Source organism: Toxorhynchites rutilus, chromosome 3 (assembly GCF_029784135.1).
Source record: "Toxorhynchites rutilus septentrionalis strain SRP chromosome 3, ASM2978413v1, whole genome shotgun sequence".
Classification (NCBI taxonomy): Eukaryota; Metazoa; Arthropoda; class Insecta; order Diptera; family Culicidae; genus Toxorhynchites; species Toxorhynchites rutilus.
The window spans coordinates 332,909,836-332,971,810 of record NC_073746.1 but is presented as its reverse complement, the minus strand read 5'-3'; the positions used below and the strand labels follow the sequence as shown (position 1 = coordinate 332,971,810).

At 35.8% G+C, this 61,975-nt stretch overlaps 4 protein-coding genes across 13 annotated transcripts; 3 read left to right on the top strand and 1 right to left on the bottom strand.

The window, feature by feature from the left end:
• The first annotated feature begins 20,459 nt into the window (after nucleotides 1-20,459).
• Nucleotides 20,460-25,775, top strand: LOC129774614 (uncharacterized). Its single transcript, XM_055778384.1, has 3 exons — nucleotides 20,460-20,603; nucleotides 21,586-25,624; nucleotides 25,693-25,775. Exons 1-3 carry the CDS (start codon nucleotides 20,460-20,462, stop codon nucleotides 25,773-25,775), a joined length of 4,266 nt encoding a protein of 1,421 aa, XP_055634359.1.
• A 49-nt stretch (nucleotides 25,776-25,824) lies between these two features.
• Nucleotides 25,825-27,796, top strand: LOC129774613 (uncharacterized). Its single transcript, XM_055778383.1, has 2 exons — nucleotides 25,825-27,729; nucleotides 27,784-27,796. The coding sequence occupies exon 1, from the start codon at nucleotides 25,825-25,827 to the stop codon at nucleotides 27,313-27,315; it is 1,491 nt and encodes a 496-aa protein (XP_055634358.1). The 3' UTR covers nucleotides 27,316-27,729; nucleotides 27,784-27,796.
• Nucleotides 27,797-28,479: 683 nt separating this feature from the next.
• LOC129774707 (voltage-dependent T-type calcium channel subunit alpha-1G) lies at nucleotides 28,480-54,304 on the top strand. 10 transcript variants are annotated; one of them, XM_055778585.1, is made up of 28 exons: nucleotides 28,480-28,608; nucleotides 29,050-29,542; nucleotides 31,884-31,995; nucleotides 32,055-32,286; nucleotides 32,362-32,533; nucleotides 35,007-35,048; nucleotides 38,269-38,390; nucleotides 38,455-38,609; nucleotides 38,672-38,764; nucleotides 38,859-39,100; nucleotides 39,972-40,323; nucleotides 40,379-40,418; nucleotides 40,485-40,555; nucleotides 41,190-41,908; nucleotides 42,145-42,348; nucleotides 44,686-44,851; nucleotides 46,275-46,430; nucleotides 46,498-46,683; nucleotides 46,740-46,874; nucleotides 46,931-47,384; nucleotides 47,445-48,006; nucleotides 48,072-48,264; nucleotides 48,332-48,481; nucleotides 48,791-48,952; nucleotides 49,005-49,223; nucleotides 49,376-49,568; nucleotides 50,547-51,010; nucleotides 51,076-54,304. In XM_055778585.1, exons 2-28 carry the CDS (start codon nucleotides 29,115-29,117, stop codon nucleotides 52,462-52,464), a joined length of 7,413 nt encoding a protein of 2,470 aa, XP_055634560.1. In that variant the 5' UTR covers nucleotides 28,480-28,608; nucleotides 29,050-29,114; the 3' UTR covers nucleotides 52,465-54,304. The 10 variants fall into 10 exon arrangements, with proteins under 10 accessions (XP_055634560.1, XP_055634559.1, XP_055634558.1 ...); XM_055778584.1 differs by lacking the exon at nucleotides 35,007-35,048 and adding an exon at nucleotides 33,154-33,213 and having other exon boundaries at nucleotides 38,859-39,085; XM_055778583.1 differs by lacking the exon at nucleotides 35,007-35,048 and adding an exon at nucleotides 33,154-33,213 and having other exon boundaries at nucleotides 40,382-40,418.
• LOC129774709 (transient receptor potential cation channel protein painless-like) lies at nucleotides 53,522-57,467 on the bottom strand. The gene is made up of 6 exons (XM_055778591.1): nucleotides 57,103-57,467; nucleotides 56,787-56,972; nucleotides 54,702-56,577; nucleotides 54,515-54,645; nucleotides 54,358-54,458; nucleotides 53,522-54,304 (listed from the first exon to the last, which is right to left on the bottom strand). Exons 1-6 carry the CDS (start codon nucleotides 57,148-57,150, stop codon nucleotides 53,881-53,883), a joined length of 2,766 nt encoding a protein of 921 aa, XP_055634566.1. The 5' UTR covers nucleotides 57,151-57,467; the 3' UTR covers nucleotides 53,522-53,880.
• Between the last annotated feature and the right edge of the window lie 4,508 nt (nucleotides 57,468-61,975).

The window sequence follows — 61,975 nt, the reverse complement described above, 5'->3', positions numbered from 1 at the left end:
ACCCGAGGACTAGACATAACATTTCATTAGTTTACCATCAAACCGTTCAAACGTCTTTCTACTTTAGTCATGTGTGGTAGGATGAGGTGAGGTGAGCATTTTCGAAGCTAAAACTTTTCTGATTATCTTATTGCACATGATCTCAGCCTTAGACAAGATCAGACAACAGGGGGTCTTTTACGGAACAAATTTCTGTCAGATACGGACCAAATTTCTGTCAGTCAGAAATCAGAACTCTGATTGGCTGATTTCTATAAATTTTGTAAACAAAATCGATTTTTTCAGTGTTGCCAATAAAAATAAATAGCGTTGAATTTGTATTGAATTTAGAAATAGTGAATTTAAAGAATATTACGATATTCAGCTTAACGGAAATGTGAAGGACGAGTTGTTATGTATATCATTATTGTATTATAGATATGGGTATTTAAAAGACTTTTTTATCTTTTTAAAATATATATTTGAGATTGCCTAATTGAAAATATGAAAAATCATTAAATTCGCGCCAAATGTTACGTTTCATAAATTAAAGAAATTAAAAAAAATCAGAAATTTCATAATATTTGGCAACTTTGGCATCTTCATGTCATGGCTTCGTTTTCGGACGACGAAGAATAGTAAGAAGCCAGTTGTCTGATTTTATCTTAGATCTCAGCCATCCATCACTCAGCAAGAAGAGAGCTACTACATCCGCCCCGCCCTTTCCTGCGCCCTTCTTCCCACGATATCTGAATTCTATTTCTACGGATTCTACTTCAAACAGTCAGTCGCCCAGTTACACTGTGAATGCCAGCCAGTGAAAACCAGATTGAATTTGGCACATAGTTGGTGTTAGATTCCAGAACATTCATATTAATATGTAGTCAATGTGAACTTGGATCGTTGTTCAGTTACCATGACGATCCAGCACTTGTTATTTAATTTTCATTTTCATTCCTTGAACACAGTTTGCTGTGAAATGACGTGGATTTGTTAGCGTTTAAATAAATTATGAATTAGTGTCTAATAAATCGAAGAATTTTGTTAACCTTGGAATTGGCGTCGTGTACTGTTCAAATTGAAGCCCAAAATTACGCCCGTGGACCATCCCGTATACAACAGTTGGATTGCTGATTGCTCAATATGGGTATCATTACTCCATGGCATAATAGACATAAAAAGATAAATCAGTCTCTTGAACGCTTCAAGCGTATCGCAAAATTATTTAGGTCTAATTTACAGCCATTACTATACAGCATAGATATACAACGGATACTGGGACTCAACACTTGGATGCTTTGGCAAATCAAATTATTACTTTGATATGGTCGGTGTTAAGTCAGAGGGGACCAAGTCGCAAAATTCAAAATTTCAATACATTAGGTTAAACATTTAGTAAACTACATTCCAAATTTATCAGATTTGGAAAACCACGCGTACATCAGGAATAACTTATCGAAACTGTTTTGAACGCTCAATGAAAACCCCTTATCGCATCAAGCCCGTTTTTCTCGAAATCATGAAAATGTCACATTATCCGGTCTGAGTTAATATCAATCATATACAGTACTTATACAGGCAAACCTTATTTGTGTGGGAGATAGGGACCACACAAAAAAAATGGAAAAATTGCATCCTGTACTTGCTGGTTGGTTGGCACCAGGAAAACATGTAACCAGGGTTGCTAACTATAATTTTCAAAAATCAGGGAGAATGAAAATAAAAATCAGGATAGCTCATATTAAGCTGTCCGGAAAGTTAAAGCCAAGTTATGAATTTAAAGAAATTTCTATGGATAGAAGAAGTAATATACTCCTGCGAGAGAATATGAAAAAAAAAACTTAAGAATAGTTGAACCACGGAAAACGTTTGCAACTTAAATATTCTATCCTCCTAGAACATATTTGCTTCCTCGTCGAAAACTGTTGCGAGCCATACTTGTGGGATAACAGATTGCTTAGCAGTAGCATACAGAACTCACAGAACTCACAGAACCCCCATGAACAGAGTGTGACTTTCTGCGGGCGAAAAAAAATTCCCCTTGAGTAATGCTACCCTCTGGCACGTTTTCCTACAGCAATAACTCTGGGGTTACATCTACATACTACATACACTCAGCAATGTTGTTACTAATCTCATTATAATTTCATAAGATCCGTCAGATAAACTGACTTCATGTAATTTCCCAGCACTGTCTCGAAAGGCCACGAAACAATTGAGTGTAGAGATAAAAAAGTTAAGTACAGCTCTGCATCAATAGAATTTAATATAAGGTTTATACAAATGCGAACCGGAGAGCTATTATGACAGTTCTCATTTCCAAATAAGAAAACTTTGGAATGGTAACCGGTATATTCATCAAGGGTAATTTTTATTCTGTGAAGAAAAGGTACAAAAATCAGGAAAATTCAGAATCATTTAAAAAAATCAGGCAAAATAAAATGTTTGTCAGGGTATCAGGGATCGTGCTAAAAAGTCTGGGAAATCCTGAAAAATCAGGAAGGTTGGCATCTTTGGATGCCACAACATACCACAGCCATTTTATATTTAGCCTTTACTAGAAATGTGCATATATAATCTCTATCCGGCTTATTTAATCCTATTTATATTCTAGGCGAACACACAAAAATAGCGACAACAAATTAAGCTTTTTTAAGTTTTGTTAATTGAAAAAAAAAAAATCTGTAAATTCTATAACAGTTTGAGAATTTGAACAGTTTGAACATTTGCAAAAAAGAACTAAAACAAAAAATGAAGAATTCTATTTCAAGAAGTCGAAGGTGGAAACTTGGGATATAACGAGATTTTTATGGTTTGATTTTCCATTTCCATAATAGATGCTTTAAACTACAGAATTCATTCGCTCCTAGCATTTTTTTTCTGGGTGGTGGCAAATCTGATCACCAATCCCTATCGACTGTTTGTACCCCCATTATGAAGGGCCCCAAGTGTTGGCTTAAATTTGTGAGTACTATTGCATTAGCAGACCGTTATCGAGAATCTGATAGAATGTACTCCAAATACAAAAGTTCTTCCCAATTAGACGAAACCTTACTTTGAACCTTTCCTTATTTTATCAGAGATTCATATTCAAACCAGTCAGTGTCCTCAGTTAATCGTAAATAAATTTAAAACACAAGTAGGGAAGCTGTTTGATTCAGGCACTAGTATTAGTGTGTAGAATTCCACAGAAATAATTGATCATTACGAATCGAAAATTATAATTTGCCCTATTCGAATCTGCACAGCCGAACGTATCCAGTAGAATTCCACAGAAATAATTGATCATTACGAATCGAAAATTATAAATTGCCCTATTCGAATCTGCACAGCCGAACGTATCCAAAATTCTTGGTGTAGATACGATAACCTTCCCATAACGTTTAAGAAAGTAATGAAGCTGATTGCTGTTGTAATCATCCTATAGAATAAACATAAACATCCTCTAACAAACGTGGAAAGGGAGAGACCAGCTTATGTAATAAAAAAAATCCTTGAACTAACAATTGGTTAGGTTGAACCACATTACTTCAACACGTCTTACAAGAAGATCGAAGCGATAGCGATTGGTTAGGTTGAACCACATTATTTCAACACGAAATCGTCCTACAAGAAGATGTGAAATCGAAGCGATAGCCTGTATATCGTTGCTTGCCCCCAGCCCAGATGGAAATGGACCGTGGGATAGAATGTTATGAAAACTGGATGCAATTAAAGAATGTTTGAGTGAATGGGCGAACCTTTAGGTTTTAGTCCACAAAGCAAACGGTAAACTGATAGTGAGTTTAGATTCTTGCTGAATGAACGTTCTAACAAAAAAGGATTCCTATTCTATGAAGGACATGAAAGACATTTTTCTTCGCTTTGAAACAGATAATTTCTTCTCTGTGATCTCGATGATGCTTACTTCCAAATTCCCCCAAAAGAATAAAGTCGAAATTACACGACGTTCAGAACATCGCAGGAATTGTTTAGCTTGAAATCTTGTCCATTTGGTCTCACAAACGCGCAGTTCACTATGTGCCTCTTGATGAACAAGGAGATTGGTTTCAAACTAGAGCCTCTAGTGTTCATCTCCTCGGACGACATCGTGGTGGCCACCAAAACTCTTTCAGATCTTTTCCATGATCTAGGCGATGAGCTGCTTTTGTGCACTTATTTGTTCCAGTAGTATTCATTGCAACAAGTAAATTCGTACTTTTAATCATAAACGCCCTGACATCAACCAGAACATTGAAGAGAATACTGGAGAATCACACTCCGTATAACCCACATGATGAATTGCAGAAAAATGTCCATCATGATAAATTAAATTATATAAATAAAATTCCAAGGCATCATGATATATAATTTTTGATTCATCGAGTTCATCCAATAATGATCTCTAGAAATTTTGTCTCTAGTAGTAGCAGAAGAGAATTTCATGTTTTGTTCCAACAACCCGTTAGCTACGACGTTCTACGTTTAACTTCGTTTTATTCACAAATTAAATTATTCACTATAAATTTTAAGATAATCAAATGAACTGTAACCATATCAATATATATTGCTATGTCAATGGTTCATGTATCATAGCAATATTCAAGCTGTTTCGAGACTAGAACGTTTGATCCTGATTAGAATTAAACACACATTTCTCCTTGCTTCAAAAACTAAGCGAAATTCAGTAAGTCTTGTTCAGGTCTGTAGGGCGCACCATTCAGCTTTAAAACTTCTAAACGACACGCTTACTATAACGGCGCCTTAAATCGGGTTTTTATGTAGCAATTGTACAAATGTGAATTAATTTAGAAAACAACGGAGTTGTTACCACGTTGAATGAAAACTGTACTTTGACTACTGAGAGTATTTAGAGAGTATTTTATTTATTTAAAAATAAAAAAAAAGTGAAATCGCTTACTTATAATATAGCAGCGAACCCGGCCTACCCCCAAGTGAGTAATATCCTAGCTATTAAAAACTACCAGTACAAGAGAAAAACTTATAGAAGCAGATCAAAGGGAAAAAAATAATTATTTCCTTTTTTGTGTTAAATGGCAAATCCAGCTGACCCAATTCTAGTTTTACAATATACATAAAAAGCTGACATCCAAATCTGATACTCATCAAAGATAGAAATTTATGTTATAGTCAATGTCGTATCAAAAACGACTTCCAGGTCATAACGACGAGTTACTCTTTTGAACCATTTTTAACAAATTATGATGATTCAAAGAACTTGTATATAGTATACAACGTTTGTAACATGTAACAATATTTGGTACTTGAAAATAGAACCAATTAATCTCTATAATAAGTAGCTGCAAATCATAAACCTTAAATTTGATACAAATATTAACTGAAACACATAGGAAAACGTTTTTAACCAAAAATCTTGACTCAAGCAAGTGATTTGCTCAAAGCTCAGCATGCGAGTTGTTGAAAAAATGATAACGTAATTAAGACTCATATGATTCGTATGAAATTGGACTACTTGGAAAGAAAGAAATTTTGGCTCTGAATATCTTGCAAAACACTAAAGAACAGTGTTGTCCAAGTATTTAGGATGCTTTAAAATGTACACCACATATGATGCTGAACAAAATACATTGATCACTTGAGTAAATTTGAAGTGTAGTGAGATGCTGAAGAAAGTTTTTTAAGTAAGTGATTTGATTAACGTTCAGCAAGTGAATTGCTGAATGGGCCAACATCAACTGTAAATTGGATGATGAAAAAAACATTTGAAGTATGGTATTGAGATGCTAAGTTTTTATCAAGTAATTTACTTAACGCTCAGCAAGTGGGGTCGAAATCAGAAGAAATATTTTCTTAAGCAATTGAATTGCCTAAAATTCACCAAGTGAATTGCTGAAAGAGACAATCTTCTTCTTCTTCTTCAATGGCACTAACGTTCCTAGAGGAACTTCGCCGTCTCAACGTAGTATTACTTGCGTCATTTTTATTAGTACTTAGTTGAGATTTCTATGCCAAATAACACGCCTTGAATGCATTCTGAGTGGCAAGCTCTAGAATACGCGTGATCACAGTGCAAGTCGGAGGAAATTTCTTTGACGAAAAATTCCCCCGACCAGAACGGGAATCGAACCCGAACACCCGGCATGTTAGTTATGACGCTAACCACTCGGCCAAGGGAGCACAAAAAAAGAAAGAGACAATATCAACCATAAATTAAATTATGAATGAAAACATTGCAATGTCGCAACACAGCATTAACGTAATTAACTACTCGAAAGGTTGTTAAAAGAATAGCTTCCGGCCTTAATTTAAAGAAATGGATGGAGACGATTGACTTTGTAAGAGTGAACCATAGTGAATTATGCCGATGAGAATTTTAGAGAAAAATTGCAGAGATGGCTAGTCGGACCATATATGTATAATTGTTACAAACAAAATCTTACAATGGTTGGAATTGCCATTTTGAAAATTGGATTAGTCAATATAACTATGACTTATAAAATTCGATTTAGTCAGATTCAAATGCAAGATTTGGTATTCATGCTTCCTGAAAGAATAACAATTATGCAATGGGAAAGTTATAGCTTTGCATTGAAAAACGAATTACATTTTCTCTGTTCCTAATGAACTTTTTTCATCAAATATTCAGCGTTCGATTCCAATGCTAAGCTAAGTTGAGTTGATCATCATTTTGCTGGTTAAACTCAAAACAAATATTTTTACTAACAATTAGCTTAAAATTGTAGAATTAATTTTTATAAATTTTCTTACTATTTATTTATCAAAATTAAATCTTAACCATATTATTTTTTTTTACTAATAACAACATAAAATTTTAAAAATAATGAATTACCTGATAAATAGATTACCTTGATAGGGTAAATTATGAAAATTTCAATGTTACTCGTTATATCTAATAGAATTAAACTATTTCTAAAAATTTCAAAAATGTTTGTCTACCATACAATTGAAACACAAATTTCTGCATTACTCGAGAATTAATCAAGCAAATGAAACCAAATTAGGCATATGGAAACTTTAGGGTGCAATAAATGTTTCTATGGTGGCTAGATACCCCTTCCCCCTCTTTTAGGGGTGGCTGCCATACAAATGAAACACAAATTTCTGCATTACTCGAGAATTAATCAAGCAAATAAATCCAAATTTGGCATGTAACGTAACGGAGAAACATGTTATTTGCAAGTGGTTGAAAAATCTTGAACGAGAATTGTGTCTGAAAATAATCTGATATTATAATGTCGAATTTTGGTAGAAGTACTAGGAATTTTATAGTCAAAGGTAATTTTAAAGGGTAGATTAGAAGATCAATCAATGAATAATTCTACGATTGGACCCATGAACAGCGCTTAGTAAGAAAACGTGGATGTGATAACGAAAAATAAATTTTGGGCGAGACGAAGTTTGCCGGGTCAGCTAGTAAGGAATAAAAATAGATTTTTTTTAATTTACCCTATCAAGATAAACTATTTATCAGACGAGTCATTTTTTTTAATGTTATATTATTATTATTGAAAAAATAATATGGTTCATTCATTTTAGAATTTTAAATTAAATTTTAAATAAAACTATCATGTATTGACAGCATAATTAGATTGTTAGTTCGAGAAATTCTCTGAACACTTGGTTTGAAAGCATTAACACTGTTTGGATACGTTGGAATGGTGGATTGTAATTTAGGGATCTTTCGTTCGGTTTCAATAGATATTTTGTTGAATGTAGGTGTCCAAACAGAATTACCACGGGTGTTGTTCGTATGTGGATCTACAAACTTGGTCTGGAAGCATTAACACTGTTTGGATATTTTGAAATGGTGGACTGTAATTTTGGGATCTTTCGTTCGGTTTCAATAGACCTTGTATCAAATATAGGTTTCCACATAGAATTACCACGGGTGGGGTTCGTATGTGGATCTACTAACTTGTTCTGGAAGCATTAACTCTGTTTGAATACGTTGAAATTGTGGACTGTAATTTTTGGATCTTATCATTTGTTATTATGTTATTGCCTACGTCGTAAAACTAAAGGTGGGACCAGAATGCCGCGCTATGCGTCGCGTTGCGACAATTGTGCTTTGACACTTCATTTTAAATATGTGTGTTTCCATTTAGTCGAACACAATAATGCGTTGCGTCATTGGCATCGTTGTACTAGACGCTAACATTTGTTCTAAACTGCTTGCGCCGAATTCGCGATGACAGTGGCATGGTGTCGACGTCTGGTGGCAACTTCAAATTAGGGCCATAATTTGGGTCCCAAACTAGTTAGTATAATCTCTGTCAGATTAGAAGACACGAAGCCGGTTTTTAAATTCTAAAATTTGAATGAAAATTTTCAAAATTTTCACATCGTGTTATTTGATTACTTGAAACACATGTTTCTGACTTTCATTCAACCATATGGCTAAACAATTCCAACATTGTTGCAGCATTTTTTCATCATAATACAGAGTTGTCTTCATAAACAATTTTCGTATGGGACTTTTTCACCATCTGCAAACCAAAATGTTTTTCTTTTAAATAGAATACTAGTTTGATGTAAAAGCTAATTTTCATTCATAATTTAAAATTTTGAAAACGTGTTCATTCCGACTGAAAATCATCTATTCTTTCACGCTCTCCTAAACTAGTAAATAAAGCTCAATGCCGGCAGCGCGAAAATGTCAATGTGTTGTTTTAAAAACATTCAACTGATCCGTGGACACAACAAGAACAAGATTTTCATACGAATTTTATTTTGTTTTTGTTTACATGAAAAGTGGAGACGCGAATGCTAGATTGTGACTGCAAATCAACAGACTGCGTCGGGCGAATGTTTTAGTACAATACGCAAGCAATGACAGCTGATGAGAAGCAACGCACAACGCGGCATTCTGTTTCTACCTTAAGAGATCGTGCGTAGGTCTTTATTTATTTATGCATATACTTTTATTACGATTACAATATATTGTACTTACCAATGTAATCCGAACTCCATCAGCTCACTATTCTTTCTATTATATGGCGCTCATAGGCTCCAAATCCTGGATATATTCGAGTTCCAGGCAGGATTTCCGATGCACATTTGATTTTTTCCTGTATAGACTTAATCTTTTGATTTAGGTCACCACATTTCTATTACTCGCAATTTTTTCTTAACATTCGCGTGAATGGGAAGGGAAAGCACGATTTCGCATGGATTTCTACTCACTGTCACATACTTAATGAGCTAGTAGTCCCTGCTTCACAGTCCGTTTTTTTTCTTTTCAGGCTCATTTTAAATTTCATATAATATACTTCTTTCACTTATCAAACTGAAAAATGGTGGACTGTAACTTTAGGATCTTTCGTACGGTTTCAATAAACCTTTTGTCGAATGTAGGTGTCCACACAGAATTACCACGGGTGGGGTTCGTATGTGGAACTACAAACTTGGTCTGGAAGGATTAACACTGTTTGAATACGTTGGAATGGTGGACTGTAATTTAGGGATCTTTCGTTCGGTTTCAATAGACCTTTTGCCGAATGTAGGTGTCCACACAGAATTACCACGGGTGGGGTTCGTATGTGGATCTACAAACTTGGACTGGAAGGATTAACACTGTTTGGATACGTAAAAATGGTGGACTGTAATTTTGGGATCTTTTGTTCGGTTTCAATAGACCTTTTGTCGAATGTAGGTGTCCACAGAGAATTACCACGGGTGGGGTTCGTATGTGGATCTACAAACTTGGTCTGGAAGCATTAACACTGTTTGGATACGTTTTATATTTTTTTGCTTGATATTATCGGTACAATATTTGGAATAAAACTGACTCTTGCTTAGCTGACGATGTTGCTTTTTATACCCGTCATTGGGCGAGCATACATGCTATATGTTTTCTTCTTTTCTTCGATTGCGCTCCGAACATACTCCCCCGATCGATACGACTTACGAACAGTGTTGCTTCATATACAGATTTTTCTGTAATGATACAAATTTCCAGCATGATTTTTGATCAAGAATCTGAATATAACGATTACAGATTATTCAAAATCCATGCAGATTTTATACAGATTTTGTAGCAATAATAATTTTTAAATATTTAATCATTTCACGCAACAATCTACAAACTCAATTAGACAATTCGAATAGTACTGAACTGAGCTATTTTTGCTGTTGTCAAATGTGTCAAATATAGTAGTGATGGAAATCATATTTTCTCGCAACACTAACTGTGTTCTATCCTGAATCGTACGTATGATAGTTGGAATGGTGGACTGTAATTTTGGGATCTTTCGTGTGGTTTCAATAGACTATTTGTCGAATGTAGGTGTTCACACAGAATTACCACGGGTGGGGTTCGTATGTGGACCTACAAACTTGGTCTGGAAGCATTAACACTGTTTTGATACGTTGGAATGGTGGACTGTAATTTTGGAATCTTTCGTTCGGTTTCAATAGACCTTTTGTCGAATGTAGGTGTCCACACAGAATTACCACGGGTGGGGTTCGTATGTGGATCTACAAACTTGGTCTGGAAGGATTAACAATGTTTGGATACGTTGGAATGGTGGACTGCAATTTTGGGATCTTTCGTTTGCTTTGCGCTCTGGTGGTGACATATCGAACATACTCCCCCGATCGATACGATTTACGAACAGTGTTGCCTCATGTACAGATTTTTCTGTAATGATACAAATTTTCAGCATGTTTTTTGACCAAGAATCTGAATATACCGATTACAGATTATTCAAAATCCATGCAGATTTTATACAGATTTTGTAACAATAATAATTTTTTAATATTTAATCATTTCACGCAACAATCTACAAACTCAATTAGACAACTCGCACAGTACTGAACTGAGCTATTTTTGATGTTGTCAAATGTGTCAAATATAGTAGTTATGGAAATCATATTTTTTCGAAACACTAACTGTGTTCTATCCTGAATTGTATGCAGGATAGTTGGAATGGTGGACTGTAATTTTGGGATCTTTCGTGTGGTTTCAATAGACTATTTGTCGAATGTAGATGTCCACACAGAATTACCACGGGTGGGGTTCGTATGTGGATCTACAAACTTGGTCTGGAAGGATTAACACTGTTTGAATACGTTGGATTGGTGGACTGTAATTTTGGGATCTTTCGTTCGGTTTCAATAGACCTTTTGTCGAATGTAGGTGTCCACACAGAATTACCACGGGTGGGGCTCGTATGTGGATCTACAAACTTGGTCTGGAAGGACTAACACTGTTTGTCGAATGTAGGTGTCCACACAGAATTACCACGGGTGGGGTTCGTATGTGGATCTACAAACTTGTTCTAGAAGGATTAACATTGTTTGGATACGTTGGAATGGTGGACTGCAATTTTGGGATCTTTCGTTTGCTTTGCGCTCTGGTGACATACCGAACATACTCCCCCGATCGATACGACTTACGAACAGTGTTGCCTCATGTACAGATTTTTCTGTAATGATACAAATTTTCAGCATGTTTTTTGACCAAGAATCTGAATATACCGATTACAGATTATTTAAAATCCGTGCAGATTTTATACAGATTTTGTAACAATAATAATTTTTTAATATTTAATCATTTCACGCAACAATCTACAAACTCCATTAGACAATTCGAACAGTACTGAACTGAGCTATTTTTGCTGTTGTCAAATGTGTCAAATATAGTAGTGATGGGAATCATATTTTCTCGCAACACTAACTGTGTTCTATCCTGAATCGTACGCAGGATAGTTGGAATGGTGGACTGTAATTTTAGGATCTTTTGTGGGGTTTCAATAGACTATTTGTCGAATGTAGGTATCCACACAGAATTACCACGGGTGGGGTTCATATGTGGACCTACAAACTTGGTCTGGAAGGATTAAGATTGTTTGAATACGTTGTAATGGGGGACAATAGACGATTTGTCGATTGTAGGTTTCCACACAGAAATACCACGGGTGGGGTTCGTATGTTGATCTACAAACTTGGTCTGGAAGGATTAACACTGTTTGGATACGTTGGAATGGTGGACTGTAATTTTGGAATCTTTCGTTCGGTTTCAATAGACCTTTTGTCGAATGTAGGTGTCCACACAGAATTACCACGGGTCGGGTTCAATCTTCAGACTTGGTCTGGAAGCATTAACACTGTTTGGATACGTTGGAATGATGGATTGTAATTTAGCGATCTTTCGTTCGGTTTCAATAGATCTATTGTCGAATGTAGGTGTCGAAACAGAATTACCACGGGTGGGATTAACACTGTTTGGATACGGATACGTTTGGATACGGATACGTAAAAATGGTGGACTGTAATTTTGGGATCTTTCGTTCGGTTTCAATAGACCTTTTGTCGAATGTAGGTGTCCACTCAGAATTACCACGAGTGGGGCTCGTATGTGGATCTACAAACTTGGTCTGGCATTATTACTGTTTTGATATGTTGGAATGATGGACTGTAATTTTGGAATCTTTCGTTCGGTTTCAATAGACTTTTTGTCGAATGTAGGTGTCCACACAGAATTACCACGGGTGGGGTTCGTATGTGGATCTACAAACTTAGTCTGGAAGGATTAATAATGTTTGGATACGTTGGAATGGTGGACTGCAATTTTGGGATCTTTCGTTTGGTTTCAATAGACCTTTTGTCGAATGTTGGTTGCCACACAGAATTACCACGGTTGGGGTTCAATCTACAGACTTGGCCTGGAAGCATTAACACTGTTTGGATACGTGGAATGGTGGATTGTAATTTAGGGATCTTTTGTTCGGTTTCCATAGATTTTTGTCGAATGTAGGCGTTCAAACAGAATTACCTCGGGTGGGGTTCGTATGTGGATCTACAAACTTGGTCTGGAAGCATTAACACTGTTTGAATACGTTGAAATTGTGGACTCTAATTTTTGGATCTTTCGTTCGGTTGTTGAGGAGATGTTATTGCCTACGTCGTAAAACTAAAAGATCGTGCGTAGGTCTTTATTTATTTATGCATATACTTTTATTACAATTACAATATATTGTACTTACCAATGTAACCCGAACTCCATCAGCTCACTATTCCTCCTATTATATGGTGCTCACAGGCTCCAAATCCTGGATATATTCGAGTTCCAGGCAGGATTTCCGATGCACATTTAATTTTTTTCCTGTATAAAATTAATCTTTTGATTTAAGTCATCACATTTTTATTACTCGCATTTTTTTCTTAACATTCGCGTGAATGGGAAGGGAAAGAAGTCGCACATTTTCGCACGGATTTCTACTCACTGTCACACACTTAATGAGCTAGTGGTCACTGCTTCATAGTCCATTTTTTTCTTTTCATGCTCATTTTAAATTTCATATAATATACTTCATTCACTTATCAATCTGTTAAACATCGCGTGAGCCATTTTAACCAGGTTCCCGCGCAACTTCTGGGACTGGCACACTAACTGTGTTATATCCTGAATCGGACGCAGGATAGTTGAAATGGTGGACTGTAACTTTAGGATCTTTCGTACGATTTCAATAAACCTTTTGTCGAATGTAGGTGTCCACACAGAATTACCACGGGTGGGATTCGTATGTGGATCTACAAACTTGGTCTGGAAGGATTAACACTATTTGAATACGTTGGAAAGGTGGACTGTAATTTTGGGATCTTTCGTTCGGTTTCAATAGACCTTTTGTCGAATGTAGGTGTCCACACAGAATTACCACGGGTGGGGTTCGTATGCGGATCTACAAACTTGGTCTGGCAGCATTAACACTGTTTGGATACGTTTTATATTGATTTGCTTGATATTATCGGTACAATGTTTGGAATAAAACTGACTCTTGCTTAGCTGACGATGCTGCTTTTTATACCCATCATTGGGCGAGCATACATGCTATATGTTTTCTTCTTTTCTTCGGTTGCGCTCCGGTGACATATCGAACATACTCCCCCGATCGATACGACTTACGAACAGTGTTGCCTCATATACAAATTTTTCTGTATTGATACTAATTTTCAGCATGTTTTTTGACCAAGAATCTGAATATAACGATTACAGATTATTCAAAATCCATGCAAATTTTATACAGATTTTGTAACAATAATAATTTTTAAATATTTATTCATTTCACGCAACAATCTACAAACTCAATTAGATAATTCGAACAGTACTGAACTGAGCTATTTTTGATGTTGTCAAATGTGTCAAATATAGTAGTGATGGAAATCATATTTTTTCGCAACATTAACTGTGTTCTATCCTGATTTGTACGCAGGATAGTTGGAATGGTGGACTGTAATTTTGGGACCTTTCGAGTGGTTTCAATAGACTATTTGTCGAATGTAGGTGTCCACACAGAATTACCACGGGTGGGGTTCGAATGTGGATCTACAAACTTGGTCTAGAAGGATTAACATTATTCGGATACGTTGGAATGGTTTTGGGATCTGTCGTTCGGTTTCAATAGACCTTTTGTCGAATGTAGGTGTCCACACAGAATTACCACGGGTGGGGTTCGTATGTGGATCTACAAACTTGGTCTGGAAGGATTAACACTGTTTGAATACGTTGGAATGGTGTATTGTAATTTTGGAATCTTTCGTTTGGTTTCAATAGATTTTTTGTCGAATGTAGGTGTCCAAATAGAATTACCACGGGTGGGGTTCGTATGTGGATCTACAAACTTGGTCTGGAAGTATTGTTTGAATACGTTGAAATTGTGGACTGTAATTGTCGGATCTTTCGTTCGGTTGTTGAGGAGATGTTATTGCCTACGTCGTAAAACTAAGAGATCGTGCTTCTTCTTCTTCTTTGTTTTTAAGAGGCTTTAAACTTTGCAGTTCATTCGCCTCTAGCCCAGTGAAGAGCCGCAATAAAACCAGTCCAGAGGGGACTGGCGAAAGGGAAACCAAAAAGGGATCCTTTGCTTCATAAGATATATAATATATGCTGTAAAGAAAAGTAAATATTTACTGATCCGAGGACCGAAGCAGAGACGAAGCACAAATAACCTAGACTCCAAGCGCAGGGCGTGTTCCAAAAACAAAAAAAACAAAGGCCCTTCTCAGGTGGATAGGAAGGAAAGGAGTGGAAAGGATTTGGGTGGGATTCAAAGGAATGGATTAGGGAGGAGTGACATGGATAGGAAAAGGGGAAGGAGTGGGATAGGTATGGCTTTTGAAATTGTAAATTAGTTAATTGGCATTTGTTAGTAATTTATTCATTTTTTTATATGTATATATATTTAATTTAATTTTATTTTACTTTATACATGTATACACATACACATATTTATATGTATTTAAAAAGTATTGAGTGTCAGGAATCGCCATCCATCCCACTGAGTGAAATGGAGGACAACTCCCGGCCTTTAGAGAAAATATAATATTAGACTAGGAACCGCCACTCACCCTACCATCTCCAAAAATAAGGTGAGAGTCAGTTTCCGGTCCTACGATTATGAAAGTTATTTAAAGAAATAATCCGATTAAATATAATATGAATAAGTGAAAGCCTGGAGACCGCCCTACGTCCCATCCCTCCTTAAATAAGGCGGGAGGTGGCTCCAGGTCTTTCGATTTATGAATTATTTTATGAAAAGTATGGTAAATAGTATCAAGAGATCGAAGGCTGGAGCCGCCGTCCATCCCACCTCCTTCAAAAATAAGGTGGACGGCAACTCCGGGCCGTTCGGTTTAACTGAAATAATATTAATTGATATAAAAATGCTGCAGATCAAAGGTTAAATTTATGTAATAGAAGGAATTATTTATTTGTTTTTATTATTACCCTTTGGAGGGCTGGAAACTTTCCTGGTGTGTGTGTGTTATTTGTGTTAGTGTTATTTTTATTTGGAGTGGAGTGGTATAGAGTGTTAGCATGTGATTGTTGATTGTTGTTATGTGGGTGTTTATTGTTGGTGTGTGTGTGTGTGTGTGTTGTTTCTTTCATTTATTTGATTTGTTTGTTCGTTCCTTGTCCGTTTCCGTTGAACTTCTTTGGTTTGCTTGTTTTCCTCATCAGAAGACTTATGTTCTTCAGAAGATATTCCTTTGTTCGAGATTTTCCTTTTATTTTTATTCCTAATTTCAATGTATTCCATTGGATTATCTGATTCCTCTTCGGTTTGCATGTCCTGTCTTTCCTCTTCAGATTCTATATTCTTTTGTTCCTCCATTTCTTCTTCTTCTGATTCTTCGGAATCTTCTTCAGATTCATCTATCGAGCTTTCCGTTTCATTGCCTGAAATAATGGATTGGCTATTATCCCGATTGGGTCTAGCGGAATTACATTGGCATTTGCATTGAGTGCAGCCATCTACTGTTGTTTGGATGGTATTAAATCTGTCCTGCAGCACACTGGAATAGGTTATTCCATTGTTCTGGAGGTCATACTTTTTCCTAGCTTCGTTGTGAGATATTCCCTCATCTACTCTTATTCTGGTTATGTTGTTTTCTCTTACCCATATTGGGCACGTCCTGTTGGATGAGGTATGATCACCCTTACAGTTGACGCAAAATACAGGGGATTTACAGATTTTGTTTCCGGAAATATTTATTTTGTGGTCTTTTCCACAGTTTTTGCAGAGTGGAGTATTTCGTCTGCACCGTTTTGTTGTGTGCCCAAAGCGGTAACACTTAAAACATTGCATGGGGTTCGGATAATAATTCCTAGTTCCTAAGAAATCAAAAATTTATATATTCAGGAACAACAGTTCCACGAATGGTCAGAATTAATGTTGGTGTGGCTATAATCGAATCATTATCTTTCCTGGTGATACGCTTTACCTCGATCACTTTTTGATCGGCCAGTTCTCTTAATAATTCATCTTCCTTTAAGTCTAGAACTTTACGACAGGTGACAACGCATTTGCGTTGATTTAGAGTCGGATGGTGAATAATTTCTATTGGGGTGTCGTCAATTCAAAAAAAAAAGCTTGTTAATTGAAAGTAAATTATCGATAACATCCTTTTCTCTTACTGAGAGTACATATTGAATTCGGTTTTTGTCGTCTCGTTGTGGTCTTGCACTTTCTAAGGATCCTGCCTTGGCAACTGTCTTGCTTACAAGAAAGGGGTTCGAGGGGAGGGTATCTTCCCCTGTGGCCCGTAATAGAAGAATTTCAAGATCACCACTCAGTGGGTCTGCCCATAATGGAGTGGTACGTTGGGTTGGTCTTCCACGGTAACGGTTTGTAGCCCGGCCTCCTGGAGGTCCGGAACTACTGGAAGCCATTTTTGTTGCCTAGCTACACCCCAGGTGTAGCCGGCGAAAAAGTCGTAAAATATTGATACACTTCCCTTATTTGGAATATATGTCCGTAAAAGCTCTTGTATGAAATCTAAAATTCAAGCACCTATATTTATAAAACAAAACTTGCCGATTGCCAGGAGAAACGTGAAGAAGAAGGGGTACTTCCCGATTTACACCTTCACTTCTAGCCTCTGAGGGCAATTTAGCACTACACTATTTTTTATTTGATCGTGATTTTTCTTTTTATTAACTAATGTGTTTCTATTATAATGAATATTCAGTTCAAAGAATCACCAAAAGCACTTAAAAACACCCGAAAAGCTCTACTCACTGTTGGAGGGATCCCCACAATCCGAAGAAAGATAGCGTTTGTGACGCCACCGATCGCGCCTTTTTCTTGTTGGAGTGCAAGGGAGCACCGCTAACAGCGGTTAAAATGCCCCGGATGAATGAAGATGCTCTGCTGTTTTCTCTGATGAACTGTGAATATAGAAAGAAATCGTTAGAATCGTAAAAATTAATTGTATTGAAATTTAATTTGTGGAATTAGCCTTGATACAGGCTGATTTATCGCATTTGAAAATATAGAGTATAAAAGCAGAAAACTTTATTTAAAAACTCTTTCGTAAGGCGCTAAAAACATGACCGTCTCGATCGAGTGTCAGTAGCACCGTGAGAGATCGTGCATAGGTCGTTATTTATTTATGCATTTCTGAATTTATGCATTATGCACTTTTATTACAATTACAATATATTGTACTCCATCAGCTCACTATTCTTCCTATTATATGGCGCTCACAGGCTCCAAATCCTGGATATATTCGAGTTCCAGGCAGGATATCCGATGCACATTTAATTTTTTTCCTGTATAGAATTAGTCTTGTGATTTAAGTCATCACATCTCTATTACTCGCATTTTTTCTTAACATTCGCGTGAATGGGAAGGGAAAGAAGTCGCACGTTTTCGCACGGATTTCTACTCACTGTTTGAATACTCACTGTCACACACTTAATGAGCTAGTGGTCACTGCTTCACAGTCCATTTTTTTCTTTTCATGCTCATTTTAAATTTCATATAATATACTTCTTTCACTTATCAATCTGTTAAACATCGCGTGAGCCATTTTAACCAGGTTCCCGCGTAACTTCTGGGACTGGCACACTAACTGATTCCTGAATCGGACGCAGGATAGTTGAAATGGTGAACTGTAACTTTAGGATCTTTCGTACGGTTTCAATAAACCTTTTGTCGAATGTAGGTGTCCACACAGAATTACCACGGGTGGGGTTCGTATGTGGATCTACAAACTTGGTCTGGAAGGATTAACACTGTTTGAATACGTTGGAAAGGTGGACTGTAATTTTGGGACCTTTCGTTCGGTTTCAATAGACCTTTTGTTGAATGTAGGTGCCCACACAGAATTACCACGGGTGGGGTTCGTATGTGGATCTACAAACTTGGTCTGGAAGCATTAACACTGTTTGGATAGGTTTTATATTTATTTGCTTGATATTATCGGTACAATGATTGAAATAAAACTAGCTCTTGCTTAGTAGACGATGCTGCTTTATATACCCGTCATTGGGCGAGCATACATGTTATATGTTTTCCTCTGTTCTTCGGTTGCGCTCCGGTGGCATACCGAACATACTCGAACATGAACCTGCCTCGCAACTATCAAATCTAAATTATTAGTTAAAATCCGAGCGGGAAGTGCCTTAGCACAGTTGTCAAAAGACATCAAGGCTAAATTCAACAAGATCATGTGTAAACACCACGAGGAAAGTGAGCATTAACTTAATGTTTATAACGTGTAAATAAATGAAAAAAAAAACTCTTTCCGTCGGTTTTTCTTAAAAACGTATTATTAAATTTTTTTTTTATTTGGCATAATTCTCTATGTATCTTAAACTCTCAATCTAAGATATTACACATTTTTTCAAATTATTCCTGTTTGCTAGAAATAATTACACAGTAAACTTTTGCGTTGGCCTGAAAATTCAAAAATAGTGTTATTAAGAAAACTACTGACAAGCTATACAAGTGATTACGAGCTCAAAAATATGGATAAGCAGAAATTATCAAACAAAATCCGCAATACAGATTTTCTATTTTCCCTAGAGATAAAAAAGATTTTTTTTAGCTCGGAAATATAGATTTTAATGTGGTATCACTGCTTACGAACTGCTTTGATGTGATGAACTTCGACAAGTATTTTTGTCTTCGATGGGCAGAATTGAAATTTTGTTGATAGGTCTCCGGAAAGTCGAACCATCTACGGATACATCAACTGCCCGAATCAGACCGTCACTTCCCGGAAACACTGCTGAGATTCGACCCAATTTCCAGTGGAGAAGGGTCCTGGTTGGGTCCGGTTGTGTAGAAGAACAATTATACCTTCACGAACGTTGGGCATCACCTGTAATTTTTTCTTCCGTAGTTGCAGCGTTTTGAGATAGTCCTGGTTCCAAGCACGCCAGAAGTGCTCGCGCATTAGCTTAAGATGTTGCCAGCGATCTATGCGGTTTGCCTTGATATCTTCAAGCGATGGTTCGGCTTGAGCGATGAGAGGACGTCCAATAAAATCAGTGGTTTTCAATCTTTTTTGCTTCATTCCGCCCTTTACGAGAGTTAATCTCAGTGTTTCCCCTCTATAAGTATTTCGAAAGTGATTAAAAAAAAGGATATATAGTCTGTCAAGTCAGTATGGCACTTACGCCTGTACATTTTCCGCCGAAATCTTAATTTATGAAAACGTTGTCGAAGAGCATATCTCCTGTCATCTTCGATATCCACTCTGTCACGTTGTTTTGTTTCCATCAACAGTATTGTAGGAAATCCATATTCACATAAATAGTTACTACCAAAAGACAACAACACTCGTAGCGCTTATTCCGCATATCTGTATAAGAATCGATCATTTGAAGATCGATGACTTTGTTCTGAAATTGATCCGAAACTTTCGTCACTGCCAGTCGGAAGCGATTTCGAGCCATGTTCAGATCTTGTTCTTTGATATAATGAGAATATGTTTCAAGTTCAACTTTAAGTCGTAACAAAAGTAGTTCAACTTCCATTTTTATGATCCACTGTACTGTTTCGTAGTCTGTTCCATCATGAATCACTGACGAAAGTCTTTCAAACATTGCGAAGTTGTTCAATTGAACATTACATTTCAGTATCCAATAAAGTTTTTGTGGCAATTTTTGCTTATCATTGCCATCTTCAAAGCGAAATAAATGTGTGATATTCCTTTCCACAATTCCCCCCTTTTAATGACAAAAGTCTCCACTAGGAGGGAGTTCAATGCCTAATCCAACATGGACCAGCGACACTGCGAATGGAGCCGATGGAACAACTCTTGCTGGTGGCAAACTTCCCATAAGCTGCGTTGTCTTGGATGGATTCGTACTGAAACATTTAACGCAGCATCGAGTGACTTGTCGAATAGTAGATCGGGCTTTTTATAATCAATATCGCTGACGCATTGCGTTCATCAGGCCAGGCTGTCCGATATGAAGCAATTCTATGTGCATTCATCAGTCGAACTATAGGGTCTTTGTCAGGTACGATTATTTGGTGTTGATTGTTGAACGGCAATCTGGAATGACTCAGGCGACTACCAACTCGCAGTATACTGTTACTTTTCATCGGCCGGAGATTACCGATTCTTGTGCAGGGCTCATTAGCAAGAACTCGTTCAATTTCATCCCCTAAGTGAGTTAGTTGTATTATGCGGATGACAGCTTCTGACGATTGATACACCTCACGAATAGCCAAGTAGGATCGTTCTCATTCAGAAGCAATATTTTTGCAATTCGCACAAACCGCAGGATGTATCCCATTATTCTTTGTATATTTGTGATTTTTGAAGATTTTACTTGAATTTTCACCAGGAATTTATTTATAGCGATATTGCAGCCAAATTAAGAAAGATAGAAGTTGGGTGTCAAAGAACAAATTGTAGAGCGGTTAGAGAGCTTCAATTTAATTGATAGAAACAATCTAGTTTAATATAAATTCTTAGAATTAAATAAATAATAACATTAAAATTATTAACTTTTAAGTGTTTAAGTGAGTTAGTTGTATTATGCGGATGACAGCTTCTGACGATTGATACACCTCACGAATAGCCAAGTGGGATCGTTCTCATTCAGAAGCAATATTTTTGCAATTCGCACAAACCGCAGGATGTATCCCATTATTCTTTGTATATTTGTGATTTTTGAAGATTTTACTTGAATTTTCACCAGGAATTTATTTATAGCGATATTGCAGCCAAATTAAGAAAGATAGAAGTTGGGTGTCAAAGAACAATTGTGAGCAATGGGCCCATTTTTCTTGCGCTGGTGTGGATGAGAAAATCGCTGAGGTTGATTGGCTCTGTTTGCGATGTGTTGCATCTAACGTTCAACAACTTAATGTTCCTAAGCCTGTGAAGACGCGATCAAATAAAGGCAAAAGTGGATTGAGAAGTGATGCGGGTTCTGTTCGCGGCAATGGATCTGTTTCGGACCTAACTGAGCAGCAGTGTGAGGAGGAACAGCTAGCGCGTGAAAGAGCATTTGCGAAGCAAATGGAAATCCGTGAGTCTAGATTACGTCGAGAGATAGAATGGAACGGAAAGCAGTTGGAAATGGAACGGAATATGCGCAAGAGGGAACTTGAAGCGCAACGCTTGATGCAGGCAGAAAAGCTTAAACAAGAACAAGAGCTATTAGAAACACAGTTAGCAGATGAACAAGCATTCTTTAAGCAGCGGAACGAGATTCGGTGTAAAATGAATAACAGTCTTCAGAAAGTTCAATCAGTCGTGGAAGAAGGAGCTGCGGTAGCTGAAGCGTCGGAGCAGAAAGTGAAGGATTGGTTAAAAGATCAGAACGCTGAGGAATCCCGGGGAAGAGATGTACGTGGAGCTTACAGTAAGGGTGGGAAGCTGATGGTCAACGTTAAATGTAATGACTTGAAACTCCAAAGCCACCGTTTTGAAGAATCAAAAACACCAGTTAAAGAATGCGTAGTAGATCAAGACGAGTCTGATAGTGATGAAGAAGAATGTGAGGGCGAAAATTTGTTGGTTCAGAGCGAGGTTGGTAGAGATCGCAGTTTAACGGGGGGTCAAGTCTTAAAATTAACTCGTGAGCAGATTGCTACGAGGAAAGTGATATCCGGCAACCTACCAAAATTTAACGGGGATCCGGAAACATGGCCGCTTTTTATAAACTGCTTCGAGAATACAACCGAGGCTTGCGGTTATTCAAATATTGAAAACCTTGAACTTTTGATGAACAGTTTGGGAGGAGAAGCACTGAATGCTGTGAGAAGCATGTTGATACTTCCGGGTTCAGTGCCGGAAGTTATTCGAGATTTGCGCAGGTTATTTGGCCAGCCAGAGAAATTGTTGGGAATGTTGCTGAAGAAGGTAAAGAACGCCTCAACGCCGACGACAGATAATCTGCAATCATTTGTGAGGTTCGGCATAACTGTTAAGCAACTCTGTGATCATTTAGAGGCAACCCGCCTTCGTGATCATCTTCGCAACCCGCTTTTGGTGCAGCAACTTGTTGAAAAACTGCCACCAGACTATCAGATGAAGTGGGTAGAGTTCAAACGTGGTAAGAAGGGAACACCACTACGATTGTTCACTGATTACATAACAGGGATCGGTGACGTCGCCTCCGAAGCAGCGGCCTACTCGTCACTGGACAACGATTACGCGCGATACTCGAAGAATAAATCTGCAAAGAAGAACGAGTTTATACACCTACATGATTTGGCGACGGACAGTGATGAGGGAATGCAGCAGGAAAAGGCAAACAAACCATGCTGGATCTGTCAGCGAACTGATCACCGGATTAGATACTGCGACGACTTCAGGAAGATGAACATCGTAGAACGGTTGAGAGCTGTAGAGAGACTAAGGTTATGTAGCCTCTGTCTAAATAAACATGGCGACAAACCTTGCGTTTCCAAGATACGGTGTACGGTAAAGAACTGCAGAGCGAATCATCACACACTTTTACATCGCGTGGAAGAATCCGTGCAGCTACAGAAAGTAGAATGCAACGCACACAGAGGGGCAGATCGGTCGGTTATATTTCGCATGGCACCGGTGACGTTGCACTTTGGTAGCAAACGATACGATACTCTGGCATTTTTAGATGAAGGTTCGTCTACCACGTTGGTCGATGAAGATGTTGCATGTCGATTAAAGGCGGAAGGGGAACCTGAGCCGCTCATTGTTACGTGGACGGGAAACATTAATCGTTTCGAAAATAATTCCCGTAAAGTCGAGTTAATGCTGTCGGTAAAAGGATCAAAGGAAAAGATTCCACTAGAGAATGTTCGCACTGTATCAGAGCTTTTGCTTCCAAAACAAGACACACATTTTTCAGATGTTGTGAAGCGGTATCCACACTTAGCTGGACTCCCTGTGAATGATTTTCCAACAGGGCAAGCTGCGATATTGATCGGTTTAGATAATCTACATCTCTTTGCACCACTGGAGTCACGGGTTGGCAAACAAAACGAGCCCATTGCTGTGCGGTCTAGAATAGGTTGGACGGTATATGGTCCAGAGAAGCGGAAGCCGAGCGTCAGTACTTTCCTAAATTTGCATACAGTCACAGCAGTGAGTAATCAAGAGTTGCACGATTTAATGCGCAACCAATATATGTTAGAGGAGTCTAATTTTTCGTCGTTCCCTATTCCTGAACCGAAGGAAGAACAGCGTGCGAAAACGATTCTGCAAGCTACGACTAAGCGGATAGGAGAGCATTTTGAAACGGGGCTGCTATGGCGAGAGAATGAGCGGCGCTTTCCCGACAGCTACCCGATGGCCCTGCGGAGAATGAAGGCTCTTGAACGAAAGCTGGAGAGAGATCCATCGTTGAAGCGAAATGTTTACCAGCAGATCAATGATTATCAAATGAAGGGCTACGCCCACAAAATTACCGACGCAGAACAAGCGCAGACACCGGGCTCGTCGGTCTGGTATCTTCCAGTGAACGTGGTTTTGAATCCACGTAAACCACAAAAGGTGCGTCTGGTATGGGACGCTGCGGCGTCGGTCAAAGAAGTGTCTTTGAACACGGAACTGTTGAAGGGGCCGGATATGCTGGTACCACTCCCGAAGGTTATTTGCCAGTTCAGAGAACGCCCCATTGCATTTGGCGGAGACATCCAGGAAATGTATCATCAAATCCGAATTCGTGTGGAAGATAAGCAAGCGCAACGGTTCTTATTTAGATTTGACCCAAGAGAAGTACCTCAGGTGTACGTGATGGATGTGGCCACCTTTGGCTCCACGTGTTCGCCCTGTTCCGCGCAATTTGTCAAAAACCTCAATGCGGAACAATTTGCGGAGAAGTACCCGGATGCAGTGACAGCAATTCGTGAGAAACACTACGTGGACGATTATTACGACAGCGTAGACTCGGTAGAGGAAGCGATCCAGCGGGCCAAGGAAGTGAAGTATGTGCATTCAAAAGGTGGTTTTCACATCAGAAATTGGGTGTCAAATTCGAAGGAATTGTTATCGGAGCTAGGTGAACGTAATTCGGATGCTGCAGTCCATTTTAATCGGGATAAAGGTACAGAGTATGAGCGTGTGTTAGGCATTGTTTGGGAGTCTGTAGAAGATAGCTTCTGTTTCGCCACCGCGTCGAATACAATGTACAAGGAGTTTCTTGATAGCGAAAAATGTCCAACGAAACGAATTGTACTAAGCTTCGTAATGGCCCAATTTGATCCAGCGGGGTTCCTTACCCCCGTCACCGTACGGGGAAAGATGCTAATACAAGATCTCTGGCGCACTGGCTGTGATTGGGATACGAAGATCGATGCGGAGTCGCTCGAGAAATGGAGATGTCTGATAAATATAATGCAGAATATCGGGTCCTTCAAACTACCAAGAAGTTATTTCGGCGGGGCCAAATCGAGCGAGATAGAGGGTCTTGAGTTACATATACTAGCTGACGCAAGCGAAAAGGCCTATGGGTGTGTGGCTTACTTTCGAGCGATTGTTAAGGGCGAAGTGAGGTGCGCATTGGTGATGAGTCGTTCTAAGGTGGCTCCACTAAAGCAGGTATCAATACCGCGCCTAGAGCTACTAGCAGCAGTTCTTGGCGCACGACTATCACGAACGATTCATGAAAACCACAGTTTTGCGATTCACAGAGTCATCTTCTGGGTTGACGCTAGTGTCGTCCTTTCGTGGATTCGGTCAGATCAGAGGAGGTACAAGCAGTTCGTCGGTTTCAGAATTGGCGAGATTCTCAGTATAACTAAAGTGAGCGATTGGCGTTGGATACCGACTAGACTAAATGTGGCTGATCAGCTAACGAAATGGGGTAAAGATCCGGAGATGCATTCCGACAGTGTGTGGGTACGAGGACCCACATTTTTATACGAAATCGAGCAGAACTGGCCAAAAAAGGAACTATCGCCAGCAAACACAACAGAAGAACTTCGTATCCACTTATTATTGCACGAAACAAAAGAACAAGCAATTCTAATCGATGCAACGCGTTTTTCCAAGTGGAACGTGCTCGTTCGGACAATCGCGTCCGTATTTCGCTTCATCTCGAATTGCAAACGAAAGACCAAAGGGTTACCGATTGAGACATTGAAACCAACGGAACGTCAGGCGAAGGCGTTGAAGCAGAATACAATGGCCTGCATACGTGTACCGTTGCAACAAGAGGAGTATGAAAAGGCAGAACATTGTCTGCTAAAAATGGCACAGGCGGAAAGCTTCATCGACGAGCTGAAGGTGCTGAAACGAAATAAAGATAGACCAATAAATCAATGGCTTCCGTTAGAGAAATCCAGTCCACTGAAAAAGCTGACTCCGCTAATCGACGAAAATGGCTTGATTCGAATGGAAGGCCGCTGCGAGCGAGCAGAAGATCTTCCGTTTGATTTAAGGTTTCCAGTAATTTTACCAGACAACTCAAGGATTACCAATCTGATTGTCCAAAACCTTCATGAGAGGTGTGGTCATGGATATCGACTAGCGGTGAAAAACAAACTCAGGCAGTCGTTTCACGTAATTCATGTGGATGCAGTGGTGAGAAAGGTATCGTCGGCTTGCATCTGGTGCAAAGTTCATCGTAATCGTCCTCAAGTTCCTAGAGAATCTCCGTTGCCAGTGCAGCGATTGACTCCGAATCTCAGACCATTCAGTTTCGTGGGAGTTGATTACATGGGACCATTTGAAGTGGTTGTTGGACGGCGCAAAGAAAAACGCTGGATAGCATTATTCACATGCATGGTAACGCGAGCGGTGCATCTAGAGGTGGCTCATGGGTTAACCACGCAGTCCCGCTTGATGGCGATAAGCCGTTTCATCTGTCGTCGAGACTGGCCGATCAAATTTATTTCCGATAACGGTACCAATTTTCAAGGGTCTAGTAAAGAGTTATTGGCGCTGCTTGAAAACATCGTGTTCGATTGTGCAGATCAATTCACTAATGCGAGGACTAAGTGGAGATTCAATCCACCTGCGGCACCTCATATGGGGGGTGTGTGGGAGCGACTGGTTCGCTCAACCAAAGAAATTTTGAAGGCCCTAGATGATGGTAAACGACTTACTGATGAGATTCTCCAGACGTGCATCGTGGAAGCAGAGGACATGATAAATTCACGTCCGCTTACGTACGTGTCACAAGAATCAGATGAAATGGAAGCGTTGACGCCAAATCATTTCCTGCGGGGCCCTCCATCCAGCCTCCGAAACGCAGCGATTCCACCCCCGTATCCGGCTGAGGCTCTTCGAGATACCTACAAACGATCACAACAGTTAGCGAGTGAGCTGTGGCAACGCTGGATCAAAGAGTATGTTCCGTCATTGAATCAACGCACAAAGTGGTTTGGCGAAACGAAACCACTGAAAGCGGGCGACTTGGTGTATATTGTCGAAGGCAACAACCGGAAGTGCTGGGTCCGCGGAATAGTAGAAGAACCCATCGTGTCTAGCGATGGACGTATACGGCAGGCATGGGTGCGTACCAGAACTAAGCGATACAAGCGTGCTGTAGTGAACTTAGCCGTGCTGGAGTTAGAAGCTGGTAACACCGAACCGGACATAACTTCCGGACCAGGGTTACGGGTCGGGGAATATGTTGGGAGCACTGCAGATCTACTACCGCACGGTATGTGAAGTGCCACAAGGGTGGATATGTTTGTAAACAAACAAAGTTGACAGAGATAGGAGAGAGGTTGAGAATGAGAGATAGAGTTGCCAGAAGAAGAAAATAAAGAAATACTATACAAGTGGAATGTTATTGATAGTAGGAAATTTATGAAAAGGAAGTGTTTCTATAGAGCTGAATTAGATACGAAAATAATAGAATTCAGGACATTACACATAGAAATCTTGTAAGCATAAATTCAAATTAAATTTACAAGCTTTGAAACAATATTTATGGCACAGATACAACGAACAGGAATTTAACATTTCACACGGAAAAGTATTTGGAGCCAACGTATAAAACAAATTGTCGATCCACACGTAGAGAGTATATAGAGGAAGGAAGAAAGGAAGAGGAATTAAGAATTTAAAGGAACACTAATTGTAAGGAAAATAGTATCTTAAATGTATTTTTTTTAACCATAAAATAAATTACAGCTTTGATCGGCTGAAAAATTAAAGGTCGATTAACAAGGAAGTTTCTTTGTTCGATCCGAACAATATATATATATATATATATATATATATATATATACATATATATATAATAAACTATTCGAATGATGTTATATTATAACACATATTGTAAAACAATTGATTTAACTATGGTTCTCCATAGTTAACCACCAAGCACTCATTCGGACTAGCTTACGAATTGTGACTTGTTCTTGCTTCACCGCACATCGCATTCCATGCTTATATATAACAGAAATTCGTTCAGAATCACATTTGTTTCCGAGGGGCTGCAGAATGAAATTTGTCGTCCCACGCAGTTTCTATTGCGACTGGTTAAGATGAGATACTCCATGCACTAAAGTTTTCTAATAAAGCAAACTGAAATATGTTTTCATTATAGGCTTTACTATTCAATTAAAATAGTGATGCACAATAAATAAATGTATTACTAAAACGAATGAAGTCAATTCATAGTCATTCCCATACTCATCGCAAAGGTATAAACCTGTTCATTGTATATTATCGTCGTGGAAAATCTACCTCTGAGTCACCCTGCTCGGTACTCAGCTGTTGCTTTTCCTCGTGGAAAAGCACGTTTGTTTACATCCTATTTATTTAAAATACGCATGCGTTCATAAAGATCGGATAACTTCGTATAAATTTGCATTCACATTTTCAGTATATTTTCACTACTGAAGAATGTTACTCGAACTGCTCAGAAAACTACAACTTTCAATACTGAAAATACATAACAAAACTGTTGGTGGATCGAAAATAAGCGTTTTTCTGTAAATTATAAAATATAAGGTAAAATTCAAGTACAAGTTTCATGCGTTATCACTACAAACCGAACCGATCATCGGGATGAACCAATACGCCCGTCATGAGCCATTTTGATTTTTCTGTGACATTGATTTTTCCCATTAATTCTACTCAGTTAACTCTGCATGATCGTAATATAAATAGAGAATTGAACTTCAAAGTTTATAGCAGAATGTAGAATATAATAAATCGATCAGTTATAATATCGTACATGATATAGTTGCTGGTTGGAAATGGTCTGACCTAGCATCAAAGCCAAGTGGTATCATCAGCTGGAATTTCTCACCAAATGAATCATTTTTTGGAATCAAAAGATAGTGTATGTTCGAAACTATGAAAAGTTCAGTGTTTATAATTTTAATTTTCAAGCCAATGTTGACACGTTTATCTAAAAGTATGTGCAATAAAAATTCGCATTTTTTGCAGTCCGACAAATTCTACGGAGTAATTGTGGTGATGATGGAAATGTAGTAGTGCAAAACACATTCAAAATGTTATATACATATTCGGAATCTCATTCAGACGTCGAATCAGAGCATCATGCCAGCTCGGCCAGACACAAAGCCAAACAAACAGTTTATAAGCATTCAAATTTTAAGGACAGGAGAACATCTCATGTACAAAACAGAGCTAGCACAGATTTGAAACGGAGATCTAGCGATAACAGCACATTTAATGCGAATTACAATCAATCGAATGAGGCATACAGTGTTCAGAAATGTAAAAGAGAGACGTGTCATGGCTCAGCATCATCGAGCGGAACTGGGGACTCTTCTGGAAGTACATGCAGTGATGGCGATTCCTCGTCATCATATGAAGATTCTAACTTACCATATCCTGGATTTGCGGAGTATTCTCTCAAATATCTCAGTCAAGATACGAAACCTAGAATATGGTGCCTACAGCTAATAACAAACCCATATCCTTTTCAAATATAATTCATAATTATTTACTTATTCGAATTGTATATTATTATTTTACCATCATTATTTCGAATAGCTGTCAATCTGTTCTCCAAAATATAAAATATCGAATTATAGTTCAATAGTTAGGGGTGGCTGACATACAAATGAAACACAAATTTCTGCATTATTCGAGAACTATTCAAGTAAACGAAACCAAATTTGGCATGTGGTGGTTTTGGGGTGCAATAAATGTTTTTATGGTGGTTAGACACACCTCCCCCTTCTCTAAGGGGTGAGGGGTCTGCCATACAAACGAAACACAAATTTCTATAATACTCGAGAACTAATCGAGAAAACGAAACCAAACTTGGCATATAGAGGTTTTAGGGGGCGAAAAATGTTTCTATGGTAAGTAAACACTCCTCCTCCTTCTCTAAAGGGGTGGGGAGTCTGCCATACAAATGTAACACAAATTTCTGCATAACTCAAAAACTAATCGAGATAATGGAGCCAAATTTGGCATGTGATGGTTTTAGCGGGCAAAAAACGTTTCTATGGTGAGTAGACACTCCTCCCCCCTCTCTAAGGGGAGGCCGCCATACAAATGAAACACAAATTTCTGTTTTATTCGAGAATTAATCAAGCAAACGAAACCGAATTTGGCATGTGGAGGTTTAGGGGTGCAATAAATGTTTCTATGGTGGTTGGATACTCCTCCTCCTTCTCTAGAAGGGGGCTGCCATACAAATGAAACACAAATTTCTGCATAACTCGAAAATTAATCAATCAAATGGAGCCAAATTTGGCATGTGAAAGTTTTAGGGGGCAAGAAACGTTTCTATGGTGAATAGACACTCCTCCTCCTCTCTAAGGGGAGGCTGCCATACAAATGAAACACAAATTCCTGCATAACTCGAGAACTAATCAAGCGAATCGTGCCAAATTTGGCATGTGGAGGTTTCTATGGTTAATCAACACTCCTCCCTTCTCTCTAAGGGGGAGGGGGGCTACCATACGGATGATGCATAGGTTTCTGCATAACTCAAGAACTAATCAAGCAAATGGAACCAATTTCGGTATATGGAGGCAACAAATGTTTCTATGGTGGTTTGACACTCCTCCCCCCCTTCCTATATGGGGGGACTGCATTACTAGAGAATAAATCACTCAAACGGAACCAAAATTGGCATGTGAGGTTTTAGGGAGCAATAAATGTTTCTATGGTGGTTCCACACACCTATCCCCTATCTACTGCCACACAAATGAAACACAAACTTCTGCATAACTCAAGAATTAATCAAGCAAATGGAACCAAATTTGGAATGTGAGGGTTTTTGGGTACGAGAAATGTTTCTATGATCTTATGACACCTCTCCCTCCTCTGGAATGGAGGAGGGGTTCCAATAAAAAAATACACATATTTAAATCAAACCTATTCCAGCCAAACATGACAATTGAAAATTTTCGGAAAACTCTGAAGAAAATGGGGAAATTTGCTAAAATTCAATTTGCATATGTTCTACAATTTCATAGTGACAAGCGTTTTTGGTCCATTTGATCTTTGCGCTAACGAAATTGATCTTTGTTCGAAAGTGAAAATGGATTTTAATGAGATAAAACTCACTCCTATAGCTTCTTCTATCTATATAAATAAAAATGGATCGCCGAATAAGCAAAATAATAATAAGAATAAGAGCAAAACTCGAGGAAGGAATCAATAGGGCTGCCTTTATTCTATAATATTTTCTGTATCGATTCCATGTAACGGAGAAACATGTTATTTGCAAGTGGTTGAAAAATCTTGAACGAGGATTGTGTCTGAAAATAATCTTATAGTGGAAGGTAATTTTGAAGGGTAGATTAGAAGATCAATCAATGAACAGTTCTGCGATTGGACCCATGAACGTGCGCTTGATAAGAAAATGTGAATGTGATAACGAAAAATAAATCTTGGGCGGGACGAAGTTTGCCGGGACAGCTAGTTACAAATAAAATTGTAAGTGTTTATTATGAACATTTCCAATATATAGTGTTAATAGTTGGATCTTTTTCAATCTATTTCTACAGTTTTGGTTTATTATCAATTCGCCAAATCAAATCTATCTAGAATCTAAAACTCGGCTCACCTACTTCAATTCAACTATTATATTCATTGAAGCAGTCATAATAAATGAAAAAAAAAATGGAAAAAAATTCACTCTTTGCACTCGTTTATTACTGCTAGGCAGATTAGACCAGGTCCTCGAAATTATTGACAAAACTATTTAAAACAATTCATAAGCATATTTCGTACAATATCGTATACGAACACGTTTTCCTGTCGATTTTCCTTAGCATAGTATTTTTGTGAAAAACGTGGTTTGAACGTGTGTCTATGTTAGTCATATTATTAAACTGTGTTACGCTAGGAATGTATCAACCGTGTGTAGACGATGCCTGCGTTACAAACAGATGTAAAATATTACAGGTACGCATTTTATGATGGAATTGAATGAACAATTGACAGGTTATTTGTATAATTTTCAGATATTCGATGACATAATCTTCGCGTTCTTTTCATTAGAAATGACCATCAAAATTGTTGCCATGGGCGCATGGGGGAAAGGCACTTACTTGGCAGACTCATGGAATCGATTGGACTTTTTTATTGTACTAGCTGGTGCTTTAGAATACTGTCTACAAGTTGAAAATTTGAATCTTACTGCGATAAGAACGATCAGAGTACTACGACCTCTCCGAGCAATCAACCGAATACCAAGTGAGCATTTAATGTTCTTGTACTATTGAACAATAGAAATTACATGGTTATTAATATATTTTAATGGCGTTTTAGGTATGCGCATATTGGTTATGCTATTACTTGACACATTGCCTATGCTGGGTAATGTGTTGCTATTGTGCTTTTTCGTGTTTTTCATTTTTGGAATTGTTGGTGTTCAACTGTGGGAAGGAATCCTCCGACAACGTTGCGTCATTAAGCTACCAGATAACGTATCCGCTCCAAAGTAAGTAGACTCTGGAAAACGTCAATGAATGTGTTGATAGATGTATTTTATTCTTAGTTTTATACTGTCGAATTTGCTTCAATAATTAAAATTGACCTGCCATGTAATGAACATTTTCATTAGTTCCAATGACAAATGTTTAATACAGCTTGTCCGGATTTGTGCTAGTGTTTATTTTCATCTATATTCATTCTCTAAAAACGATGTAAATATATTATCCTTTAAAGATGCGCATATATGATTCAAACCTTCATAAAAAATTGAAACAACACTTATATTCAAAATCGGCCAGGTCTGTTTGCTTGAGTGTTAATTTTATTTACCTTTTTTCAAAAGAAGTTGCAATTATAAAAATGCAATTAATTATTTTACATGTACAGTAGGAAATGCATTTAAGTAAACAGCACTTTATAAGTTTTACATTATTTGTACAGGAGGAGGTTTGTTTAGCACCTGTCCAGTATATCAATGATGGAGGAATTAGTATGGAATAATAATTTCATGACATGGTTTTATGATTCAAATAGCAAAATAATTGGCATAGTTGAATAAGTCTGATGTTTTTTATTATTATTTGAATGCTTTTTGAACAAATCGTATTCTCTATATTTTCTTTGTAGCATTTTTACGCCCCGTAATCATTACTATAGAATAGTGACCCAGAAGCAAAGGAAATCTGAGTAACGATATTTAGTGCGCTAGAATCTTAGTATTTAACACTGTGTGGTCTAATTAATTATTATTATTATTATCATTAATACGACTCAAATATGAAACAAACATCAAAAAGTTCAATGCTGAATACAACTGATGGTATTCACTGTTGTTATTTATCGATATTTGTAATCGATAGTGTTCATCTTTATAATCCTAAATTAAAGATAACCACAACAACAATCTTTCTATCTTATGTAAATATTCGTATACGTTTAGATTCACATTAAATAATAAGTATTCAACCTATTGCCGTAACAGAAACCAAAGTTATATTAATAAACTTACAATAGATTGACATTCCTGTATTTTTTTAATAGCATGTCTTTGTGAATAACTAACTCTATTTACTTTTAATACAATGTTAGAGAACGATTGTTCCATAATCCGGTAAAGTTGAGTGCGTGCCTTCGAGGGAATATTTCTCAAGTATACTTCTGAAATGAATGAAGAGATTACGTTACAGAAGAACTCCGATTATCCGCGCAATAGTCTGTCGAGGTCACCGGGATTAACGAAAATCTCGGATATTTCGAAAGGTTTTTCAGCACGAAGACAATGTTTTACCAATATAGAAAACATCAAACTATCCACCGTTAAGGTCGTGTACATCAGAGGTGAAATCCATGACCAAAACAAAAGAGCATGCGCCTACCACTCTTTGACAAATTTTGGGAAGGCCTATAGATTTACTATGGAACTAGCTTCCGCGAATAGGTCGCTACGAAGATCATCCGCTCGCGGACAATTGGGGTTCTACTGTACTCATACTTCGAAACGGTGCGTCTTGAAGGTAAGAGCCAAGATTACTTGCCTTTCGCTGGTTACTAGTGAACAAGATACAAACGAATAATGCAAGATCGATGCATAACGAGTGCATATGCAATGTAAAGATGTTTGTAAAAAAATCACAAACATCAGCACTAGCAGTCTCGCGAACGTAGTTTGGTCCATGAAAAGATGGAAAGGAAAGTAATAAACGCCGCAGGATGGAAGTGGTAAACCTAATAACTGATCATAATATCCCTCGTTTGTCTTGTTATTTGGTTTTAATATTCGAACACATTTTGTTAATGTTTCGAAGGTTTCCAGAACTGGTACTGTCACATTGCACGGTTCTGTTAATAACAGATCAAATTTTTTGAATTCACCAGATTATAATTACTTAGATTATGAGTTTCGCCACACTAAGCACACAATTTAAACAGGCATCGAATAGCCGCAACAAGGAATAAAATCCTAGTTATATTTCTATCTGTTTTGAATGAAGGACTACATTAAAATCAATGTTCTTCTAACAAAACGGTCATAAACTACATCGCTTAAATACTGGAATCATTTATTTATTCCAGAATACACTTAAAAAACATATTACTTAAAAGATGATCAGTAGCTCCAAAATATTTACGCTCCATGAAGCGTATCACAACGTTTACATAAACCACACTTACAGTTTATACTATCCAAATACAAAAAGCCATTTCCGGGACAGAACTTGTTGAACCTTTTTAGAATTCAATAAAAAGTAGCTGTTTGCAAACACAATCATCCCATACATATTTTCAATTATCCAAATGTTATGTTTCCAGTTTAAGGTACTTTTTAATATTATTCTTTTTATTACAGTCAAAAGTTTCTTTGATTTTTCATTTTGAAATTTGCAATTATGCCGCGTTAGAGCTAAGTCTAATGGAATCGGCTGTCCTACCACATCATAACATAATCATTTTACATGCTATTTATTATAATCTTGTTTCAGGACTATTCCAGATGAATACAGAGTTCGTGTGCGCGTTAATTCGTAAGAGCTCATTATTACAATCGACGATGGCGTTACAGTGTCTTATTAAATACTATGTTTAAGTGTATTCTATCAGCTACTATTCTTAAAATCTTTCAAATATGCCTAAAGTAGATAAATCAATTTTCGCCAACAACGTGCACTTAACTAGACTAGACACAATAAATGTTTACATGTGTTGTAAAACAAATGAGTTTCATGAGTTTTTGAGTATCAACTATTATTCTTGAACAGCTGCTTTTATTTATTATCAGATAACATCAATGTTTTGCAAGGTGCAACAAGGATGGCTCAGGCATATGAACACGTTCATTTACACTTACAAATTATGAACATGTGCAAATTTCTGTTCACTTGCAAATACTCAAAACGTTCTAAGATTGTCAACTGCAGAATACTAGTTCTACTACCTCATATACAGGATATTTTCTCTAAATACAAAAACGTCCAAAAATCTAAGAAGGAAATTAGTTGATGTGACAAATGAAATTGTAGGCGATATTGCGAATAACAAGAAGGTTTCAAACACTAGAAGCCGAATTTGATAAGGCAAAAGTATCAATTTCTTAATTATGGTGAGCATGTGCTAGAAATCACAAATTACAATTATGGAGAAATTCATTTTGCTATGAGTTTCGATAATCTATAATCTATTTTTTAATTTCTTTCTAAGAGAGATTGAAAACTGTAGAATGGCCTCCGGGTGAACTTTAGGGCTTCTGGAAGTACGAAAAAGAAAATGGAGAAAATTTGTTTGAATATAAAAATGAACATATTTGATTATCAATCCAGCTTAGAACGATTTATTATTACTAGATTATTTTAAAGGATATATATATATATATATATATATATATATATATATATATATATATACAGCGCGGACTCGATTATATACAGTTTCTGATTTACTATATATTAGACTATCAAAAAAGTCCTGCGGTATTTCCGCGAGGTGTCGTTGTAAGCGCGTAGTTCTAGTTGTATTCATTGTATCGAGTCATACTATAGCTTGTTGGAAAGGTATTTTTGCTATAATATAGTCCTTGACAGTGTTTTGTTTGGTAAAGTCGTTCGTGAGTTATAGTGTCGCAAATATGGAGCAAAATAAAGAGAAAATCCGACATGTTTTAGAGTACTACTATGACAAAGGCAAAAATGCATCTCAAGCTGCCAATAACATTTGTGCAGTTTATGGACCCGATACAGTTTCCATTTCAACCGCACAACGATGGTTTCAACGTTTTCGTTCTGGTGTAGAGGTCGTCGAATATGCGCCACGCTCCGGAAGGCCTGTCGTCGAAAATTTCGACAAAATCGCCGAATTAGCCGAGAAAGACCGGCATAGTAGCAGCCGTAGCATCGGCCAAGAGCTGGGGATAAGTCATCAAACCGTTATTAACCATTTGAAGAAGCTTGGATTCACAAAGAAGCTCGATGTATGGGTGCCACACACGTTGACGCAAAAAAAACATCTTTGACCGTATCGATGCATGTGAATCGCTGCTGAATCGCAACAAAATCGATCCGTTTCTGAAGCGGATGGCGATGAAAAGTTGGTCACTTACGACAACGTGAAGCGCAAACGGTCGTGTTCGAAGCGCGGTGAGCCGGCCCAAACCATCGCCATGCCCTCATTAACGGCCAGGAAGGTTCTGCTGTGTGTTTGGTGGGATTGTCAAGGAATAATCTATTATGAGCTGCTTCCCTATGGCCAAACGCTCAATTCGGACCTGTACTACCAACAACTGGACCGCTTGAAGGTAGCACTCATGAAGAAGAGGCCATCTTTGATAAACAGAGGCCGCATTGTCTTCCATCAGGACAACGCCAGGCCACACACTTCTTTGGTGACGCGCCAGAAGCTCCGGGAGCTCGGATGGGAGGTTCTTTTGCATCCGCCGTATAGTCCGGACTTTGCACCAAGTGACTACCACCTGTTTTTGTCCATGGCGAACGAGCTAGGGGTATTATGAAGTTGGCATCTCGTTGGGAACGAGTCATCGAACAAAACGGCGCATATTTGACTTAAAACAGATGATTGTAACTAATTTTATGAACAAATGAAAATTCAAAAAAAATACCGCAGGACTTTTTTGACAGCCTAATATAATCGAATCAAAAAAATATTTTTTATTGGTTTTTTTTTGCATGTATTTTTCTTTTTTTTTATTTATAAAAGAGGATTTTGATTTTCGATTCATCCCCTTAAAGTCAATTAATGTATTATTATTAATGTCATCCTGATTTTTTTATTAAACTGGATTGTTTCTATCAATCAAGCTCTCTAACCGCTCTACAATTTATATATTTTTTCAAACTGTATATAATCGAGTTATATATATATATATATATATATATATATATATATATATATATATATATATCCATATACCCATTCCATGTCAAACCGATATAGTGGTTCTCAGATTTTCGGAAGTGGAAATTTTGTTCTTTGTCGCAAACCATTATACCCAAATTTTTTTATATTTTTGTTATGGTGACCATTACCATTTTAGGGTGGTCCGAAAAATCAAAATTTCCACTTTTTTCATAAAATTACATTTTTCAAAAATTCATAACTTTTTAACTACTGAGCCGATTCAAATGATCGATATATCAAACTAAAGCTAGTCATTCTTGGAAAAATACTACACTTGCAAAAATCTCAGGTTTTGGTTTTGTCATTATTGATTGTATTTGTTATTTATAGTTTTCATGGTCTCGGGACCAAGGGCGCTATATTTTTTTATATTTTTTTATGGAAAGCTGAGGATCTTTCACATAACATATCTCGAAACCAGAGAGGCGTTTTTTTTCGTTTGACATTTTTTTTCCTGAAAGCTGAGGTTTTTTCACATAATATATCCGAATACCAGAGAGGTGTTATTTATATATAATAATATAATCATGAAAATAGGTACCATGATGAGAGCAGCGTTATTATTATTATTTTTTAAGATTTTAAATATTGCATGATGTGCCAGATTTCGTAAAATAATGAGTTCCAATATATGTTATCTCTAATGTGTATTTCATTGTAAGTTCTCTATATCAATGAACTATCGATATTGAAAACAAAATCTAATTGTGTCTACTGTAGTAATGGATATATTGTCAATAATATAGTCCAGAAGCATGTTTTCGTATTGAATAGCAGTATAATATCGCTTTTATAAATTATGTTTTTTTTCTATTCCTAATGAATAACAAACCATAGCATTTCATTTTACTATGAGTTTTCGAAAGAACAAGACTACATATGTTCAAAGCCGGATGATTCAGGAATGCATTTATGTAACAACTTACCACCGTACAGAATAGGACCACTTGTTTGCAATGGTAGATATATTGTAGTGTTCCATTTAAGAGATACATACGTTTCAAAAATTATATTTATTTGCAGATTCAGCGATACCTCTTTCCAATAATATACCTACGCCTACTTCATGTGTCAATTGGAATCAGTATTACACAAATTGCACCCAGCTTGGAAACAATCCATTTCAAGGAACTATTTCATTTGACAATATTGGATTGGCATGGGTCGCTATATTCTTGGTTTGAAAACATAAATTATTCGTGTCATTAAATCAAATTTATTCCATTTTTCTCGTTCATAGGTTATATCACTTGAAGGGTGGACCGACATAATGTATTATGTACAAGATGCACATAGTTTTTGGGATTGGATATATTTCGTATTATTGATTGTGGTAAGTGAAAATAACTCTCTGTAACCCCTCCTTTAGTCATATAGTTTAAATACAATTTTATTATTTGATGTGACAACACAAATTATTGTTCTAGATCGGATCCTTCTTCATGATTAATCTATGCCTAGTCGTAATAGCAACACAATTTTCGGAAACCAAGAAACGAGAAATGGAACGTATGCGTCAGGAGAGGGCACGATTTACATCGACATCTACACTTGCATCTAGTACAAATAATTCAGAACCAACAACTTGCTATGCTGAAATAGTGAAATACATCGGCCATTTATATAGAAGATTTAAACGACGCATCATTAAGAAGTTACGATTGTATAAGTATGAATGTTTTGTTGTTATTTTTAAAGTAGTTTTTTTGCACAAAAAGCTTCACGGGCGAAAAACGAATAGTGTTATATTCAAGAGTCTGAATTCTAATGCCTTTATAACATTGTCATTTCAATTGACTACAGTACCGAATGCAATATATCACTTCATTTTTGGGTGCTCATACACTGTTCGACCGAAGCCAAATATTTGACTCTTTTTGACAGATAAAATTTGGTCAACGTGTACTGATCAAATATATTCTACACAAAACACGACAAGCAAATATTCAATTATTGGATGCCTTAAATATTTTTTCAGTCTGTTCTTCGAACCTGTCGGTACATGGTTAGGTTACCCTGGATATTTCAGTTGATTTTTTTTCCATGTTCGGTGTTTGATATTGTTTACTACTGTTTAAAATTGAAGAGTGGCAAACAAAATAGTGTTTGTACAAATATCAAATCAAACATAATCTGTCAAAAAATATCAAATATTTGACCTCCGGGCAAACAGTGTACGGCCACCTTTTGTTGAGTAATTCAATGTTCAATGCGTTAGATTTATCCAGCTATTGCGCTTTATCTCAGGAATACAATTAGAATGTATTATGAAAAATGTAAATGTATGTGTTGTTTGATACCAAAAAATACATTTTGGTTGTATCCCTGAGAATAAATCTAAAAAAACAAGAAAACAATATAAAAATTTAGATAAAAAATATGCCGAAATCGAAGCACTCACGATTTTTCTGATTAGTGTTGATGTTGCAAACTGCAACTGTCAGATTTTTAGAGATTGTACAATCTACGAAATTCCCCAATTATCGAGAATGAAAATGCTTGTATCAATCTCCATTATATCATATTTTTTATTGTTCTAGGCGTCAATTAAAACATGGAAATGAAGGATTATTGCCACACACACCAGAAACATTGACTTTATCGCCAAATAAAATTAAAGTGCACCATCCAAAATGTCCTAGACTACAAGCACTTCCTCACACCAATGCTCAGAAAAATATCCAAGAAGGCAACCCACCATGCACAATATATCCGAAAATACCAAAAAATACATGTGCTACAAGTGGCGAGAAACGCCAATCGTCACCAGATGTTTCAGAAATGATTTCATTGGAAAACATTCGCAATAACAACTTGAACATCTGTTCCAACTACTCTGGTTTGGAAGACAGGCATAAACATGTGTTGTTGAAAGTTCCGAATAATGAAAATGTAAGTAAAAACAGACCGTCATCCGATCTCTATTATTTATTTTTTATTTTTTTAGAAGCAATCAGCAGCAAATTCATTAAGCCCACCATCAACAGGTAGAAGAAGATCATCTGTTATGTTTAACGAATATGTTGTACTTCATACACCTCCAACCATTCCAGAACCAACTGCAGATAAAAATGTTTATTGTTTAGAAAAGATGACTCAAACAAACGATGGAGGTATCTGGCAGGTAATAAACTAAAAGCATGAAACAATTCTTTCATAACTCGTTTTGTTGTTATGTTTAACATTGTATAGTAATATTCATTCAAACTTCCAAAAACTTTCAGACTCTTAATAATATCGTAACATTTCCAAAAAATATGGGCCTGATTCTCGAATACACTTCACGGTAGAAACGAAATAAACGGCACGCCATTGAACTACGTTTTACGAGTTAGTGAAGTATCGAAGATAATAATGAGTTTTCAGGCAGAATGAGCACTTTTCAAATAAAAAATCATTAATGAAAATTAACTTCTTCGTATCAAACTGGTATTCAATGTAAGTGGAAAACTTTGTTTCGTTCATGCGATAGAATACTCTCATACAAAAATCTTATTTGAAGATGATTTGATATTAGAATGATTAGTTTAATGGGAAACTGATCTCGTATCCAGATGTCGACACCGTACCGTTGTCATCGCGGATACGTTTCATTCCGTTTCCACCGTGAAGTGTATTCGAAGTGTATTCGAGAATCAGGCCCATATTTCTGAAAATTAATCTCATTTTTCTCATTTTTTAAAATTTGTTTCCGGTTTCACAAATTCGATTATTGTTATGCCCGTGGGAAATAATCAAACCAACACATACTATTTCAGGTTAGTTTACCACAATCCATCCATGCTATGACAAACGTGTTCAATGATTATTCGGATTTGTGCTTGACGGATGCAATGACTTGTCAAGAGCTATTGGCATTTTCAGTAGCCTTCTCTGCCGCATTGCCAACAGGTCAAACTACATTAGAGTCATTCTATTCAACACTCAAAAGGAATCGAACGACTGAAATAAACAACCGGAACACATTCTTAGTGTCATCAACTGGAAATATACAAAGCTTCAATGCAGATACTGTGTCACTAAAATCATCCGGAAATGTATCTAAAAGTTTGCAACAGGATTCATCGAATATGAATAATATAAACAACGACGAGTTCTCGTGCTGTTACGACCTGTATCAAAACATCGGAACAACAAATCACCAGCGAAGGAAAAGATCTAAAGCATACAATTGTGTGACATATTGTTTCAAAATGATTCAAAAAACCTTCCATCATACAAGAGTTTTCATAAGACAAATAGTAGAACATAAATACTTCCAACAAGGGATATTATTTGCTATCCTCATCAACACTCTATCAATGGGCATCGAATATCATGATCAACCAGAGGAGTTGACGGCAATTGTAGAAACAAGTAACATTGCATTTTCGGCTATTTTTGCTGTGGAAATGGTTTTGAAAGTAATTGCAGAGGGTCCGTTTGGCTATGTTGCGAATGGATTTAACGTTTTCGATGGCGTGATTGTGATATTAAGGTAATCATTTTAATTTATTTTTAGACTATTTCTATTGCACCAATTCTATAAAATATTAATTCGTATTAGAATTGTTTTTGCTGTGGGGGTGTTAATCCATTAATACAAAATAGAACATTTTTGAAAAGTTCAATCACAAGTATTGTGGAAATCTTGAATTTTACTGTTAATTTTTATGGAAATCCAAAAACTAAAATACTGCTTTTTCTTTTTCATTCATTTTCATATTATTTTAGTGTTGTCGAGCTTGGTCAATCTTATTTGGGCGAAGGACAAGGGAATTCGGGTTTAAGTGTTCTCAGAACGTTCCGATTACTGCGAATTCTGAAACTGGTACGGTTTATGCCGAATTTAAGACGTCAACTTTTTGTGATGTTGAGAACCATGGATAATGTGGCCATATTCTTTTCATTGTTGATATTATTTATTTTCATATTCAGGTAAGTTGAGCTTTAATTCTTACGTAAACATAATTCAATAATAATAAAAACCTAACATAAAATATTAAGGTATGAATTGGTGATTAATTTAAGGAAGGACATTATTACCTAATCATAGTCGTTTTCTGGCTACAAACACTATTAAAACGTGCAAGGCAATAGTTAGAGTTTTTCTATTACTTTGCTATGAATTGAGTTAATGTGTAGCAAATGTATACTTCTACATAATGCCGAAACAATATTGGCAAAATTCTGGTAACAACAAATCCTCCAGCAATGAAAAATGTTTTCATTAATATATTCGTTTCAATTGCTGTCAAATAATCAAACATTGCAATTTTATCAATATTTTCTAAGTATCCTTGGAATGAACCTATTTGGCTGCAAGTTCTGCGAAAAAAATGAAGCGGCCGATGGTGAAGTCGAGTGTGATAGGAAAAATTTTGACAGTCTATTATGGGCCTTGGTGACAGTTTTCCAGGTATAACAACGATATTAAAAATTTTAACCCTTTTTCGTTTGCTTCCATTGTACATGCTCATGCATCATATAACGAGTTTTTATTAAAATGCACCAGTTTACCAAACCAATGTAATGGTTGGAAAATTATGTTATATTACTTTTCAATTAATTATAGTATGCTCACCATTTAAAAAATGCATTATTATAATTTTTAATCAGATCGGAAATGTAGTTACAAGAATATTCTACGAATTGATTCGATTGTTTTGCATAGCAAAGTTATGTTATTTATTTGAAATGTGTGACGTATGAAAACACATATTTATACTACTTGTGTTATGTGATGGTTTTTGTTTCTGTTGTACGTGCTTGTTTTGAAAATAATTTATCCTAAATAATTTACAGGTGTTTGTAATATCCATTATTTCGAATATGCTTTGTTACTGTCACGTTCCTTAATGTTCATCTGACTAAAATGAATGGAAGCGCATTGATTCAAATAAAACAACAGTATTGGCTTTTCGAAATGGAACATTTTTCACTGTTTACTAATCTTCAAGAAATTTTGGTATCACTCTTCGAAATTAGGACGCATTTTCTAAAAAAGACTTGTTCGAAGGTAAGTTATTGACAGGGCTACCTTATTCGTTGTTCAATGGGCATTTACAACGAAGAATGTGAAGCCTTGAGAAAATTATGTTTCTTCCAGTTAGTTGATCCATTTTTATTGTCGAATATGCCATTACAAAGAAAATTTCATGAACAAAAACCTTAGCAGACAGCAAACTATCATACATGTTGACCATACCGTTGATCTCCTCTCATAAATAATTTTTAGCAACAGATATTGAGACAAGTATCTATTAATCTACAAGCTTGGAACATAAGGGGTAGACAATGATTTTGTTGTATAGTTACCATTAGTTAAAGTTAGTATTTCTGAAACAACATTCCCGTCTCAGTACCAGAGCATAAGAATGTTTATTCGACCTTCTATTCAGTTGATACTATAGAAAATAATCCATCTCTCTCTAGAGAACCTAGAACAATCTCGAGACGTCCAACGATTATTCAAAATAATTTCGTTTTAGAGTATCATGGTATAAAGTAAATATATCACATTTTCATATTCATTCGAAAATAATATTTAATTTAATATTGATCGCCCTTTTATTATGATAGAATGAGGAGCATATACTAGAGTATATCTCAGCAAGAAATCTCTTTGATATGTTAGCCTCAATCCTCCTCCTCACATTAATAGATGATAATATTTCCAATCAATTGCGGCTTTTAGATTTTCTGTAGTTTGATGAATTAAATAAGATAACGTTTGATATCCCTATGATGGTTGTCGATGAACTTACAATTTCATTGTATACATACCATTCAAGTCATTTGCACATATTGCCATCCCCGTTCAAATTGTTCTTGATGAAAATTTGCAGACAAATTGAATAACCGCGAATAACCGGTCCCGTTAACACGACTATATGATTTGTTTGATGCAGTTCAAATTGTTGGAGATAGAAAATATAGAACCTTTGTGGTTGCAATCATTCCTAATCCTGCCTATTGTTTCAATGTGCTAAATTTACAGCATTCATTTATGTCTCTCGAACTTTTTTTCGCTTCAATTACATTTGTATTTCTTCTCACAAACCCCAGAACAAATACTCAACATAAGTGAAGAACACTATCACTAGAAAAATAAAATAGAAAATAATGACCTTCAGAATCAACAATACATACAATGAAACATTGTGTTCACTTTAAATAACAATGGCTCTAATACAAACAGTATATAAAACATATAATACTTGAAACATCAGTTACGTGCACACAATACATTAAGCATAACATTCCAAATTATAGCATACTTGGCATGTACCTTTTTGGAGGTAAGTTTTGTAAATTTGTCGATGAAACTGGACAAGAGAGGGAATGCACTTGTCCTGAAATTGTCTCCAAGCATCCTTTATGTGAATGTGACCGAAAACATTTCAACAATTTTCTTTGGGCCACCGTTACTGTATTTCAAGTAAGTAATGTCTTTTGAAGATATTGTTCCAATCAGAGCAGTGTTTTAGAACTAGAAGTGGAATATTCGTTGAAATTATATGTACATAATACAATATATTTTAAATTTCTTTATTTTATCCCTGCATGTGGAAACTAATTAGTAAAAGTCAACATTGTAGACTCATAAGAAAAATAGTTGTTATGTTATTTTGTGTTCACCCGACTTTTGGTTGAAATATTATATTACAATATTAACCTAAAATATAATTTAGCTCAACAGATTTATATTAAAATAATGATGTTATGCCGATTTGTTTTTCTAATTTAATTTTCCATCGTCATGTCTACATAATATGTATGTTATGTCTATTCCCACTAGTACCACAGAAAGTTTATTATTTTGTTAGAACAAAATTATTATTTTCGGATTATTTATTCAACTATTTTTAGGTTCTCCAGAAAAAAAAAATACTTGAGGATTTTACATACAGAATAACCATGAAACACAATCAAAATCAACTATAATATTCAGTTCTCAGATAGCTGAGGAAATCTTAACCGCTTACTTATTATAAAATGAAAAGGCTTTTTCAAATATATTACTATAGTTGAAATAATGTACGTCTAATATGGTGTGACGTGTATTTTCAAAACGCCAAAATTCCGAATTCTAAATTGATTATATATAAGATGATACGCTCACCATTCATTTTCATGAAGTAATAATATTTAATTTTATTTTATTATGTAGAGCTGCTGCTTACTTTTTGGTTTAAAATGATCAAAGTTACTTTAACGAACAAACAATATTCGAATAGTCCAGCTTGCATGCTTCTGGACTAATTCTCCAAAAATAATATTTAGACGCTTCGATTTGATTTGTTCGAAAGTAGTGCGTCGTATTTTATGTTATGCATTATATTAGATTAATTCCGACACTAATTGCAATAATACGAGATCTTTTCGAGAGCATGGGTCTTGACTGATTTAAGTGCGAATCTCAAATCATGTAACTTTGGGTTAGATTCGTTGTTGAACTAGTTGAACCGAATGGCTTTGACAAGTACAATTAATGTTTTTATATTGCATTGGTACAGCGTATTATTGAACTACCATTGATCGTCTCTTTGGAACTCAAATAATCTGGTTTTCGATATCGGAAGATTAATATTGTATTCCCAACAACATATATTAGATAAAACCACAACAAGAGCTAGAAATATTTTTTTACCTTTATATAAAAGTGACAATATATTCATGGAAAATTTTTGTTTGATATTATTGTACTGGTCTAATAATTCACTACACTAATGTCTCGAAACTGCAATTGAATTGTCTTGGTTGCATGTTAGTTATATTTGATATGTACGCTTGATCATTTAAACCTATAGGTGTATATTATAGGCAATATCAAATTGAAGAGATTTTTTCATTTCCTACAGATACTTACCCAAGAAGATTGGAATGTGGTATTATTCAATGGGATGGAAAAAACAAGCCATTGGGCTGCTTTGTATTTCGTAACATTGATGACATTCGGAAACTATGTATTGTTCAACCTTTTGGTTGCAATCCTGGTGGAAGGATTTAGTTCAGAGGTAAATAACACATGATACACAGTATACAGTTTCTGTGAGTGAACATTTAAATACTCCTAACAACTAGCGAAACGAACGCCGAGAACGTGAACAGAGAGAACTGGTGAAAGCAAAACTGAATGCCGAATCTTTAGCTGCCCAAGAGCAAGGGAGTGAAAGTTTTGATGAACCGAAAAGTTTTTCGGAATCAACAACAAGTGATAGTTACAATGAAGTAAAAGGAAAATGGTTCAGTGCAGAAGAGTTGCGAAAGGTATAAACATTTAAAATCAGAAGAAACCATTTTTTTAATTAATTATTTAAGAACAGATACGGGATATCAAATGTAATATACAAAAAGAACGACTACTGCAGCCTGGCTATGAAGATTTCAATCTGTCCATTCCAAAACTAAATTCAGAGAAGGATGTAATCAATTCTGCAGATATATATTCTACCAAAAAAGTATGTCGGTAAAACACATATATTTAATGGATAAATTTTATATTATATCTTTCTAGAAAAAATGTGAACAATTGAAATTGTATAATATTCACATTACGGAACCTCCAATGATTACTACTACTGCAGCTACACCCCAAGATTCACCAAGTGCAACACTTGAGGCCAGTATTAATTCCAAAGACTGGGAGAATATCGACTTTGAACATCTTGAAAAAAGCTGTAGTTCCACACTGCTTAAACCTCCGCCAATACTTGGATCATTGAAAACTCTAGACGATCGTATGTATTTCGAAGGCACACCTGTATTGAATGAAATGATAAAGAAATCGGATAGATCAACTGTTATCGGCGAATGTAAACTAACATCAACCAGCAAATATCAAAGAACATCATCAAATCATAGTTCTCAAAAAACAAAAATTGGGCGGAAGCCTAGTTTGAAACGACGAAAAGATAGTTTTAGAGAAGAAGAGGTTTTAAATAACGGTAAATGTGTCGCACACGGCCGAGGTACTAACTATTTTTCTTCTTTTTTATTTGTTTTAATGGACACTAATTTTCTAATTCAAGGTCAAATCCCTGTCGAAAGTCGAAAAAACGATTCTGTATTACCCAAAAGTTTCAGAATACAAAATGATACTCAAAGAGAGAAACATGACATACCAAGGAGAAGCTCAGTGAGGAGATCATCATCTATTAAAATCGATAGTGGGCCAGGAAGCATAGCAAGCAATATTAGCGCTGCATCATATTCCAAATACACAAACAATGACAAAAACAAATACTACTTCGATCGAAAAAGTTCCTTGAGGCTGAGTGACATCAAATCACCTAACAATGCTCGACGGATGTCAGCGTTTGAACAAACGTATCAAAAGCAATCGTTAATAAGTGTGCACAATTTAGAATTGTCAAAAATACATGAAGAGCTAACAAAAAATAAAATAAATAATGCTTCTATAAGTAGTGCCACTAGTGCGCTTCTCCAGGATCCAACAACAGAAAACCTGAACTCGAAGCAAAAAAATAAGTCTAAAAGTCGATTAAAACAATTTTTCCGATATATTACCCCAAACAATTTTGTCGAGGAACGCGATTTGTACACTTTGTATATTTTCCCAGAAGGCAACAGGTAACCATATATACTTAAATAATTGAAGATACATTTTTTAAATGTTTTTTATCTGACATTCTTAGGTTTCGATTGATATGCTCATGGTTCGTAAATCAGAAATGGTTTGATAATGTAATATTATTGTTCATCGCCCTGAATTGTATCACTTTGGCTATGGAGAGACCAAATATCCCACCGACATGCACAGAACGATATTTCCTGTCAACAGCAAATTATGTTTTTACAGTAGTTTTTGCTGTAGAGATGTTTATCAAGGTAGCTTACAATCTGATAACCAAATATCTCCCTAAAAACAAAACCAAATTTAATATGTAAATGGCAGGTGGTAGCCACAGGAATGTTTTATGGTCAAGATGCATATTTTACCTCGGGTTGGAATATTATGGATGGTTCCCTTGTTATCATATCCATAATAGATCTGTTAATGTCATTGATCAGTGAATCAAGTCCCAGGATTTTTGGCATACTTCGGGTAGGCATTGCCCTTGCAATATCAAGCAAACCATTTATCATGACCAAGCAAACCATTTATCATGACAATGTCATGCGAAAATGCGAAAACAGAATAGAAACTGAGAGAGGTTGGCGTCGACATCTGAGAGAGGTTGGCGTCATCATGCCTCATACCGTATGACTCATACGGTATGAGGCATGATGTCGACGCCAACCTCTCTCAGTTTCTATTCTGTTTTCGCATTTTCGCATGACATTGTCATGACAAATGGTTTGCTTGATCATTAGATAAAACACTTCTTTTTCTATTCATCGTTTATCTAATCAGGTATTCAGACTGTTACGATCATTGAGACCTCTACGTGTTATCAATAGAGCGCCAGGATTGAAGCTTGTAGTGCAGACGTTATTATCGTCATTGAGACCTATAGGAAATATAGTGTTGATTTGTTGTACCTTCTTCATAATATTTGGTATTTTGGGAGTGCAGGTAATTACATTCATATAGTGCTCTAAGGTCCTAAAAACTACGATCATTTCAGTTGTTCAAAGGCACGTTCTATTATTGTGAGGGCGAAAACATCAAGGGCGTCAAAAATAAAAGTGATTGTCAGTCAATAAATGGAAACGTTTGGATCAATAGGAAATATAACTTCGATGACCTTGGCAAAGCTTTGATGTCACTATTTGTGCTGTCCTCACGAGATGGTTGGGTGAACATAATGTATACTGGACTCGACGCAGTTGGTGTTGATCAACAGGTAGCTAAATTTGGGGAGCATATAATCTTTTTGATAACATTTACTATAGTTATGTTATATAGAAATATAGAAATAGTTTTTCGTCGTAAATCTATAAATCAATAAGCTCTATGATGAAACAGGTAATAATTATACGTTTTGTATCCTTCCAGCCAATCGTGAACTACAATGAGTGGCGTCTACTGTACTTTATTGCCTTCATACTTCTTGTGGGATTCTTCGTATTGAATATGTTTGTGGGAGTTGTAGTAGAAAATTTTCATAGATGTCGAGAGGAGCAAGAAAAGGAAGAAAAAATACGCCGTGCTGCTAAACGCGCTTTACAAATGGAGAAAAAAAGAAGGCGTAAGTAATTCTGAAATAAAATTTCCATTCTGTACTACGTTTTGAAATGTCAGGTAACGTCATCTATACCGAGTACGGTATAACCCCGATTATCCACAGAATTGAGTTTTGCATGGTTAACATGGATAACGATAATCGCGGATCTCGCAATAATAACAGTTCGGCTGAAAAGTTTATAAGATTAACGTCTAAATGGCGCCTCTTGCAAAAATCTACTTGACTATCACAAAGCACCATATTTCAATGCATAAGTGTCAAAATTTGACAGCAATCGGTCGATTGGTTCGTAAGTTACAGCGTTGAGAGTGAAGCAACTTTTGTTGTTGTGAAAAAAATGGAAAAATCACAAATCAATGAAAACGATGGCAAAATTGCATGAATTTGGCTTCGAATTGCTTCCGCATCTACCATATTCTCAAGATCTGGCCCCCAGCGACTATTTTCTGTTCTCAGACCTGAATAGAATGCTCGCGGGCAAGAAATTTAAGACCGATGATGAAGTGGCTACCGAAACTGAGAATGAAAAATGGTATCGAAAAGTTGCAACTTCGCTTTAATCGCTGTATCGCTCTCGAAGGCAGTTAAATTGAATAATAAAATTGAATTTTGCAAAAAAAGAGATTTACTGTGTTATCTCATAAATTTTTCAGCCGAACTGTTAGACTAAATTGTTCACCACGCCTTACTTATACAGAAATTAATAAACTATTCCTCTGTAAGGTCGTGTACACCAGTGGTCGGATAATGTTAAAGTCATATCAAAAACAAAAGAGCCAACCACTCACTTACCAATTTCGGGAAGGCCTATAAAATCATTACGGAGAATGATTTCATGGATAATCCACAGCGCAATTCATCCGCTCGTCGATGATCAAGTTTCTATTTTAGTTCCATATTACCAGATTTTTCAAAAATGAATAATTATATGATCTAACGCGTTTACTAGTTCATCCAAGATGTTTGTGTGTGTCGTTGCAGGTATGCATGAACCACCCTATTACACCAACTATTCTCCATTACGGCTGTTCGTTCATAATGTGGTAACATCAAAATATTTCGACTTAGCTATAGCGGCTGTTATTGGACTTAATGTGGTTACGATGGCAATGGAGTATTACATGATGCCCTTGGCTTTGGAATATGCCCTTAAAATATTCAACTATTTCTTCACGGCTGTGTTCATACTGGAGGCCATTATGAAATTAGTAGCATTAGGCCTGAAAATTTACATGAAGGATAAATGGAATCAATTAGATGTAGCAATCGTCATTCTGTCAATCGTAGGAATTGTGTTAGAGGAATTGGAAACAAACATTATTCCAATCAACCCAACGATTATTCGTGTTATGCGTGTTCTCAGAATAGCACGTGTACTTAAATTATTGAAAATGGCCAAAGGAATCAGAGCATTATTAGACACAGTAATGCAAGCGTTACCACAAGTGAGTATAACAGTTTTTATTATGTGAAAATCACCAAGAATTATCATGAAATAATTCATTTTTAGGTTGGCAATCTAGGACTTTTATTCTTTCTTCTGTTCTTCATTTTTGCTGCACTGGGCGTCGAACTTTTCGGTCGACTCGAATGCTCAGATGAGGTGCCATGTCAAGGATTAGGTGAACATGCACATTTTGCCAACTTTGGAATGGCTTTTTTGACGTTATTCCGGGTTGCTACTGGTGACAATTGGAATGGTATAATGAAAGATACCTTAAGAGATGATTGCGACGACGCAGCCGATTGCGTCAAAAATTGCTGTGTTAGTACAATAATTGCCCCAATATTCTTCGTAATATTCGTGTTAATGGCTCAGTTTGTCTTAGTTAACGTTGTAGTAGCTGTTTTGATGAAACATCTAGAAGAAAGTCATAAGCAGATGGAGGATGAATTAGATATTGACACTGAACTTGAAAGAGAATTCGAAAGGGAACAAGAATTCGAAGAGGAACAAGCTTTGTGTATGCAGCTTGAAGATACTCAAAAAAAGATACAAAAACGCCCTCTGACTAAAGTGTCTTCTTTACCATCCAACTTCACTTATAGCACACCAATATTAGAAAAAAAATCTAATTTACAGCGTCGGCAAACAATTCAATACTTTAATCAAACCACAGCGTCGATATGTAATTCTTACACTAATACCAATTCCTATGATGAAGCAGCGGAACATAATATGTCAAACGATGAGGACGAGCCAACGAGAGCGATCGATGGAAATGACAGCGTCAAAAGCTGCAACAGGAAAATTCATATAAGTAAATCACTTTTTAACAAAAATATTGAAAAACGGGCTTCTACAGACGAATTAAAAAAGCGTAAAGTTATTGACAACTTATCAAAAAATGAAAACGAGTCAATTAAAAGTACCAACAACTGGGAAGATCATCAAAATTATCACAAATCGATAGACACAGAAAATAATTTGAAATTATCCTGTCCGACAATCATTTCCACTGGTAAAGGAATACCGAAAAATAATAAAACTGATTATCGTCAATTAAGTCTCGATTGTGATGCAAAAACTAATTTGGTACATGAAAATTCAAATGTCCCAAATGATAATAATGTGATTTTTCCTATACCAACAAGCAGCAACGGTACAGCAAACGCTATGGTTGGAAACAAATCGTTCTTATCTGTGCCCAAATTACAGCCTAAAAGTCGTTCTGGTAGTACGAAACAATTGTTTAAACAAGCAGCTTTAGATGAAGACACTGAAACTAATGAGAATTCCTTGTTGTTGCCGTCAGTTTCAAATACAGCTGCCTTAGAGAAAGAACGTTCATTCAATCTTCTGAACGTCCATAACGAAAATACTTATTCAGATGGAACTGTCAAGAAATCAGAGTCATGCGAAATTTTGCGAATTATATCAGAACGAAGAAAAGTATAAACATGATTCAATTATTCAGTTTCTACTCTGAATCCATATGTAAGAAAAATAGAAAGAAAAAAATATTCTTAACATTTATGTTTAGTGAAAATATCAATAACTATATATGATGGATTCGTTTACAAATGTGCGCTTCTTTGTTTTGAATCATCCATAATTTCGAATAAACTTCACTTATCTTATTTGTGGATGAATCTCACCCAATAACATTCTAAACGAATCAATGTGGATTTTTACACATTAAAATAAACGACAATCAGAAGTAACGTAGAAGTACTGTTTAAACATTGCATTCTCAGCAGTCCGAATAGTGAATATTTTTTGTTCATTTTCCTGCGTATATATTCAATGAAAGTTTTAAAAGTTATGAATAAGCGAGCCGAGAAGAATTTAAAATATTGCAAACGGTAATTTGAGAAAATTCCTCAAGGTGATATGCGGAAAAATTGATGGAATTCCTAATTAGTAGTTCAATTTGTCAAATGATTCAGTATGTAATTGTTTTTTAGAAGAATTTGTGAAATGTAATGTGTTATATGAACATGCGACTATTGCCAGTCTTATATATGCCAACCGCTCAAGAGGCATAATTAATCCATTCTTAACAGTATTCATTATTCAACTAATTCATAGTTAATCTTTTTTGTTCAACGTTGCATTTTATAATCATAATATCAATAATACTTTAATTTTAATTATTCTAATCAAACTATATTCATGGAATAATCTGATCTGATCATTTTTATCACTATACAAATGAATCAAATATTGTTGTTATTTTTTGATAATGAATAGTTTTTGGAAATAGACAATATTATTTTCATTATAAATACAACTTTGAAGAAAAAATGAAGGTTCATGTTTAAATAGTGAAAACCAAAAAACAATTCAATATTTTCGGATAATATAAGAATTATACATGAACTCAGAGTGCAATTATGGCTCATACAAGAAACGTAATTCAGTGATTTTCAAACTTTCCAAGGAAAGAATGAATTATAAATACAATTGTCAAGTGCTATAAAAAGGTCTCTAGAGGTTGTGTAAATAATCGATGTTTAAATTTATAAAGTTTATTATTTTAATTTATTAGAAGTAATATAAAGAATGACAATCTGTAAGTAGCCTTTCTATTTTAACTATTGAATCACATACAAACAAAAAAGTATTGTTAACATCAGTAAAACAGGAATTACTTAACTATGTATTGCCAAATTACAATTAAATAAGAACAAAATAAAAACATTAGTTTTACTGAACCTTCAAATACTTCCAATACATAATTGACAACAATTTCCAACCCAGCCGTAACCATGACTCAAATAAAAGTATACTATGCTTCAGAAGATAGATTTGATAATATTATTACCCTACTTTATCACAACAACATTATAAGAACATATAGCTTAGATCTGATTATACATCGAATGTTTGTATAGTATTCATATTATTCAACAATCCTAAAATTCGATCAATATCTCTTTCAATTTTTGATAACCTGACATTAAAGTCGCCTTTTTCCAAAAGGTGTTTTCTCTTATTTCTAGAATGTAATATTTCTTTAGCATATTTCATTATTTTGTTGTCCATTCTCGAAAACGTAGGCAAAACGCAACAGCCGATAGTTAATTTGAAATTCTCATTGTAGCACGCATCGTTGGGCAATAATTCAATATGACTTTCTACGTCCATTACAGATCCTGTGTTCACATTCGTCTTGGGCCTGGGTATAAATATTTTATTGGACTGATTCGGAGCAACGATAACATTATAGAAAGGCATATAATCCGGAAAAAGCTGCAGAAACGTTGTAGGAAATATGTAGAATACAATTTTTGTTCTGAAAAGATAACATGTATGATTTCATCCGCGTTTTTTTCGAAACTTACTTACAAAACACCGTTTGTTTTCGACAATTTCACCGCATTCTCATATTTGGAAATAACGTCTACCTTTTGAGATAATCCAATCAGTTCTGCTTCAGCTTTGATTGCCTGAAAATTATATTTTTATTGATTCGGCCAATCACTTTCACGCACAACATATTCACCGCAGTATCGTTAACAGCCAATCCATTCATCAGGTTAAATATTACTATGGCGACGAAGAACAAATACAACACAAATATCAAATAACTTATGCTATTTGTTTGGAATTTAATGTTTGCAGCTTCAAATTCGCCTGAAACACACAACAGTTATTATTCGAAGTAAGATGAATAAAACATGAAAACAAACCTGTTAACATCACAACGGTTTTAAGCAAAGCGTTACCTATATCGGCAAATGCATTAAATTTATCTTCCTCCTCTTCTTTATTTTCTTTCGGCGTTGAGGTAGTTTTATCTTTGATAATTACGTTGTTTACATTAAATAACGTATAAAAACAAAACGCGAATGAAATAAGAATGATAGAGTAAAGTACCAAACTTTTGAGAAAATTCTTTGACACTGTCTTCAACATCACCATGTGCGTAGATATCGAGAGTACAGGTAACGTTCCAACTAACAACGTAAATTCAATCGCCGAGAGAAGGATAACTACCGCAGTTATCATTTGCCGGAACTCATTCTGAAATTCTTTCAGGAGGACAGTATAGCTAGCTATAATTAATGTGATTTCCATCCAATTTTCAATAGAAAAAAAATACATTTTCACATGAAGAATCATTTGTCCTATCTCTCTTAATGCCATATAGGTAGTGCCTAACAAGGAAATCATTCGTAACAATTCTTTCAACCAACGAGCAACATTTTCCTGACCGTAACATCCAACTACATAACCCGTAAAGGATAAAAAAAATATTGTGCAAATTACTAAATTTACATAAAAATAAATGCTGAGTCGCAACCATTTTATCAGCACAAAACTGGATATCACAGGATGTTTTAGTAGATGTTTCAAATCAGTTGAGTTTGCCATATAAACTATTGGTAACATCTCATCATTAATACTCATCGTATTCGTATTATTAATCGTATCCGCAGAAAAGTTCTTCTTATAGATAGGAGGAACTAAACAAGAAAAATCGATTTTAATCTCATAATCATCATCGCCTGGTCGTTTTTCATTCGTTGTAATACATGAATCTAGGTATTGTTCCAAAACATCAGAGTTCATTTCACAAATCGGTAATTCTTTGAACATGTTTGATGTTCCTATGTAGGCTGAATTTTCTAGCAAAATATCCACTGCTGAATCAACTTTGTACTTCACAGCATAATGCAGCGCTGAACATCCTTTTTCGTCTGTTTTATCAATATATATTCGACCATCATCGAGCAATATCTTGAGACATTTGAAAAACGGACACTTACTAATGTCTTTGAGAACATTGATCTCTTTAATAACCAATGAAAGCAGAGAAATCGAATTGATTAGCTGAATATCTGATTTAGTATTTCCAGTCTTTGATAGCAAGAATGATAAAATATCGTGATAACCATAGTGGCAACATAATGATAATAGATTGGGTAAATTTGAATCAGACCCAAACACATCATCGTCTTTTGTCAACTTTTTTACCAAAGATAATTTTCCTGAGTGCACCGCAGCTTCCAATAATATTTTCAGATCATTATTCCATGCCGCATCATCCCTTATTTTCTCCCTATATTGTTTTAGGGAAAAATCGAACTTTGCGTCGTTTCTGCTTTTTAACAACGATAAAAGAACGTTCAAATTTGTATCCATTGTATAAACTGGAATTTGAATGTCTGGAAAGTACTCTGTGAGTTTATTCCTTAATTCCCCTTTCCTAAATGAATCAACATCGACGACTGTGTGTTCCAAGCAATATAAAAGGATATCTCTCCTCCAGAATTGTGATTTTTTTTGCCAATGTTTCGAATTCTTTACGAAAACACCGATTGATGTTCTGTTTTCATCGTTAGGAATATTTATGTCTGCACCTTTCTCTATGATCAACGTTATGCAATTAAAAACGTTGTTCCAGTTTTCTTCATTTATACTCTCGAAAAGTATATGTAACGGTGTTTGACCTTGATAAAGAACATCAATATCTACTTCCGAATTTTCCAACAATGCTTGAACGTTTGCTGGATCTTGTGAGAATGCAACGAGATGAATAGGATATTTTCCATTGGTGTTCGGCTGTAAGAATAAATTTGAATATTTAGTTAGCGTATTTTTCACTATTATCATGATCGCTACGATTCGAATACATTCACATTGTGTACACTCATGTGTTATGCTATCACGATCACTCCCATTGATTCAATGCTTTGTATGCCATCGGAAATCACGTGTAGTGTATGTATTGAGTATCCGAGAGCGATCTTATATATTATAGAGTTTCTCACCAGTTGCACATCAGCGCCATACTTTATACATTCTAATATGAATTTATCTGTACCAGCAGTTTGGCAGGCATGTTCGAACACAGTGAACCCACTTGACTCATCACGTACATTCGGATCGGCACCACAGCTCAAAGCAAACTGAAACTGTTCAAGGTTTCTCCCAGCTAAAGCGGCTGCTAGACCTCGCTGTAGATGACAAACAGTAATTATATGATTAGACAAATTTTGTTCTATTAGGGCGTGTCTTTTCCATAGAGAATATCAACATTTTCCTTAACTATATTCCGAGGAACCCTAACTGCAAAGAAACCTTTACCTGTGGATCAGCAGCGCAAAGAAGTTGCATATTGTTTGCATTATTCATTGTGATTCACTTCCTAAAGTTAAACCGGTTTCGATGATACTTTTCAAAACAGGTAGCTCACTGTTACACGACATTCATGCGAACACGCTGTATGGTATTCACATTTTCCATTCACAGCTAATTTGTTAAATATTGTTGAAACTGTTCGTTGGTGTTGTAAACAGTTCTGATACGTTCTGATTAATATAAACCTACCAATGACTTTGAAAGAATACGAATTACACACTGTATACTCGAATATAACATACTGCTGCATGGATCAGTGATGTGTATCTGCGATCAACTAAGCTGCGAATGAATGAATGAAAATACCCAACTGCACTCACTTAGTACAACCATATGTATTAGTTGAATATATGTTCGCTGCCCACATGGATCATCTATCATTATAAAATGACTACGACGGTTCGTACATTCTTGCACGTTTTTGGAAAATTTGTATTTATTGTGACAGCCGCTTGGTAGTCCACTAATTCATTTGCTCTGGAATATATATATATATATATATATATATATATATATATATATATATATATATATATATATATATATATATATATATATATATATATATATATATATATATATATATATATATATATATATATATATATATATATATATATATATATATATATATATATATATATATATATTATATATATATATATAACGTGTTGAAACCATCGTAAATATACAAAAATTTTGCCATGTGAGCTTATGGAAGGTTTGTAGTTCTATCCATAAATTACAATGTTATAATCATAAAAGATTATTTGATTGCGATGAGTTTGTAAGAAATTTAATTCTGCGCAATTTTATATATAACATGTTATTTATTTACCTCTTTCAGTAGTGAAAACTATAAAAATGTTGACAATGGTTGAATTAAAGAAGGAAATTCGAGAGCACAATCAAACACAAGTAGAAAAATGCACGATTCCTGCATGTGAGAACTACCTTGGAATGTCCGGAAGTAAAATATTGGCGATCTAACGCAAAACGTAAACGATCGGTGAGACATCTGGATTTTGTTTTCGAACTAAGAAAATGATGGTAATGTAACCTAAAACTCAAAAAACAAATCACGTATATTTTACTTCCGGGCTTTCCAAGGTAGTTCTCACATGCAGGAATTGTACATTCTTCTACTTGTGTTTGATTGTGCTCTCGAATTTCCTTCTTTAATTCAACCATTGTCAACATATTTATAGTTTTCACTACTGAAAGAGGTAAATAAATAACATGTTATATATAAAATTGCGCAGAATTAAATTTCTTACAAACTCATCGCAATCAAATATTCTTTTATGATTATAACATTGTAATTTGTGGAAAGAACTACAAACCTTCCATAAGCTCACATGGCAAAATTTAAAAACATCATCACTTTCACCGCAGCGCCGCCTAGGTGTAGATTTGTACGTTAGATCGCCAATTGGCGATCTAACGCAAAACGTAAACGATTGGTGAGACATCTGGATTTTGTTTTTGAACTAAGAAAATGATGCTAATGTAACCTAAAACTCAAAAAACTAATTACGTATTGGTGATCTAGCGTACAAATCTACACCTAGGCGGCGCTGCGGTGAAAGTGATGATGCGGTGAATTTTGCCATGTGAGCTAAATGGAAGGTTTGTAGTTCTTTCCATAAATTACAATGTTATAATCATAAAAGATTATTTGATTGCGATGAGTTTGAAAGAAATTTCATTCTGCGCAATTTTATATATAACATGTTATTTATTTACCTCTTTCAGTAGTGAAAACTATAAAAATGTTGACAATGGTTGAATTAAAGAAGGAAATTCGAGAGCACAATCAAACACAAGTAGAAAAATGCACGATTCCTGCATGTGACAACTACCTTGGAATGTCCGGAAGTAAAATATTGGCGATCTAACGCAAAACGTAAACGATCGGTGAGACATCTGGATTTTGTTTTCGAACTAAGAAAATGATGCTAATGTAACCTAAAACTCAAAAACAAATCACGTATATTTTACTTCCGGGCTTTCCAAGGTAGTTCTCACATGCAGGAATTGTACATTCTTCTACTTGTGTTTGATTGTGCTCTCGAATTTCCTTCTTTAATTTAACCATTGTCAACATATTTATGGTTTTCACTACTGAAAGAGGTAAATAAATAACATGTTATATATAAAATTGCGCAGAATTAAATTTCTTACAAACTCATCGCAATCAAATAATCTTTTATGATTATAACATTGTAATTTATGGATAGAACTACAAACCTTCCATAAGCTCACATGGCAAAATTTAAAACCATCATCACTTTCACCGCAGCGCCGCGTAGGTGTAAATTTGTACGTTAGATCGCCAATTGACGAATTTACGTTGGATTTACAACCAAATGGCGCAGCGAGTAAAATAAGGATGTTTTGTTTTTTTGGTATGAACTTCGTTCAAATTTTTTAGAAAAATCAGAATTTATCTTCAAATTTTGCGGTTTCATGTATATTTTCCACGCTGAAAAGGTTAGAAAATCATCATTTTACAATGTGCTACGTATATTACGAGGAATGGCTTGTTATAAGTATTGTAACTTTAATTTTTTTCAACTAAGTGAACGACGAATAGGGTGTTTTGCGCTAAAAATACTGCAAATCCTTCTTGTATCGGCCCCTACATAATCAATAATATCAGCCAATTTGATATGATATCGATTTCATCGCAATTATCCATAGTATCAATAACCGGTATGCATCATCAAACCTAAAATTTCCGAAGATTATCTATGACTTTGGTAAAATCGCTTGTTGAAACCATCGGCAATATACAAAACAATAATTTTCTAACCATATACTGACAACATTTAGTGGCTGAAATGAATCTGAATAAAAATAAAATTAATAATTACGACCGAATCGCGCTTTTCAGTGCGTAAAATAAACAAACACCCTCACTTTTGTGGTTCTGAGCTCTAATGTAGATGTCGCATGAGCTGATTCAGCTTTGCGTAAATTCGTCAATTGGCGATCTAACGCAAAACGTAAACGATCGGTGAGACATCTGGATTTTGTTTTTGAACTAAGAAAATGATGCTAATGTAACCTAAAACTCAAAAAACAAATCACGTATATTTTACTTCCGGGCTTTCCAAGGTAGTTCTCACATGCAGGAATCGTGCATTTTTCTACTTGTGTTTGATTGTGCTCTCGAATTTCCTTCTTTAATTCAACCATTGTCAACATTTTTATAGTTTTCACTACTGAAAGAGGTAAATAAATAACATGTTATCTATAAAATTGCGCAGAATTAAATTTCTTACAAACTCATCGCAATCAAATATTCTTTTATGATTATAACATTGTAATTTGTGGAAAGAACTACAAACCTTCCATAAGCTCACATGGCAAAATTTAAAACCACCATCACTTTCACCGCAGCGCCGCCTATGTGTAGATTTGTACATTAGATCGCCAATTGACGAATTTACGCAAAGCTGAATCAGTTCATGCGACTTCTACATTAGAGCTCAGTACCACAAAAGTGAGGGTGTTTGTTTATTTTACGCATTGAAAAGCAAGATTCGGTGATGATTATTCATTTTATTTCAATTTAGATTCATTTCAGCCATTGAATGTCGTCAGTATATGGTAAGAAAGTTGGAGTTTTGTATATTTGCGATTTAACCAAAGTCATAGATAATCTTCGAAAATTTTAAGTTTGATAATGCATACCGGTTATTGATACTATGGATAGTTGCGATGAAATCGATATCATATCAAATTGGCTGATATCATTGATTATGTAGGGGCCGATACGAGAAGGATTTGCAGTATTTTTTAGCGCAAAACACCCCATTCATCGTTTGCTTAGTTAAAAAATAAATTCAATTGACGAATTTACGTTGGATTTACAACCAGATGGCGCAGCGAGTAAAATGAGGATGTTTTGTTTTTTTGGTATGAAATTCGTTCAAATTTTCTAGAAAAATCTAAATTTATCTTCAAATTTCCCGGTTTCATGTATTCTTTCCTCGCTGAAAAGGTTAGAAAATCATCATTTTACAATGTGCTATGTATATTACGAGGAATGGCTTGTTATAAGTATTGTAACTTTAATTTTTTTCAACTAAGTAAACGATGAATAGGGTGTTTTGTGCTCAAAATACTGCAAATCCTTCTCGTATCGGCCCTACATAATCAATGATATCAGCCAATTTGATATGATATCGATTTCATCGCAATTATCCATAGTATCAATAACCGGTATGCATCATCAAACCTAAAATTTCCGAAGAATATCTATGACTTTGGTAAAATCGCTTGTTGAAACCATCGGCAATATACAAAACAATAATTTTCTAACCATATACTGACGACATTTAGTGGATGAAATGAATCTAAATAAAAATAAAATTAATAATTACGACCGAATCGCGCTTTTCAGTGCGTAAAATAAGCAAACACCCTCACTTTTGTAGTTCTGAGCTCTGATGTAGGTGTCGCATGAGCTGATTTAGCTTTGCGTAAATTCGTCAATTGACGGTAACGGTATATGGTAAGAAAGTTGGAGTTTTGTATATTCACGATGGTTTCAACACGCGATTTGACCAAAGTCATAGATAATCTTCGAAAATTTTATGTTTGACGATGCATACCGGTTATGGATACTATGGATAACTGCGATGAAATCGATATCACATCAAACTGGCTGATATCATTTATTATGTAGGGGCCGGTACGAGAAGAATTTGCAGTATTTTTAGCGAAAAACGCCCTATTCATCGTTTACTTAGTTGAAAAAATTAAAGTTACAATATTTATAACAAGCCATTCCTCGTAATGTACATAGCAC

What these genes read in the sequence shown, in the direction of transcription:
- LOC129774709 (XM_055778591.1), bottom strand. Translation starts at nt 57,150, where the DNA reads ATGAATAATGCAAACAATATGCAACTTCTTTGCGCTGCTGATCCACAG. An exon ending in AACCGTTGTGATGTTAACAG is followed by an intron (nt 54,646 to 54,701) that starts GTTTGTTTTCAT and finishes TGTGTGTTTCAG; the next exon opens with GCGAATTTGAAGCTGCAAAC. An exon ending in TCGAAAACAAACGGTGTTTT is followed by an intron (nt 54,305 to 54,357) that starts GTAAGTAAGTTT and finishes TTATCTTTTCAG; the next exon opens with AACAAAAATTGTATTCTACA.
- LOC129774707 (XM_055778580.1), top strand. Translation starts at nt 29,115, where the DNA reads ATGTTATATACATATTCGGAATCTCATTCAGACGTCGAATCAGAGCAT. An exon ending in CCACCGTTACTGTATTTCAA is followed by an intron (nt 44,852 to 46,274) that starts GTAAGTAATGTC and finishes CATTTCCTACAG; the next exon opens with ATACTTACCCAAGAAGATTG. An exon ending in CAGTTGGTGTTGATCAACAG is followed by an intron (nt 49,224 to 49,375) that starts GTAGCTAAATTT and finishes GTATCCTTCCAG; the next exon opens with CCAATCGTGAACTACAATGA.
- LOC129774613 (XM_055778383.1), top strand. Translation starts at nt 25,825, where the DNA reads ATGGCCTGCATACGTGTACCGTTGCAACAAGAGGAGTATGAAAAGGCA.
- LOC129774614 (XM_055778384.1), top strand. Translation starts at nt 20,460, where the DNA reads ATGCCTAATCCAACATGGACCAGCGACACTGCGAATGGAGCCGATGGA. An exon ending in ATCGAGTGACTTGTCGAATA is followed by an intron (nt 20,604 to 21,585) that starts GTAGATCGGGCT and finishes AATGTTCCTAAG; the next exon opens with CCTGTGAAGACGCGATCAAA. An exon ending in AAACACAACAGAAGAACTTC is followed by an intron (nt 25,625 to 25,692) that starts GTATCCACTTAT and finishes CGTTTTTCCAAG; the next exon opens with TGGAACGTGCTCGTTCGGAC.